Consider the following 72,089-nt stretch of genomic DNA (forward strand, 5'->3'; position numbering starts at 1 on the left):
GGCTCACGCACCTTTAGTTATATTCCCGCAAATTTAAGCGATGGCACCCTTTGCTGCCTCAGCAGAATGACACTCATTCTGCCTTTTGCCAGCCAAAAGCGCAGTAAAAGAGGTGTACCCCTTTCAGAAGACTGTGTTGCAGATGTTGATCTTTTTAGCCGCGCTGAGTATACTGCTTTAGCGGCCTCTATTGTTGGGGTCCCCGCGCTTGCCATTTATACAGCCAGAACTTTAAATAACCTGGCATGCTTTGCGGCAAAGGCAATTAATACAACATCCCAGGCAATTGCCCTACTTAACACAGAGCAACACGAATTAAGGGATGCAATTTTGGATAACAGAGCAGCCATTGATTTTTTGCTCCTGAAACACCATCTAGGCTGCTCCACGTTTCAGCACATGTGTTGCTTTAATTTAACTGATAATAGTCGCTCCATAGAAACTAGACTGGCCGAATTGGCCAATCTTACAGCACACATACGCCAAGATCTGGGGTTTGAGGGCTTTTGGAATTGGCTTACAGGATGGCTGCCCTCTCTGGGATGGCTGCGACAACTTTTTGGTTATGCTGTGTTTGTAATTGTTGGGCTTATATTTTGCTGCTGCTGTATACAATGTATTCCCTCCTTGCTAAGGCTTTGCAGAGATCTGCCCTGGTAGGCTCCCCGAGTTATGTCCTTGTCTGTCCGGGAGTTGAATCACTTACAAAAGCAAATTGATGGCTACCATGAGATGGCCGAGCATAATAATAACAAAAGGGGGGATGAAGGGTTCATGTAGCATTCATGCACCTGGAAACAGTCAGGGCACACCCTGACTGTTGTGTAGGAGCAATGCACACATTGCTCTGTTCTATTCAAGGACATGGACCATGAAAACATGGACCATCTGGGAAGTCAATATAAGGACATCAGCCGTGGGAAGCTTCCTCGGCCGAAGCTCAAGGCCTGAGCATAAAGATTGCAGTAGATAGAGGCTAGTAAATAGGAATATTAATCAAAGTCATATTATTTCCTTTGTTGATGCCTTTTGCGGTCGGTCGGGGTATGTGATGCGCAGGGGGGAGAGAAATAAAAGAGGTGGAAAAGCTGACAGGGGCGATCCCATCAGCAGACCAGCCTGCTTGCTTGCCTAAAGCCGTGTCCTGTCTTGTATTGAACCGCCACAAGGGAGGAATATAAAAATATTGCTAGAGCATGCAGGGGTGTAATCAGGAAGGCCAAGGCATAATTGGAGTTGCAACTAGGAAGGAATGTGAAGGGTAACAAGAAGGGTTTCTACAGGTATGTTAGCAACAAGAAGAAGGTCAGGGAAAGTGTGGGACTCTTACTGAATGGGGGAGGCAACATAGTGACAGATGATGTGAAAAAAGCTGAAGTACTCAATGCTTTTTTTGCCTTGGTCTTCACAGACAAGGTCAACACTGGGCAACACAGTATGGGGAGGAGGTGAGCAGCCCTCAGTGGTGAAAGAACAGGTTAAGGACTATTTAGAAAAGCTGGACATGCACAAGTCCATGGGTCCAGATCTAATGCATCCAAGGGTGCTGAGGGAGTTGCCTGATGTGATTGCAGAGCCATTGGCCATTATCTTTGAAAATGCGTAGTGATTGGGGGAGGTCCTGGATGATTGGAAAAAGGCAAATATAGTACCCATATTTTAAAAAGGGAAGAAAGAGAACCCGGCGTCTACAGATCAGTCAGCCTCACTTCAGTCCCCGGCAAAATCATGGAGCAGGTTCTCAAGGAATCTATTTTGAAGCACTTGGAGGAGAGGAAAGTGATCAGGAACAGTCAACATGGATTCACTGGCACTGTGGATATGGGGAAGGTGGTGGATGTGATATATGTTGACTTTAGCAAAGCTTTTGATACTGTCTGTTAGGATATAGATATTCAGGCCTGTCTGCAAAGGCCTGTACTTTAAGAATTTAGGGGTATTCTTATCACTTGGCTAGTTCTAGACGTATAAAAGAAAGAATCAAAATCACTGTTTGCTGGTGTAAGGGCCTTCTCTACTGTGACAGTTTGAGGCCCTGTTCTTAGGCTAAGGCCTTTGGCTAAGCAGCAGAGGCAGCCATAAGCTAGGAAGCGAACAGTCACATCCTCACATTCCAAACTAGTCACATTGAAATAAGGTGCTATTGGGCTGTCAGGCACTATCAGGACAGGATTGTATTCCTATCACCTCCAGAGAAAGGGAAGTGCCTAGAAAATGTAAAAGGAAACTTAGTTTGATAGCATCCTGTCTGGCAAGAACTCACTTACCAATAGCTGGGATGTGAAATCCTCACTTCTGTATTGTTTTGTCATTATAGTTCCCACTTTGCTATTGTTTGTCTGTATAATCTCCGTCTGGTTCTGTGATTGTTTCTGTCTGCTGTATAATTAATTTTGCTGGGTGTAAACTAATTAAGGTGGTGGGATATAATTGGTTAGCTAATCATGTTACAATATGTTAGGATTGGTTAGTTAAATTTCAGTAGAATGATTGGTTAAGGTATAGCTAAGAATAATACTATATAAATTAGGGGCAAACAGGAAGTAAGTTGGGATTCGAAAATAAGGAAAAAGGAACTTGGATTTAAGCTTGCTGGAAGTTCACCCCAATAAACATCGAATTGTTTGCACCTTCGGACTTCGGGTATTGTTGCTCTCTGTTCATGCGAGAAGGACCAGGGAAGTGGGAGAGTGAAGGAATAAGCTCTCTAACACTGTCTCCCATAGTATTCTTGCCAGCAAGTTAAAAAAAGTATGGATTGGATGAATGGACTGTAAGGTGGGTAGAAAGCCGGCTAGATTGTCAGGCTCAGCAGGTAGCGCTCAATGGCTCACTGTCTAGTTGGCAGCCGGTATCAAGCGGAGTGCCCCAGGGGTCGGTCCTGAGGCTGGTTTTGTTCAACATCTTAAATTAATGATCTGGATGATGGGATTCATTGCACCCTCAGCAAGTTGGCAGATGACACTAAACTAGGGGGAGAGGTAGATATGCTGGAGCATACGGATAGACTCTAGAGTGACCTAGACAAATTGGAGGATTGGGCCAAAAGAAATCTGATCAGGTTCAACAAGGACAAGTGCAGAGTCCTGCACTTAGGAAGGAAGAATCCGATGCACAGCTATAGGCTGGGACTGACTGGCGAAGCAGCAGTTCTGCAGAAAAGGACCTGGGGATTACAGAGGACGAAAAGCTGGATATGAGTGAGCAGTGTGCCCTTGTTGCGAAGAAGGCCAACGGCATATTGGGCTGTATTAGTAGGAGCATTGCCAGCAGATCAAGGGAAGCGATTATTCCCCTCTACTCGGCACTGGTGAGGCCACACCTGGAGTATTGTATCCAGTTTTGGTCCCCCACTACAGAAAGGATGTGGACAAATTGGAGAGAGTTCAGGGGAGGGCAACGAAAATGATTAGGGGGCTGGGGCAAATGACTTATGAGGAGAGGCTGAGCGAACTAGGGTTGTTTAGTCTACAGAAGAGAAGAGTGAGAGGAGATTTGATAGCTGCCTTCAACTACCTGAAGGGGGGTTCCAAAGAGGATGGAGCTCGGTTGTTGTCAGTGGTGGCAGATGACTGAACAAGGAGCAATGGTCTCAAGTTGCGGTGTTAGAGGTCTAGGTTGGATATTAGGAAACACTATTTCACTAGGAGGGTGGTGAAGCATTGGAATGGGTTATCTAGGAAGGTGGTGGAATCTCCATGCTTAGAGGTTTTTAAGGTCCGGCTTGACAAAGCCCTGGCTGGGATGATTTAGTGGGTGTTGGTCCTGCTTTGAGCAGGGGATTGGACTAGATGTAGGGTGACCAGATGTCCCGATTTTATAGGGACAGTCCTGCTTTTTGGGTCTTTTTCTTATATAGGCTTCTGTTACCCCCCCGCCCCGTCCCGTCCCGATTTTTCACACTTGCTGTCTGGTCTCCCTAACTGGATGACCTCCTGAGGTCTCTTCCAACCCTAATATTCTATGATTCTATGATCATGGACAGTTTTCCGAAAACATCTCTTCAATGTGCAGTGACAGTCAAAAAAGCCATCAGAGTGTTAGGAACAATTAGGAAAGGGATAAATAATAAGACAAAAATATCATAATGCTACTGTAATTTCGTAGTACACCCACACCTTGAATACTGCAAGCAGTTATGATTGCTTCATCTCAGAAAACATATATTAGAATTGGAAAAGGAACAGAGAAGGGCAACAAAAATGATTAAGGTTATGGAACAGCTTTCCTATGAGGAGAGATTGAAAAGACTGGGGCTGGTCAGTCTAGAAAAGAGATGATTTAGCGGGAATATGATGGAGGCCTATAAAGTCATGAATGGTGTGGAGAAAGTGAATAAGAAGTGTTAATTACCCTTTCACATAACACAAGAACAACGGGTCACCCCATGAAATTAATAGGCAGCTGGTTTAAAATAAACAGAAGGAAGTTCTTCACACAACTCACAATCAACCTTTGGAACTTGTTGCCAGGGGATGGTCTGAAGGCCAAAAGTATAATGGGGTTCAAAAAAGATTTAGATAGGGAGGGTAGGTCCATCAACACTATTAATAAAGATGGCCAGGGATGCAACTCCATGCTCCAGGTGTCCCTAAACCTCCAGCTGTCAGAGGCTGGCACTTGTTGACAGGGGATGGATCACTTGAAATTGCCCTGTTCTGTTCATTCTCTCTGAAGCATCTGGCACTGGCCACTGTCGTAAGACAGGATATTGGGCTAGATGGATCATTGGGCTGATCCTGTATGGCCACTCTTCTGTTCTTAATAGGAAGTAGGTCTTCTAGTAGTTTTAATTCTCCAGAATGATAAGAAATTTTATCCCTTGCACAGTTTATTGACTGGCAAGCTCTCCAGCTGTGTTCTTTTCAGAGACCTTTATTCAAAAGCATCTTTCTGGAATTTAATATATTAACTAAACTCAGATTCAGCCCTTGCTGCTATGCCTGAGTAGGGTGGTGCATTGTTGGGCCACCTGAGGCAGAGTCCTGGGAAGGAATGGGTGTGTGTATGGAGACCCTTACCCCCGCTCCAGTTTCTTTATGCTGGCTAAAGAGTGCAGTAAAATGTCCCACAAAGCCCTGAATCTGGCTGGGGAACAATGTCTCTGGAGCAGGCACTGTGGAGGTAGCCAGAAGGCTGATTTTCCAATGACCCCCTCACAAGTCCTGGCATGGAGAGGCTGCAGCACTGTGGAGATTCCAGGCAGCACTGCAGCCCAAAGGGCAGCCCAGGGAGGATGCCGTAGTTCAGACAGTTTATACTGAGAGCTCAAAGGTAAGTGAAAGCCTCCCCCAGGCTGTGAGTTGTGTGAGGCATCTGGTAGAGGGGCAGCACACAATCTGATTGAAGACTCTGCTTGCTCCAACAGGGAAGTAATCTGAACCTTCATTTTACTGGGTACAGGTTACTTCTCCCCTCATGTCGGCTCGGATCTGCTGGGCTAAAGTGTCTGGGGCAGAGGCATGGCTCTGCCCTCTTCCCACCTCTCTCTGCCCATGTGTGGGGAGAGTGTTGGTCTGGTAGCCCCTGCTCTCCTCTCTGCATCTGATGTGAGACTGGGGAGAGGGGGCTGTGCAGTGGGTTGGGGAGGGTCTTACTTCCTTGTGTGGGTGTGTTAGAGGCAGGCAAGGTCTCATCTTAAATAAACCATAACTCCACACCACCTCCCTCCCTGGCAAATGTTTGATTAACAAAGTACCTTGAATACTATCTGATCAGTAGTTTGAGGGTTTGATCTTGCACAACTGAGGTCAATAGGAGTTTTGCTATTAACACTAATGTGAGCAGAACTGGGGTTTCCATTTTGCTAGGCACATATTTTTCAGTTCCTTGGGGGTGATGATTATTGCTGCAGCAGTCAAAACCAGACATCAGATGTCTGCCATTGTCAAAGAAATGCTTAAGCCCTCTTCCTTCACCTCTGCACCCACAAATGGAAAGTGTCTCACCTGCGCATCTTGATGACTGACATCACCAATCAACCTGTTGAGTTGTGCGCACCTCTCTGTAAGGGAGGGAAGGCGCAGTGCAAACAAAGTGGTGGGAGCCTGGGCCGGGAGGCCTGCCAAGTACAGAAACCCACCAGAAGAGGACTTCCAAAGCTGTGCAGAAACATGTAACTCATTAATGGTCTTGCTTTCGAAACTGGCCTCCATTTTGTACAGGAGCAACAAGGTCATTAGATGACTAAATGCTCATATTTGTGTCCACAATGATTGTGGAAGAAAAATTCCAGCCGCAGAAAGTGGAGGTTGGGTTTAAAAGCTGAAGCTACTCTTTATGGCTAAGTCTATAGCTCAACTTAGAATTATAAGTATAACGAGAATTATTTAGCAAACCACGTAGTCAGAATAAGTGGGACGTATTTGGGGAGGCACTTCTAGGAAAGAAATTTTGGACTTAATGATATGACATCTGCTCATTTAGCTGGATGTCCTCTCTTCAAAAACCCAAAACTGGGGAGGGAGGTATGGAAGTGAGAACCGAGTAAGAAGATTCAAAGTTGATGACATTGTGAGGGCTGCTGACATGCAACCTAGCTAGCCCTAGAAGGGACAGCATGCCTAGCTTTTTGGAGCCTCCCGTGTTGTCCTTTATAGCGGAAATAAATGTTTGTTTCATACTATGGAGTAAACTTTCCTTGTAGAGAGATACTGCTAGGCTCTATGTGAATCAACTGTATCTTTAGACTACCCCTTCTTGGCTGAGGTTTAGTTCTCAGCAGGCAGGGTGTTAGGGGTAAAGACTCTGCTGCATGCAGAAGATGAGGGACTGTGTCTTAGGAGACACTGGAGGCTGGAATGGAAGGAGAATGACTGAAATATAATAGTCACTTGAGATCAGTCACTGCGAGAGAGACACTCAAACACAGCAATAATTTCTCAGGGATAAAGGTGGAGAAGATAAATGGATTTCAGTCCCTTGGACTTCTAACTCCAGCAAAATGGCTTTGGGGCACATAGCAGTGCAAAGAGAGAGCGAGATAGCAAGAGAGAGGAGGTAGCTTAGCAGGTATTATTCAAATGTTTGTATTAAATTAACAATTAAAATATAATTTGCTATTTAATACAAATATATTTTAAGAGCATCTACTGCATAGTGTGGCAAGCAAAGGGGGCATAGTCATGTTGATGAAGAAAGCACCAGAGACATACATACCAAATAATAATATTGATCATTGTAATTGATGATGATAACAGGCTTCTGTTCTGCTTCTAGAGCCACAAAGGAAACAGCAATAAGTCAGAAGAGAAGTAATTCAAGGGAAGAAGTTCTCTGGGTTTTTAAAATATTGAGGCTGAAGAATAATGGATTCAGTCAGGGAATAAACCTCTTTGCTGCACACAAAGCTATGAGAATTAGTTCTGCACCTGCCCAGTGACAGCACTCACTTTTCATTGTCTGTACCCCTTTGTCATTCCAAACGTGCTTATAGGAACCATCAAGAAAATCTATCAACACCATTATCAACACCAACAACATGGAAGTAAATGAAGGGATACCTCACAGAGAAGATACAGAGATAGTTTTAAAGATTAAAAATAGTGGCATTTATATAAAAGAGGGAGAGGGGAGTAGTCTCGTTATTCTATCCCTCTATCTCAATATTTCTGTGGCTCCATCACCAGTATGCACCTTCCAGGATGGGTTGTGGTTTTGGTTCTGCTCTTGGCTTGTTGATCTTTGGTGTTTATGAGACTCTCCCAGATGTGCATGTTCTTCTTTGATAGCTGCTTGCAGCAAGAGTTGCTCTGTTTTGGGGTTGGGCTGAGGCAGGATGGATATATGAAGTGATTTACAGTTCAGAAAAGTTCAGTGAATAGTGATTCTGATGTTTCTATGGCAGAGAAGAATTAGCATCTCTTCCTTTGCCTCTTTCACCTTGAAGTATAGGACTGAGAATCAGATAATCCTGAGTTCTAATTCTGCCTCTTTCAGTCCCTATGTCCCAAGACAAATAACCTAGTCTCTGACTCAGTATTTCCAGTACTGCCAACACAAAGACTTCAAAATCGCACACACACGGTAAAAAAACAACAGGCCTTCACGACTTTTCCGCCAAAGTCACATGATTTTAGATCTGATTTTCAACCCTTAGCTCCCATTTGAACCCTCCTGCCACCCAGTTTTGTGTGTGTGCATGTTTCTGGATGAACAGTCTACACACATGCATCCTAGCTTTCCCCTCTTCCTTCCGATGGGGACTTTACTTTCATACACCTCGTCCTTGTTGTGACATCTTTTCCCTATTAGACACCCTACTTCCCCTTCTCTCTGGTGCACTGCAGAGCCCCTTCTCCTCTAGCCGCTCACCTCAGTCCTCTTCTTTCCACCCACCCAGGAAAGCTTCATGCCCGGGCAACCAGTACTCTTCTTCCAAACCCTTCAAGCAGGTTCCTTCCCCAGTACTCCACCCCCAAATACACCCCAGCCCTTGCCCAACAGTCCTCTCCCCTTGCTCTGCCCCCGGGCCTTACTCTCAAAACAGGCTAAAGCTTGCAAGGAAAAGCTATAGATATTTCCTTTTCTTTCCCCATTACCTTGGGCTGTACTTGAGTTATACCCATCCTGTAAGTGCATCATAATAAAAGGGGTGAAGTTGCTGTTGTCTGGCTCCTCAGATGGGTGGAGAAAAGACGACTAGGGTGAACTTCCTTCTGCTACATGTGCATCAATTGCTTACTCTGCAGCTGTTCAAGGCACTGCAGAAATAGTAGGAGGTCTGTTCATGAAGCAGGACAGCTGCCTCTGGTGGCCAGGACAGGAGATGAGTCTGTGCCAGAATTCCCAAACTGTCTTCAGTATTTTCCATGATAATTATGCCTGAAAATGGTCCTGGAAACATAACATAACTAACAGGTTTCAGAGTAGCAGCCATGTTAGTCTGTGTCCGCAAAAAGAACAGGAGTACTTGTGGCACGGTAGAGACTAACAAATTTATTTGAGCATAAGCTTTCATGGGCTACAGCCCACACTAACAGCAGTCCTGTATCTCCATCTACAAACTGGGGGTATAAACATTTGTATGCAGCACAGGGATATTGAGAATAATTGGCTAAGCATTTTGAACATGGAAAGTACTGTATACATGATAAATATTATTTTCTCTTTGAGGTCTAGAATCTACAGTGATGGGCATACTAGCAATTCATAGATAGACAGAAAGCTATAGTCAGAGAGATGGGAAAACTGGTCTTTTGTTCATACCTGGCCTCACGTATTTTAAAATTGCAGTTATCAGAGATAACACTTTCTTTTAAAAAGAACAGGAGTACTTGTGGCACCTTAGAGACTAACAAATTTATTAGAGCATAAGTTTTCATGGGCTACAGCCCACTTCATCGGTGCATAGAATAGAACATATAATAAGAAGATAGATATATATACATTTGGAGAAGGTGGAAGTTGCCATACAAACTGTAAGCGGCTAATTAATTAAGATGAGCTATTATCAGCAGGAGAAAAAAACTTTTGTAGTGATAATCAAGATGGCCCATTTAGACAGTTGACAAGAAGGTGTGAGGATACTTAACCTGGGGAAATAGATTCAATATGTGTAATGACCCAGCCACTCCCAGTCTCTATTCAAACCCAAGTTAATAGTATCTAGTTTGCACATTAATTCAAGCTCAGCAGTTTCTCGCTGGAGTCTATTTTTGAAGCTTTTCTGTTGCAAAATTGCCACCCTTAAGTCTTTTACTGAGTGGCCTGAGAGGTAGAAGTGTACTCCTACAGGTTTTTGAATGTTATGATTCCTGATGTCAGATTTGTGTCCATTTATTCTTTTGCATAGAGACTGTCAGGTTTGGCCAATGTACATGGCAGAGGGGCATTGCTGGCACATGATGGCATATATCACATTGGTAGGTGTGCAGGTGAATGAGCCCCTGATGGTGTGGCTAATGTGATTAGTATACATCTGATGAAGTGAGCTGTAGCTCACGAAAGCTCATGCTCAAATAAATTGGTTAGTCTCTAAGGTGCCACAAGTACTCCTTTTCTTTTTGCGAATACAGACTAACACGGCTGTTCCTCTGAAACTGGTCCTATGATGGTGTCACTTGAATAAATATGTGACAGAGTTGGGATCGGGCTTTGTTGCAAGGATAGGTTCCGGGGTTAGTGTTTTTGTTGTGTGGTGTGTGGTTGCTGGAGAGTATTTGCTTCAGGTTGGGGGGCTGTCTGTTAGCGAGGACTGGTCTGGCTCCCAAGATCTGTGAGAATGAGGGGTCATTTTTCAGGATAGGTTGTAGATCTTTGATGTTGCGCTGGAGAGGTTTTAGTTGGGGGCTGAAGGTGACAGCTAGTGGCGTTCTGTTATTTTCTTTGTTGGGCCTGTCCTGTAGTAGGTGACTTCTGGGTACTGTTCTGGCTCTGTCAATCTGTTTTTTCACTTCAGCAGGTGGGTATTGTAGTTTTAAGAATGCTTGATGGAGATCTTGTAGGTGTGTGTCTCTGTCTGAGGGATTGGAGCAAATGCGGTTGTATCTTAGAGCTTGGCTGTAGACAATGGATCGTGTGGTATGTCCTGGATGGAAGCTGGATGCATGTAGGTAAGTATAGTGATCAGTAGGTTTCTGGTATAGGGTGGTGTTTATGTGACCATCGCTTATTAGCACAGTAGTGTCCAGGAAATGGACCGCTCATGTGGATTGTTCTAGGCTGAGGTTGATGGTGGGATGGAAATTGTTGAAATCATGGTGGAATGCTGATAATAGCTCATCTTAATTAATTAGCCTCTTACAGTTCGTATGGCAACTTGCACCTTCTCCGAATGTGTATATATATATCTTCTTACTATATGTTCTATTCTATGCATCTGATGAAGTGGGCTGTAGCCCACAAAAGCTTATGGTCTAATAAATTTGTTAGCCACAAGTACTCCTGTTCTTTTTGCAGATACAGACTAACACGGCTGCTACTCTGAAAACTTTCTTTTAAGTCCCTTGTCAGAGACTAAGTGTGTTCTGATCAGACGCTTGAATTCTGGTCTCACTGTTTAATCACCAAAGCATCTTTTAGCTGAGATATTCTTCCTATCATTAAGTAATTCACTGTAGGTAACGAAGTGAAATAAACCCTGAGGGAAAGAATGGTCTCAGAGGTGGGTCTTATTTTACAGTAAAGGGCAGTATGATTAGTTTTTATACTGTCCTATTTCCTTGTTTTTCTCTTTTGTTATAGCTTGTAGAAAGCAGAGACCGCAATGTGTGGCTGTTGATCAATATCAAACTGATAGAGTAGTCAAGGAGAAAATGATCAAGGAAAAAATGATCTGAAATAATACTAAATTCCAACACCAGTGGTGAAAATCCCAGCACCTGTAAATGATAGCAATAGAATTAATAATTGCTATTTAGTTTTCAGTAATGAAGCAAATGAAAAATATAGAGCCTGCTACATTGCCTCCTAAATGGAGCTTATTACAATGCTGCTTGAATGTTTGTAAAATCTTTAATCGAAACATTTTCTCTTCAGGTCTTAATAACAGGCAGTGGTAGTTGCAATTTACTCCCCCTTCAAAGGCAGAAAAATGAAAGGAGAAAATAAAAAGCTCAATCATGCTTTAACAACTTACATGTGAACAAAAGTGACTGTTTAAGTCAGAGGAGGCTGGTAGGGTAGAAAGTGGAAGAATTTCAGCCCATAATTTATCCTTCAACCAGGTAAGGGCAGGATTAGCATGTGGGATCTCCAAAACAACTCTCCCAGTGGGAGGGAAACGCCACTCATCACTGTTTACAAGGCCTTTGTTCTTCTGCAAACCTACGCAGAGCAGAAATGAAAGAGTAATTTGTGTTTTTCAAAAACAGATCGACACATTCTCATAGATGCTGCAAGGGGAAAAAATCTTTTTTTTTTTTAAATATAAACAATGGAGAAAAGCATTTAGAGGTGAATGTTAATATAGTCCTCTCTTGATGGCCCACAGGATTCTCAATTCTCAGTTCAGGTTTTTTTCACATGTATCTTTTGTTTCTGGAATTATGGTGCTAGTTTACTGGTTTGAGGGATTTCAGAGTCACAGTCATTAATAGGTGCAAATGTTAACCTTGAAACTTGAATGACAAAGTAAATCCTGTGCAAAATAGCTTCTGAGTGGCACATGGAATAGACAAAGAAATTAACTTCCCTCCTGCCTATACATGATAATCTCAAGTTCAATTTTCTACTTAAAACTGATCATCTGAACGCAAAAAAATTCTTGTTTTGCAATGTCCAAATACTTTTTTTAGCGCAAGAGTTATTCATATAAACATTATTCTGCTGTGCAAAGGAAGGGATATTAATCCCTTCTGCTGGGCCATGTGGCCTCATCGGTTATTAAAAAAATGATAGCTTGAAAATACACAAATCTTTTCCTAACCGATATCAGATTAAGGTATTAAGCAAAATATTATAAAAGCAGACGTTGTCAACAATCAGACAATTAGTTACCTACAGTATATTGCTTAAAGGTAGTTAGTTGCCCTTCACCCTTCTGCAGAGGGCCAGTGCAAATCTCACTTGGGCTCAAGATCCTGCTAAAACATACACACTTGTCTGCATTTAGGCACATGAGTAATGCTGTTGAGTTCAGTGGGAGTACTCATGTGTTTATTAAGCATGTGTGTATGTTTTTGCAGGATTGGGACCTTAAACTCTATTTCGGTGGCTCAGGTGGGATATGTTATGCCTGCTGAACTCTCTGAACAGAGATGAATTTCACCCTCAATACAGCTCTTAGAAAAAGGGAAATTGGAAACTCTTGGTGATAATTTCTGGAAAATATAAATTAAAAGGAAGGCCCAGAGGATTTGGATGTGACTTTTGCAAAGGAAACTCATTGAAATACATAGGGGAACTATGTTTTTGATAACTAGATAGTATGGTGATGGATGTATTAGACATGTCTAAAATATATCCATAATAAATGGTATGAAATAATACTTGTGGATTATTATTACTACTTGCATCTATATAATGCCTTTAATCCAACAGGCTCTCATTTAAAAGACTCACACTGCCTCTATGAAACCTATAAGTACCATGCCCTTTGTACAGGTTAGTGAACAAAAGTTAATTTCCTTACACAGTGAGTTGGGAACAGAACCTAAGAGTTCTGACTTCCAGGTCCTCGGATCAAGGCAACACTGAGTTCCAAGCACACATTAAATAATATTGGGCAATACCTAGATTTTTCAACAGCAAGGGGTTTTTAATATGAATTCAGCAAGAAACTAGGATTGGAATTTGTTTTCCAAATTACTTTACAGAAAAGAATGACTTATTTCCCAATCAAAGTTAAGTTAAAGGGAAAAAAAGCAATTAGGAAGATTTATTTAAGCCTGAATATAAACCAGCCATAGAGACAGTTCTGGCTGCCAGCAATAAGACCCTGGAGATCTATCAAATATCAAATTTTGAATATAGGTCCTTTAAAATGTAGGACCAATTAAAACTCCAGACAGAAAACAACTTAAAAGAGGCAAGACATTTCAATTAGCTAGAAAAATTTAAGAAAGCTTATCTGCAGTTAAAAGGACAGAATTCATTGTTACTTATACTGGTATATGGCGGATGGAAATGTGGGAGAAACAGTGCCAGGTCTGCATGGGATAAAGAGAAAAGTGAATCCTAAATCTAATTGGCTACCTAATGAGGGGACAATCAGAAGTATTATATGTGTGCAGATAGTGTCAGTATAAAATCCGAGACTCGGGTGCTTACTGTTCTAAAAGCAAATCTATTTTAGGGAAATGCACCTGGACTGTGAAACTGTCAAACACATTCAATATATAGCTTGTGCTCTTAGCTCTGGTGCTTGAGTAGTAATGAAGAGGAGGTGGAGTAAATTGATTAAATGGAACACTTTTCTAATTTCCAGCACAAAGTGTAGGAGGCTGTAATGAGCGTTTAATTTAGAAGCATAATTTATATGTATTTAATCATGCAATAATAAGTATGGATTCAAAGATATGAAGGCCAGAAGGGACCATTATGATCATCTAGTCTGACCTCCTCTGTTACAGAGGCCTCAGAATTTCACCCATTAATTCTTGCATCCTACCCAGTCACTTGTGGTAGAGCCTATCTTTTAGAAAAGACAACTGCTTTTGATTTAAGGACTCTGAGGCAGATCCTCAGCTGGTATAAATTATCATAGCTTGTCAATGAAGTCAATGGAGCTAGGACAAAATACCCTAGCTGCAGATCTGTCCGTGCCCCTTACTAATTTGGGGAAATGGTTTATAACGCTCACAGTTAAAAAATTGTATCTTATTTTCACTCAAAATTTTCCTAACTTCAACTTCCAGTCATCAGATCCTGCTGTGCCTATGAATAAATAAGTTACTAAATCCTTGTCAGTTGTGTAGATAGACATTCTGAACAAAAAGCATCAAATAGACATGAGTTATTTATTTAGGATTTCATGACAACTGTGAGAGTTGATATTAACCTCCTCCTAAGAGGGGTGAAATTAATTTATCCCATCAGAGGCTATTTAATTCAAAAACAATATTAAGAGAGATTGGCTAAGGTGATTGATAATGGAATACAGAGATTTTCAACTTCTTGGTCACTGTTGCCTGCCTGGGCCAGCTTATTAGTGAACAAAAGTCATTTTTACCATCTGAAAGACTACTGAGGAGCTTTTGTCCCAGTCCTTTCTTATGGTGAGGTAAGGGTGAATTTTGGATCTGCAGCTCTGGGCCCTGGGCTGTGGGGCAGCCCAAGATGCTCAAACAATGGATCCACAGAAGCAGGAAAGGAGTATGCACTCCTACGGGCAGTTACCCTGCATAGCTATTTGCTTTTTGGGCCTTCTGTGGTACGAGCTGCCTCCCATCTGATGCCATCCCCTGTATCGCCATCTCCTCTAGCAATTGATTGCCTGCTGGAGGAACCTGAACAGAAGGGGCAGCTGAAAAGGAAGAGACCTAGGGGAGTATCCTGCCTCTTTAAGTCAAGAATGAGATTAAGAGCAACCCACAGAAAGTAGGAGGGATGCAGCAGGCATGTTATTCCAATAGACTTGCAATGGCCCTGCTGAGGAAAATCCCTTCAGAAGGAGGTGAGGACACAGGAACCCAGCTAGGAAGGACCTGCCGCTACCTCCATACCTCATCAGGGAGCAGAGAAAGACCCTGGAGCCAGGGACCTTTAGGAAAAAAGCAATGCACTTCTAGGAGACAGAAGATAGTAAGGGAACTGTGATGGAGAAGGAAGGGGGTCTTTGCTTAGATATGGGCTAGAGGATTAGGAGTTTCTGAATCTGAATCACCAACTCACTTTTATGAGAACAGGATTCACCATAAGCAAACCATAATATAATTCCACTGATATTTGGTTTTTCATAATTGCATACATACATTCTCTCATAGTGCAAAGCACTACAGTGTAATAGAATATCAGGAGGTCATCGAGTCCAACCCCCAAAGGGGTTGTGAAGGGACTGTGTGTCCCTTCACAATGAACAGTAAACATAATATTCAAGAATCATTGGCCAGCAGTCTTCATCACCATACTGCTTGAGAAGTGCACCATACTGCAACCTGTCCAGTCAGCTTGGAATCCAGTTGCTGCTTCTCAAATGCACTGCTGTATAGGGGCCCTGGAGTGGGTGATCAGAGCCAGGGTCAGAAGCCAGGAACCAGAGCCAGAGTCAGGATCACAACAAGGGTCAGGCTGAGGAGTGGAGCCAGAATTAGTGTCAGGAGTCAAGCTGAAGGTCAGGTTTGGAGTCAGAGCCAGACAGCTGTACCAAGGTTTGACCTGGAGTCAGGGAATAGTGCCAAAGGTTAAACCAGAGTCAGGAACTAGGGAACAGTGCAGGGTCAAGTCAAAGTCAGATAGCAATATCAAGGGCCAAACTTGAGTCAGGCTGCAGAACAGCAGCAGATCAGAAGTTCACTCAGATGCTCAGCAACTTCCTGGGCTTCCTGGTTTAAGTAGCACATCCAGGCCAATCAGTGGGGCTGAACGTCTGCTCCAGTCAGGAGCTTTGTGAGCAGAGCCTCTGCTGGGCCAGAGTCCCACCAGACCCTCTCCCCTGCTGGCTCTAGAGAGCTGTTGGGTGGTGGTTGAAGTTGGAGCACCGCTTTGGGAACAGAGGGCCCAGGTCTGAGACCTGACATCCTCCACATCTCATCTCCAGCATCCACTGTTATATTCTTCATCCACTGTGAGGGGTGTGGCACCCCTGGTCAGAATTCCTTCTCCTAGGTGGTCTGCCTACCAAGGCTGAAGAGCCCCACCTATCCTCAGAAGTCTGCTTTCTTTTAAGGCACCAGACACTCGCCTTCCTCACCCACCACTTTCAGCAGTAATCCCTCAGCCACATGAAGGGAAGTAATGGAAAATTTGGCTGTCAGAGGTGATTGGTTTTGCTGGCTATTTGGGGTATTATAGAGGAGTTGGAAGATTACCCCCAATCCCACCCCGGCCATAGCAGCCCTTTTAGGAGGCATTTAATAATTATTATAAATACATATTTGTATTATAATAGCAACTGGAGGCTCCAATAGTCACAAGCTTTAGAACTTCCTTTCCCTAATCTGCAATAACAGTGTATATGTTTAAATCTGCCTGTATGTAAAATGACCATTAAAGTTGCTGGTCCTTTCATCTAATAAATTAGAGAGTTCACTGTTGCTGATAGAACTGATGTGTAGATTAATAAACCAAGCCAAAGAGTACTGATACATGGAATTGATGTAAACCAGGTTAGAGATGACAAAGAACACTATGCCTCAGTGATTTGCAGCCTAATCCAATAAAACACAATGAAAGCCATACTTGTGAATAATGACACAATGGGTCCCAATTGAAACATTAAAAGAAACGCTCCAAATTATGCCATGGTTCCTTCCCATCAGCATTTCTTAATATGCCAGTGCAAATGATTTTTGATATTTTGCTAAATGTCACTCTATGCATTTATTTTTTAAATCGGATTTAATCTAAAATCTGTTCTTTGGCAGGATTTTTTTTTAAAGAAATAAGTGGATTTCTCCATCAATTTGCAAAACTGAACTATTCACTTCAAACTGTAACCGTGACAGTGTGAAAAGCTATTTACAGGTCTGTAGCCATCTCTGGTTTCATCAATTTGTTTTTCAGTCTTTGTTGTTATTTCTTGTTTCTCATGGATCTCCTGGGACAGCTCCTTGCTTGAGGAGAGAATATCAATAGCTCATTCGTCCTCCAGGATATTTCCCTGTGACAAAGATAAAATTTCCAAAATCTGATCTTCCATTTTTTTAAACGGCTTTCTGTAAAATACAAAAAGTAGTTATTTAAAGAAACACAAAAATCATCTAAACAGTGCTAGAGCCCTATAACAATCTGTTTTTGCCTGGCTAGTATAAAATAGGCTTAAAAAAAAGAGAGGGAGAATTCATCAGCATTTCTCTAGGACTTCACAAATCTGTCACTACAATTCAGGACTGTTTTTTGTATTAAATAATTTCAGTATATTGCAAATGAGAAGAGGACAAGAATTTTTTTTTTTTTGGAAACCCAACTATATATTTAGTAAATCCCTAATTACAACATGTATACATTTTATTTTACTACAATATTTATTTCTGGGAAAACTTTGTGTTTTCCTGAGGTCATAAGACGTTTCTTATGCTGGTCAACACCATAATGATGTGATATTTATCGCATTGTTACAGAGTCAGAGAAAAGGAACTATGAACATGCACAGAGACAAGTATTTATATTCCAGATTAAAACTAGAGAGAGGCAGCTTGATTTACATAAAGTTTTTTTTTAAACACTTTAACAGATATTTACAGGGGGTATGTGGAAAAAACACCTGTTCTTTGCATTATCTAAATAAAGCTGATTCTTTTTGTTTTCTAAGTTAAGCATTTCTTTTTTTAGCAGGAATACTTAGCAGTGGATCCTCAAGTCCTGCTGAGGTAATCATTAAGTTAAGGAAAGTTACCTGAAAAATAAATATAAAATACTTGTATTTGGTATTTCAGGGTGAGATTGTTATGATTGCTAGTGTTTCCTTCACACCACCTGACTATTTGACCTATACAATACAAAAATCAGCACTATAACAATAGCGCTTTAAGAAACTCATAATAAACATGAAAAGCATGAATATTGACTAGATATACAACATAGTATACTATTACCATCAGAGAGGCAGATTCTCAACTGATGTATGGAGTTATATTGTTGTATATCAGTTGAGCTTGTGTCCCCACAGTCCACGTCTGTACATATTTGTAGGACCTGCATACTATCTGAACCTTTGTCTTCTGCTATACTGGGGTTTTTATTTTATTGTTAGCATCAATGGGAATTATGGATGCTTATTTAGAAAGGGGACTAAATTCCCTTATTAGTAACATTATTACTGCATGACATACTGTAACTAGGAAAACCATTGGAAATCAGGTGAGAAACCGTATTAGAGAAAATCAATCCATATATATATATACACAGACAGAACCTTTTGACCTTTCTTGCCAGAATACACATGATAAGGGTAATTGCCAGTGCTCTTATTTGTTCTCATTTTATGGTCTGTTTTTACAACAGGTGTAAGAGATAAGTACTGTGATGGCTATTTCTTCAGTTGCCTTGTTTAAATGTACCATAAAACACAATAGATGGCGTACCCACTAAGAGTGTACAGTGAAGAGAATAGCAGATTAATATTAAAAACTGTGTTAAAGAGGAAAATGTTTTAAAATTGCTGTAACACAGACTTAAAATAATTAAAACAGAAACAATTAACAAATAAGATTTCCTTTGAAGCATTTGTGCTGCTTATTCATTACTTTTCAGTCAGCTTAGAGACTGAGATCAAGCTAGTCAGTGTCTGGTTCTCCTGGAGTTGTACAATACTGTTATGTTTGTTTCTCCAGGACTGAAATTGAACGGTGTGTGTGTGTGAGGGAGAGAAAGAGGGAGAAGGAGAGAACTTTAATACTAGGCAGCACTGCCAGCTGCACCTCTAATGTACACAATCACCCTGGTTTCCTTAAAAATGTTCTAAAAGTATTTTACAGAATCATTCCTATTCAGAGTGCACTCATTTTTCAGCTATGGTGCAATGGGTGCTTCCAGAAAATGTGCACCCACTATGCATTTGCATTTGCTCTCTAGGTAATTTTACACTCAAATTAGATATAAAATTATCTGATTTGTGTTCAAATCAGTTTTTTTAAGCTTTCATGGATGCCTGTGCACTGTTATCACCACAACTGAAAAATCTGCCCTCTACCTTTTGAAAAAGTTTATTTTAAATGTTGGAATTAAACTGAAGAGTCCCTTAAATCTAACCCTGGGAGACAGAAAATATTTCTAAGTTCTTAAGAACCTTTTCATAATACAAGGTTTAATTTTTTTTCCAGGAAGTTACTCCATATTTGAGTGTTACACATTTTCTGAGTAATTTCCTGAAATAAACATGGCGGCAGTGGTGTCCTACAAATTCAGTGTTCTCTCTGAGCATCCAGGGTGATGTCTCTTTCTATGCCTCCTGAAGAATATTCCTTTGCTTCTGCTCCCATCCCTTTTCTCCATTCCTTTTCTCCAATTTTACCTCTCTGGTTTTCTGTCTCCCCTAACAGGTATTCACAACAACAGCAACAACAATAGTATCTGATTAGTCCCTGTGATTTCCTCTTCTAGTAACTTGTATAGAGAAAACATACTTTGATAGATCTTTCAGGCAGATAATGAGGATTCTGGAGATGGGTGGTCATGTAAAGCTTGAAATCCCTTCTGTAATGAGTAACAGCCTCTTCCAAACTGGATATGTTCCATTCCACTTTGCTGAAATGTCAGTCTCAGCTTCACAGGCTATAGAATGGGATCAAGTGCCTCTGAAAGGTTTTCAATTAGCATCATGTTCCCAAACTATCAAAGCAAAAACATATGACGAGAAAAAAGGCAAACAATTAACAATTTTTATTTCAAAAGCGTGTAACTACTTTGGCTGCAAAGCATGGCAAGAAGCACAATTTGAATGGGGCCTAATGAACTAATTTTGACAAGCCTGTGCTTGTCAAGCATGTTTTTTTTAATCAATACAACATGTTCCTTTTATTTCTAACTAGTGAGCTGAAATAAGCGAAACATTTTAATTGAAAACGCAGCTCATACAGTAGGGATTGACAAAAACCCCACCATTTCTCTCACATCAGCAGATAATAGGATCTCCCCTCTTTTATTAGACTGTGACTTGATTTTAGTTCCACGGTTTCAGTATGTTGCTATGTTAACAGAGCTACAGAAATGATTTTTGTCAGACTTGGAAATTTAGCTTCTTTTTAAAAGGCAGCTCTGGAAGACCTTGATGACTTTGATGGTACAATAAGTGCCACACAGGAGACTGGTGGCCTCCGTAATGACCTCTGGATTTCCACTCGTTTAGCAGACTGGCACTCCTAGTGTCCTGATGTAGAAGCTGTTGCTCGTTTGGAGAAAGAATATGAGTTTGTGTACTATATGAGAGCATATTCTGCTGTCAGATGGAACTGTTGCATTACTGGAAGGAGAGGCTCTAAGAGATTTAACTTCATATCAACTAAACAATGGGGGTCAGGGGTGGGAGGAGGTATTGTTTCATATTCTCTGTGTGTATATAAAGTCTGCTGCAGTTTCCACGGTATGCATCCGATGAAGTGAGCTGTAGCTCACGAAAGCTCATGCTCAAATAAATTGGTTAGTCTCTAAGGTGCCACAAGTACTCCTTTTCTTTTTGCGAATACAGACTAACACGGCTGTTACTCTGAAACCTGAAAACCCTTTGTCTTCTAGAACTGGTAGATTTTATTATTGCTGCCTGTCTCCAGTGTGGAGGGGAAGTACAGGTATGCTGCCTCAGGATTTTACTCCCTGAAAAGAAAGAGAAAAGATGCATTTAAAATGCAGCTGTTTCATTGGAAGATGTGTCTATTATATTGTTCTAGTTCAGTTGAAAGACTGTATTCATATATATACTCTGTACAGCTGAGCTCAAATCTCGCTGTCTGAGCTATGTATAGAGTGAGGCCTCATCTGGAGTACTGTGTCCAGTTTTGGGCCCTGCACTACGAGAAGGATGTGGAAAAATTGGAAAGAGTCCAGCGGAGGCAACAAAAATGATTAGGGGACTGGAACACATGACTTTTGAGGAGAGGCTGAGGGAACTGGGATTGTTTAGTCTGCGGAAGAGAAGAATGAGGGGGGATTTGATAGCTGCTTTCAACTACCTGAAAGGGGGTTCCAAAGAAGATGGATCTAGACTGTTCTCAGTGGTAGCTGATGACAGAACGAGGAGTAATGGTCTCAAGTTGCAGTGGGGGAGGTTTAGGTTGGATATTAGGAAAAACTTTTTCACTAGGAGGATGGTGAAACACTGGAATGGGTTACCTAGGGAGGTGGTGGAATCTCCTTCCTTAGAAGTTTTTAAGGTCAGGCTTGACAAAGCCCTGGCTGGGATGATTTAGTTGGGGATTGGTCCTGCTTAGAGCAGGGGGTTGGACTAGATGATTTCCTGCGGTCCCTTCCAACTCTGATATTCTATGATTCTATAGAGCAACAATCACCATAGAATCTCAGTGCTCAAAACAACATTTAGCATTAACATAAAAGTGACGGGCCTGATTCTTGAGTCTGTTGGGACCATTGTGCACCAGTCTGGTGCAGAACTGAGTCTGGGATCTGAGGGCCAAAATGATGGCTTAGAGTTGTAAGGAGGTCACCCATCACTGCTACCAAAGCTATCGCTGTGCCATGGTCTGGTCTCAATCCTGGGTCTGGAATGCTGTCAAAGGCTAGGTGCTCCTGGTATATGGTCATCACCATATTTTCATCGAGCTTTTGTGCAGCAGGGAGACTGGACATGGGGTGGTAATTTGAGATGTTTCTTGGCACTCTTCTGACAATCACACATAGGTGCTGGAACTAAAGGTACTGGGGGTGCTGCCACATCCCCTGGCTTGAAGTGGATTCCATTGTATACAGGGTTTACAGTTTGGTTCAATGGCTCTCAGCACCTCCACTACACAAATTGTTCCAGCACCCCTGCAATCACATGTTTCAGGTATGAGAATAAATTGCCTTTACTGAAGAAAGCCATGGTTTCTGCCAGTAGTGGTCTTAGTTTTCTTCACTGGATTTCACCAGTCATAATGGGCAGGGGTCTGATTCACAAGCAGGAGCATCCCGCAGACCTTCCAATGTTGTGTTATTTGTCCAAACTCTGCAGATAGGCAAGATGGTGGTCTTTGTTCCCGGGAGACTGTCTTGTATTTAGTGAATCTGTTCAGCAATGGACGCTGAGGGAAAGACCAAAGTACAGCCGTTGACACTTGGGTCTGAGATTTGGTTAAGGCAGGCAAGGTTTGTTATCTGGCTGACTTTTAAAATTGATGGAATGAAATTATTCATTGTATCACCCCAGTGTTACGCTGCTGTACTTTATTCAGCCTGCGTTGATCAGCATTCATCTCAGCGCTGCCTGTAACATGCACAGATTGGAGAGAAGAGCATCAGAGGGCCTTAGCAGCACTCCAACACAGTGCTAGCAATTTTAGTTAAAAAAACCAAATGAATTGCATAGAGACAAAGGTGGAGAGGAACAGAGAATAGGATGAAGGGAAAAGAGGGAGAAAGATCAAGGAAGCTGAAGGGAAGAGAAAAATGTGGAGGAAATGGTGGAAAAAAGACAGAGAGAGAGTGGAGAAAAATTCAAAAATACAAATAAGAGGGAAAAAAGAAGAGAAAAGAAAGAAAATGGAGGAGAGGTAGAGAAGTGAAGGTGAAGAGATTGAAATCCTCCCGCCTGTCAAAAGCATCACATTTGGTCAACAGTGACAGGAAAAATTGCCTCTAGAAGATCCAATATAAATCATGGGAAATGGCAGAGGAATGCCTTTCCTGGCTCAAATCACCTCATCTAATATAGAAGGAAAAGTTGGACAGAGAGCCTTAGGGGATATCGTTTGTCACTGAACAAAAGGGTTACTTTAAAATGTTTAAGGGAGACTTTTCAACATGTTATTTGCTCATGAACGAAAACCCAACAGTCTAGAGGCATCAGAAATTGCTCAGCACACTAGAAAAATTAGGGGGAACAAAATATTATATCTAACTGGTATTTATAGTGCACTCCATTAATAATGGATATGGACATAATATACTGTGACTCTAGGAGCCCTTTTAAGCCAACTAGCGAAGGTCACACCCAACACACTTGTCAGAATATTTAGCCAAACAGTGTCTTGTGAGGTATCTTATGTAAACTGATGACATGATGGTCATGAATATCATTATGTGATGTACGTATGGGTTGTGTATAAAAAGTTATTTATGTGTGCTGAAAATACGTTCAGACCAAGGAATCTGAGTAGAGGATAAAGAAGGCTGTCCTAGATCAAGGAATGCTGTTTTGCCTGTGTCTCCAGTGCAGATTGAGCAAAGTGAGGCCAGAGACAATAGAAGTTACATTTGCATCTAAGTCTACCCAAGACAAAGCAAATTGAGAGTAGGGTAAGGAAGACAGCATATAATCTGCATCCCAGCAGGGGAGAAGAACTCTGTCTGAGGCATACAGTTCAAAGGAATACACGTTAATAGTTTATTGCACTATAAAAAGAAGGGGAGAGAACACCGTAGTTATCCATCACTTACAGGACAAATGGATCAGCATCCTCTGATTCTGTGAATGGTGAATCCTCCTGCCAGAAGGGCTGGAGACACTGGTAAATCGATGAAAATGAGAAAAGCTGCTTAGGCAAAGATAGGAACTTGCTAAAGTTAAGTTTTGGTCATTAGAAAGTGTGTTTTGTTTTGTTTATAACCTGTGACAGGGCAGACTGGCCCCGGACTGAGAATGAGAGGGTCAACCCTTCCCTGCTGGCAGAGGAAGCCACGCCCCTGAGGCTGTGCAGGGCATGCTCCAACAGACAGTCAAGTATAAAAGCCTGCAGAGCTGCTCAGTCAGGGCTGGTGGCTAAGGAAGGAGGACACCCAGCAGAGGCTCCAGTCCAGGAGCAGTGGCAACTTGTACAGGAGGGAGCTGAGGGGCCAGGAAGTGGGACCAGAGACTGGTAGCTGTGGGAACCCCAGGGAGCTCCAGGGGCTGAGGAACCTGAAGACCCAGATGCCACAGGGACTGCTATGTTTGGAGAACTTGTAGGAAGTGACCCAAGAAAGGGAAGGGAGTGTTATCTCCCACCACTCTGAGGGCAGTGTGTTGCGGTAGGATTCGCCGCTGACTTGGGGTGGGTCACGCTGTCAATGACAGGGCCCTGGGTTGGAGCCCAGTGAAGGCGGGTGGGCCTGGGCTCCCCTACTGGGGGTCTCTCTTTTGTGATGACATAGTTCACTGACCCCTCTCTTACCTCAAAGGAGATAGATGAACTCTGGCTGTTGGGCTGCACTATCCTATGAGGGGAAGAGGACTTAGAGGGACTCTGGCCCTCAGGCCACACTGCTTTAGGAATGCACTATAGAGACTCTGGCTGCTAGGCCACACTATCCCACCAGAGGAAGAGAGTTTCGGGAGACTCTGGCCATTGGGCCACTCTGCTTTAGGAGCGCACTATAGGGACTCTGGCCGCTAGGCCGTGCTATCCCACCAGGGGAAGAAGATTTAGAGGGACAATGGCCATTGGGCCATACAGCCCTGACTACCGGGGAGGTTGTAGAACCGGCATAGAAGCTGGGAGGCAGGGTTAACCTCGCCCCCCACTGGAATCAAAGGGGTTGACGAGGTACAAAACCCGCCATATAACCATACCTGTTTCTTTTACTCTAGCTTAGTATCACTTGAATCTATGGTCTTTATTAATAAACTTATTCTTAGTTTTACTATAAAGCATCTTACTGCTGTGTATTAAGGTAAAGAGCATGTCCTCAGCTGGGCAAACAGGCTAATGCAGTGGTTCTCAAACTTTTGTACTGGTGACCCCTTTCACATAGCAAGCTTCTGACTGAGACCCCCCTAATAAATTAAAAATACTTTAAAATATATTTAACACCATTATAAATGCTAGAGGCAAAGTGGGGTTTGGGGTGGGGGCTGACAACTTGTGACCCCCCATGCAATAACCTCACAACCCCCTGAGGGGTCCCGACCCCCAGTTTGAGAACCCCTGTGCTAATGTGTCTGTACTGTCTCTTTGGATAGACTGACTTACTAATCTCTGTGAGTGTCCAGTGAGAAGGACTGGACACTACAGAGAGACGTCTGTGGGGAACTTGAGAACCGGGGTTCATTGAATTCAACCTGCAAGGAAAAGTTGAAACTGGTAGAGTCTTGAGGAGTTTGCTGGTAAGGCAGACAGGCTAGTGTGGCAGGGGCTGTCACACAGTTTAAGGTCTAGCAGTACTCTCCCCGGAGGAATTCCAGAGGAATAACACTGGCTTACAGTTCTGGGGTCCCTGAGGAGAATGCCACAAACGTTCAGTTGTAGTAAGTAAAACAGGTTTACCAAATGTATTTACATTCTATAAATGTTTCTCTGCCTATAACAGTCACTTTTGAGACTTTTCTGGTAATTTTTTATTTATTTTGTGTCTAGTACTTCTCATGATGTGCTAGCTAGTGTGCAAACACAATGAAGACCTGATCTCTGTTTGAAAATGCCTGCAATTTCTGGAAAGAAAAGGAGTGGCAGAAAGATGAGCTGACAAGTATATAAAGAAGACGCAGTTGCTCCTGCCAGTTGTTTAATTTCCCTCAGCATAACACTCCGTAGACTGGGTAAACTTCTCTTACTTAAACAAATGCTATAAAAGAAAGATTTCATATTGTCAATGGACACTCAGTAATAACTGCCTCCATTTTCTCTATCTTGAAGTCTCAGCAAACAGCCAGCAGATTTGCAGTGACTTTTAGCAGTAAGCTTCCTCCAGATAAATATCATTTTCCCTGACTACAAACTGAGTTTCAGTAAACATACAGAGACTCGCTTTTTCATACAAAAACTACAGATATTTTCTGTACGCAGTAGTGGTATATTTCAAAATAGCATACATGTGTTTTAAATATCGGTGACAATATAAATATTGGTGTAGTTTCATAGTCTTTGAAATACACAGCAACCGTATGGTGACATGCTAAGTACTATCTCTCTCTACACCTTTTTATATAAGCCATATGCTACTTTTTAAGGAAGAAATGCATTCACCCCGTCTCCTACAAAGTCTGAGTAATAATGATCTGTAGGGATGGGTGGGCAGAGGTCACCAGTTCCATGGCAATGGGTGGCAGAAGAGAATTCCCCCATTGCCCCTGTAGCCATTAACCTCCTGGTGAGAAGTAGCTGTTAGAACCCTGTATGGAGCTGTAGGTGAGTAACTGTTTGGGGCTGATACAATTTGTTAGACTCCATCATACTTATAGAGGATGGGGAGTTTGGGATTGAGAGAGTCAAGCCCCTAAGGAAGGAACCCTAGAAGCAGCCAAGCCTCGGGGAAATTTCTAGGCTGGGCTTCAAGAGCATTAATTTTCAGGGGCATGCACTGGAATAAAAATTTGGCTGCTTTTGGAAGGGCACTTTCTGTGCCCCCATTAATTGGGGGTACCTGTGCCATGGCTTGCCCCCCCCACTGCACATGCCCCTGACCATTTTTAAAATAAAAGCAGATCCTAGGAGATCTGGGTACAATATGTCAAAAATAACAGCATCCTCCATATCTAATATACTGTCACGCTTACTATAGCTTCTCATTGGTAGGAAATGCTAAGGTGAAGGTTGTAAAAGGGTTTCTATTAAATCAGTCTGTTTTCACATGCTCATAACTTCCAGAAAATAAGCTTTCCAAGTTTTAACCTAAGCTGGTAAAAATAAACTTAGGGGGTTTTTCATGCAGGTCCCCACATCTGTACCCTAGCGTTCAGAGTGGGGAAGGAACCTTGAGACCTATAAAAAACAAACAGTTATACTCCTAAATATTGGAGGGGGACAAGCATAAACTATGTTTGAGAGAAGAAGCATGATTGGACTGTTCTGCTAAATTGCGTTATTATTATTTTGGTTGGTTGTATTCATCTAGTTGCTTCTGTGCTGTGTTCCTACCAAGCTCCATGTAGTGTCTGCATGGATAAATTAAAAGGGGGAAAAGAGTTGGCACTAAAGAAGTTTTGAGGACCTATAAATTGAAACCAAGCCAGGACCCAATATGGCACTTCTGTTTCTGGTTTCAAGGATCATATGCAAAATTAAATAATCATTTATTAATTAAGCACTGAAAGTATGCTAGGCACTGTCCTGACGTATTAAAAATGGAGAGCTTCAGATTCCTGTCACAAAGATCTTGTAGTCTAAGGCCCTAATCCTGCAAGGATTTGTGTATGTGCTTAACTTTATGCCCAGGGAGAAGCCTGATTGAAGTCAGTTGGACAACTCACTATTTAAAATTAAACATTCATAAGTCTTTGCAGGATGGAGACCCACGTATTTACAAAGTTATGCCAGTGATCCTGCAAATGCTAAGTCATGGGACTACTCATAATAGTAAAATTGAGCACATGAATAAGTATTTTTAGGAGTGAGGCTTAAGTATGATGAAGCTTTGATAATTTTCACAATTTCTGTCTTTCCTGGCCTTTGATGATTATATTTTGGTACTCCACTGATTTGCTATTTTGTAATGCTGACCTATTTTAAATAACATTTTGTTAGGATTTTTAATTTGTTGCTTCACATCATGTTCTATTTGTATTTATAATATGTTAAAAATAGTGCAGGCAGACTACATTAGAATATAATGTCCTTGACACAGATATTTCTAGAAGTATTTTATATGTATTAATTTAAGATTGGAATGCTATATTTGTGTAAAGCCCCTTATCATTACATGTTGAAGCCTCTGTTATAATAACACTCTGGTAATTTATATGTTTAAGGTAATTTAGTGAGGATAAAATGAGTTTTGGACCATAAGAACATGAGAACAGCCATACTGGCTCAGACCAAAGGTCCATCTAGCCCAGTATCCTGTCTTCTGATGGTGGCCAATGCTAGGTGTTTCAGAAGGACCAGTTTATGTATTTATAAGAGAGATTATTCTGCCCTATGTTTGTCTCAGATTGGGCTGTCCAGTTCTACAGCCCTTCCAGAGATTGTTATATGTGCTAAGAGAAAGTGCAACAAAAATATATTTTATTTTAAAAATTTGAAACCGCTTGTAACCATGGTTAGATAGCTTCATAGGTCCCTTCCATTTTTAACTGTATGATTTCATGCCTGAAAATGATTGCCCAAAATTCAAAAACAGTCAGCCTTAGCAGCTTAGCAGATATGGAGTTTATTCATTTTCCCCCATGTTTTTAATGCATTTATCAACTTGACCTTGAGGGTCTAGCAAAAGAAGCCACCACTAAGCTGATGTCACTGATAGCATTGTCTCCTGAAAACCTAAAGGAAATGATAAAAACTACTATTTTGAATATGTAATCAAGGGGAGTTAGGTGCTGGAGGCTTTTGAAAATCTCACTATGCACCTATCTGCATATTTAGGTACATAAATATCTTTAAAAATATGGCTCTCAATCTGCAAAGCAATCAGTCACTCACTGGACATCAGCCATGGCAGATTCAAAGCTTTGCAGGTGCAGCAGTAAGTAATCAATAGGATCTGAAGCAATGTGGATAGCTGTGCTGTATGAAAGAACTGAAACAATAAACTGGGACATACTATAGGTAGCACCTTCAGCAAAGCAGGATGGTTTGAGAAAAGTCTCTGCTAAAGCCTCAGGAGCTGAAGTCATATTCTGCATATTCTAAGATGGCTGGGAGCCATGTGTATTTTATTTGGTTGTCATTAATGTTTTACTTTATGCACCTCACATCAATTGCTCTTATCATCTCTTCTCCCAAGCTAACCTCAGCCACTGACAATTTTATAAGCCCTGCTGAAGTGAGAAATGTAGCACATTATAAAGGAATATTGAAGTGGATTTTTTAAAGTACACCAAATCAGAGAGGTAATGAAGATCTCAGAGGGAAAGAAAAAGATGTTGCATTTGGGAAAAAAAGTTATATGAATCATTCTTTTAAGTAAAACCAAAGTAGCCTTCATTACCAGATTCTGACATACTATGGTGTACAAATGATTTAGAAGCAGAACAATGGTAAGGAAGGTGCAAATAGAGAGAGAAAAAGGGGAGGGAGAAAGAAAGGCAGCAGAATTTGTTTTAGTATTTTCCCCTGTCTACTGATCCTGCCATTTATTTCCCCCAAATTTTAGACCTTCTCAGAGCAGCACACACTTCACTCAACAGATAAATCCTACCTATTTTAAAGGTATCCTTAAACTTTTCAGAGCCAAGTTAGTTGTTCCCCATTCAAGGGTTTTGCTGGCTGTAATTATGGAAATAAATCTGTACTACATTAACAACCCACTGGCCCATTACATCTTGCTCCAGGTTCTTAGCTCACAAGAATAACGACAGTCATTTTATGAGAATGAGAGATTATAAATCACACACTTTGTCAGTTCACTGCTTTCGTCCAGTGGTCTTTTCCCAGAGAGTGTCTAAGACAGCTGGTCCTGTAGGACTGCTAGTTTAGTGTTCAGTTCTTTGAGCTTTGCTCATATTTTGTTTGCTTTTTTTAATCTGAATTTTTAAGTCAGCATGGACAGCTCTCAGTCTCTGTCATTTGGGAGCATTCTCAAAAATAAATGTATAAATAGTGTGTATTGTTGAATACAACACTAACCTTCGCATCATGGAAGTTTGATAAACTTTTTGGTCTCTGCAGTTAGCATTTCTGATTTATGGGTGCATTCAGCATCACAAAAGTAGACAGATGTATTATCAGTTGGGGCACTATGATGCAGAAGTGTGTCTGCAAGCATATTTAATTTTAGGATGTATGCATTGCAGGCCAAATCCTGGACTATGGCAAATCAGCGATTTACAGCACTTGAGGTCCTGGCCCTACATGAAAAATGCTATACTACTGCAACATTAAGGCTTCATAGTTGACATATCAGAAAGTCTGGAAATGAAGAGGTTCCACTTCCAACAGCAACATAATCTCAGCTGTGCTGAAAATCTTTTCTATTTTATGGTTTATATTGCACAGCAAACAATAATATATATACTATATAATTAACTAGAAAAAACAGAAATAGATTTGAACCAGGCAGAGTTAATTTGGAATTCAACTTCTGCATTCCCACGCTTTTGGGGGATTTTAATTATTCAACCTTATATTGCACAAACAGTTTTTTCTTTTCATTTAATTTACTTGTTTTATTTAAAACACAATGAGGGAGGAAAAAATTGTCTTTGCTTGATAATGTTAGCATTTAAATTGTCACATTAGGCACTGACGTTCATGTCTGAATGACACAGGGAAGGGGTGACACCTTTAATGACACAGGGAATGGGTGACACCTTTATGTTGCTATTTTTTGGCTAGAGACAGCTTTCCCTGTTGGGGTGTCTTCACTGCAAAATTAACCTGGGTATAGCACCCCCACTGCAAACCCCTACCAAGCCAGACGTTTTTAGCTGCATCCCCAGTGCCGCTGTACTAGCCCATGTGCTGGGCTGGATTTTGGCAGGCTATCCCATGGTTCTTAATGCTGTATTAAGCTGTGTCACTTGAAGTCATTTGCAGTGTGTTGTGGGAGAACTTGTCTGTCCTTCCTCAGCCCCCATGAAAAAATGCTCTTAGCCCATCAACTCAATAAATTAAAAGGAAACAGAAGGCCATTGCAGGGCATGAGACATGCTGGATATCATTTTGGTGATGGCTTGTTGCCCTGGGAGGGCAATGTTGTGCCTTGTTAAGAGATCTCACAGGCTGCATGCAGACATGGTGCAGTGGAAACAGTTGATGCAGGTTTGGATAGCTGTGGAACCCTCCTATGCTGACCAGTGGTTCTGGAGCAGAACACCATGCAGTGGTGGGATTACATTGTCATGTAGACCTGGGATGACCTGCAGTGGGTCCAGAACTACTTCCTGAGGAAGAACACTTTCTTCCTCAGGGAGTTGTTTGAGCAGCTTGTCCTGGCCCTCCAGTGCCAGAGCATGGAGATGAGAGAGGCCCTATCAGTCTAAAAATGGGTTGCTATTGCTTTCTGGAGGCTGGCTACCCCAGACTCAGTTTGGTGTTGGCAAGTCAACAGTTGGTGCTCTGCTGATGGAGGCTTGCATGGTAATTATTGCTGTGGTTTACCCATGGGTGGTGAAGATTGCTAATGTTCCCAAAATAATTGTTGGCTTTGAGTGAAAAAGCTTCATGAAATGTGCTGCTGCCATCAATGGCACACATCTAGCCATAGTCTGTCCTCCCTCTTCCTCCTGCCTGATGATGTACATGAGTATGTAAACTGGACAGGGTACTGTTATGCAGGCTTCAGCTGATCACAGAAGGAGGTCCATGAACACAAACATGGGATACACCAGCGTATTTCTGACATCCCATGTGTTCAGATTGGGATACACTGGGACTTTATTCCTACCCAATAATATGGATATCAACAGAATGTCTGTGGCCATTGTTAATTTAAGGGACCAACCTGTCCTTTACTGCCCTGGCTCATGAAGCCTAACTCTGATATGACAGCACCTGGCAGACGAAGGTTTAATTTCACACTGCGCAGTTTCAGGATGGTGATGGAATGTGCATTTGACAAACTGGAGGCAAGATAGTGCTGCCTACAGAACCATTTGAATGCCAATGTGTACACACCATTCATATTATTTGGCCCTGTTGGACACCACTAGCATTGCTGAAGGTAAACTTGCCTGAGGCCTGGTCTACCCTACAAACTTAGGTCAACAGAAGTCACCTTATGTTGACCAAATAACGTATGCGTGTACACTACCAGGTCCCCTCTGCTGACCTAACTCACCTGTTATGTCAACTTAATTATTCCACCTCCATGAGAGGTGAAGCGCTTAATTTGATGTTGATGGGTTGACAGAGAGGCCGTGTAGACACAGCATTGTGTAAATCGACTGAATTGGCCTCCAGGAGGTGTTCCACAATGCTCCACTGTGACCGCTCAGGAGATTGTTTTCAACTCTGCTGCACAGCAGCCAGGTACACAGGAGAGAGCCCCTTCTTTCTTAAAGCCCCAGGAACTTTTGAATTCCCATTTCCTGTTTGATCAGTGTGGAGAGCTCACCAGCCCAGCTGATCATGGTGACTCAACGCCCCAAATGCGCTCCAGCCTGGAGCACGCAGGAGGTGGTGGATCTTACTGGTCTGTGGGGAGAAGAGTCTGTGCAGGCACAGCTGCAATCCAGGCATTGACATCTACACAAAGATTGTGCAGGGCATGGTGGAGAGCAGTTGCACCAGGGCCATGCAACAGTGCCGTCTGAAAATGAAAGAACTTCGGCACTGACAGTGGTTGCCTTGTTCTTTGTGTGCCTTACAGTGGAAAGCTTGGCCTTCAGTGCAGCCATCACATTGGCGGAGAGGCTTTTGCAGATTAGAAGACAAGATAATGAACTCCTCTGGGACAGCTGACATGGAGCTAAGGATTTCATTGTCTGAAAAATTGGAGATGGACATGGAGAGCAGGAGAGCATCTCAGGAGCATGAGCATGCCATGAGGATGAGATGCTGCAGATTATGAAGGACCAGTCAGACATGTTGAGGCTTCTGGTTGAGCTTCAAGAAAAACAGTTTGAGGCTAGACTCCCTCTGCAGTCCCTGCAGAATGGCCTGAAGGCATCGCCCTATTTCCAATCCCCCTCCCCAAAACATTCCAGAAGGTAAGGGGGGAAGGTGCAGTATCCCTTCCATGCAACACCTGGGGAGGGTACTAAGAACAAAAGGCGGCCACTCAAAGACCTTTGATGGGCAAGACCTCTATGTTTACACAGACAAACTGACTTGGTTTCTCCCCTCTCAACTCTATCACACCATTTGCCCAAGGTTAAACTATTTTCCTGGTCTTTCAGTTTTTTTTATGTTTGTGCAATAAAAGTGAAAGTTTCAATAATGAAATACTCGTTATTTATTCCAAGTCTGGGGTTTGGGGGTGGGAAGAGGGGAGGTACAGGGAAACTGATGCAATGGAGGGGATGGGATGGGAAGGCACAATGCAGTTAAGCAGAGCACATTACTGCCGAATTGCCCATGGCTGCAGGACGTGGTAGAGTGGAGGAGAAGCCACTGGAGCAGGCTGGACTGGGAGCAGGGTAGGAGTTTGGATTTTCCACTGCTCGCTGGCAATCATGCCAAACAGCCACTTCATCAGCTCCCTGTGTTACTCTTGCTTTCCCTACTTCAGGAGTTAGTCCTGCTTTTCCATGCCCTCTCCCCATTCTTCAGCATCCTCTGAGCAGTAGCTTGGTGTGATGCACTGGACCTCAAAGTAGCACCCTGTAACCCCCATATTCATCATTTGTACTTGGTTGTGATATTTTATACAAAGCATGCAATGTAAGATACAATATGAAAGGTCATGATCTGCTGAAATTCATTGTTCTGTCAAAATACATATATCGTTAATGTGTACGAAGTTATGAGATTTTGCTAAACAGTTGTTGAAATATGTTGTGAGTTTGGGAGATGCTCATGCTAGCTCTCCACTGACAAAAAAGTTGGTGATCCACACCCAAATGGGTGTTAAGTAACCATCAAGAGCCATTGACCAGCAGGGGAATGGTAAACAAGAGATTTACAATTCTATAGGAAAAAGAAAAGGAGTACTAGTGGCACCTTAGAGACTAACCAATTTATTTGAGCATAAGCTTTCGTGAGCTACAGCTCACTTCATTGGATGTCTCTAAGGTGCCACAAGTACTCCTTTTCTTTTTGCGAATACAGACTAACACGGCTGCTACTCTGAATTCTATAGGAGGCACCTGAGCAAGCACCACACAATGGGAATTGCTCAACTCTGTGACTCAGCAAGGCCTACCAGGACATGCCTAGGCCAATGTCTTTCCAGGGACATGAATTGAGAGTATAAAATAAGGGACAGTGGCATCATGAAACCACCTCTCTCCTCCCCCACTATTGCTGAAGGTAACAAGAATGCTGGAAGGACAAAAACTTTGAACTGAGGAGATTGATCCCAGGCTGAGAAGGAAATTCAGCCTGTGTATTAAGAACTGTAACTGACCTGCAACATCCAGTGGAGTGAGAAACTGTTTGATTCAAATCTTGCTTAGTCTGAAAGTTTAGGATTTAGAATGCATGTTTTATTTTCTTGGGTAACTGTCGCTAACCTTTATGCCTACCACTTAAAATCTATCTTTCTGTAGTTAATAAACTTATTTTAATGTTTTATCCTAGCCAGTGAGTTTGTTTAAAGTGCTTGGGGAATCTGCTCAGATTACAAAGGCTGGTGCATGTCCACTGTCTTTTGATGAAGTGGCAAGCTAATTAATGACCTTGCATTGTTCAAGAGAAAGTCTTGAGCAGTGTAAGATAGTACATTTCTGGGGTGCAAAGCTAGGGACTGGGGGGATTTGCTCGTGTCACCTTCTGTATAGTTCATGAGTGACTTGAAGAGCATTCACACAACTTAGTGGGGTGTGTCTCTGTATGTTGGTGGCTGAGTGATAATAGCAACTTGAGGGGTTTACTGTTTGTCACTAGCAAAGCACTTTGAGAGACAGCCCAGGCTGGAGAGTTAAGAGGGCACAGCAGCCCCACTGTTCCAGGTTGTACCCAGAGGTCCCATCACACCTGGCTCTACTTGTCCTACTCCAGGAGTTGGTGTGACCTGCTGGCAAAGGCCCTATATATCTTTAGCAGCAGCTCATCTCTGGCCTTTTTTTTTTTTTTTCTTTCCCCCGATTAATTCTTGCACCTTTTGCTCACAGTCAGGGACATCCTGGGGGCATGCCTCATCTGGGCTGGGGTAGATATCTTTGAAAAGCACTGAAACATTACACTATCCTTTCTAGTGGAATAAAAACTTTAACTTTTGGTGTCACAGCATGGGAAAGGGTGCAACTGTTTCCTCATAAGTACATGGACGCCTCAATTGTCTGCATTTCTTTGCTCTGTGGGTACAGTGGCCAGGTTCTCCATCACTCCAAATGAATGACAAATCATGCTTGTCATAAATATAAAGGGAAGGGTATAGAATCATAGAATCATAGAATATAAGGGTTGGAAGGGACCCCAGAAGGTCATCTAGTCCAACCCCCTGCTCGAAGCAGGACCAATTCCCAGTTAAATCATCCCAGCCAGGGCTTTGTCAAGCCTGACCTTAAAAACCTCTAAGGAAGGAGATTCTACCACCTCCCTAGGTAACGCATTCCAGTGTTTCACCACCCTCTTAGTGAAAAAGTTTTTCCTAATATCCAATCTAAACCTCCCCCACTGCAGCTTGAGACCATTACTCCTCGTTCTGTCATCTGCTACCATTGAGAACAGTCTAGAGTCAAAGGAGCTAAACCCCTTTGAAATCCTTCCTGGCCAGGGAAAAGCTCCTCTCACCTGTAAAGGGTTAAGAAGCTAAAGGTAACCTCGCTGGCACCTGACCAAAATGACCAATGAGGAGACAAGATACTTTCAAAAGCTGGGAGGAGGGAGAGAAACAAAGGGTCTGTGTGTCTGTCTATATGCTGGTCTTTGTCGGGGATAGACCAGGAATGGAGTCTTAGAACTTTTAGTAAGTAATCTAGCTAGGTATGTGTTAGATTATGATTTCTTTAAATGGCTGAGAAAAGAATTGTGCTGAATAGAATAACTATTTCTGTCTGTGTATCTTTTTTGTAACTTAAGGTTTTGCCTAGAGGGGTTCTCTATGTTTTTGAAGCTAATTACCCTGTAAGATATCTACCATCCTGATTTTACAGGGGGGATTTCTTCATTTCTATTTACTTCTATTTTTATTAAAAGTCTTCTTGTAAGAAACTGAATGATTTTTCATTGTTCTTAGATCCAAGGGTTTGGGTCTGTGGTCACCTATGCAAATTGGTGAGGCTTTTTATCCAACATTTCCCAGGAAAGGAGGGGTGCAAGTGTTGGGAGGATTGTTCATTGTTCTTAAGATCCAAGGGTCTGGGTCTGTAGTCACCTAGGCAAACTGGTGAGGTTTTTTACCAAACCTTGTCCAGGAAGTGGGGTGCAAGGTTTTGGGAAGTATTTTGGGGGGAAGGACGCGTCCAAACAGCTCTTCCCCAGTAACCAGTATTAGTTTGGTGGTGGTAGTGGCCAGTCCAAGGACAATGGGTGGAATATTTTGTACCTTGGGGAAGTTTTGACCTAAGCTGGTAAAGATAAGCTTAGGAGGTTTTTCATGCAGGTCCCCACATCTGTACCCTAGAGTTCAGAGTGGGGGAGGAACCTTGACATGGTGGCATAGTGGTGGGATTAACCTGAAATCATTTTGAGATCCAGTTGAGATTTTCTGAACTAGAAATACAGATTTTAAAAAGGAATTTTTTTTCCTTTGGAAAGGAAGTCCAGAAAGCAGCTGAAACTGAAAGCAGCTTGTTTTTTCTCTGCTTTGTGGCCAAGCGGAGACAAAAGGGGATTATCTTTGTGAATTGCAGGTTTTCTTTGCCTGGAGGCAGGGTACTTAACTGCTGCAGGGAAATTCACAGTCTTCCAACCCAGAGATTTTTTTTCTTCCTAAAAGTAAATAGGGGGGTGTGTGTTCTACCCATTTGCTTTTTCTTTGGGCTGGGTAAGCAGGTTTCCAAGTAGTTGGAGGTTTTTTGCTTTAATTTGGGCTCAGAGCAGAGCAAGGGAATTGTCTTTTTCTGTAGGCTGACAATCACTATCAGAGAATAGGTATTCTATTCCAGCACAGCAAAATTTTACAGCCAAGTTTTGTTTGTTTATTACTAAACCTCGGGTGTAAAGTTAGTTAAAAACAGAGAGGTTAGAATGACAAAATCCGCGGCTCGACTACAGCTCGAATTAGCCAAATTTCAGGCTGAGGAAAGACAAAGAGAACATGAAAGACAGATAGAACTCATGCGGCTGAAGAAGGAACAAGAAAGGGAGGCAGCGAGAGAAGCAGAACAACACCAAGCGGCTGCTCACAGGAGAGCTATGGAAGCAAGGGACAAAGAACTGGAGGAGAAGGAAAAAGAGAGGAAGTATGTGGATGGAGAAGATAAAGGCTCAGCAGAATATCCCAACAGACCCTAGTAATCCTTCTCCAAGTACCACTTCCCATCCCAGAAAGTTCCCCATCGACAAGGCAGGCAATGATACTGAGGCCTTCCTAGAAAACTTCGAAAGGGCCTGCCTTGAGTACAACATCTCTACTGACCAATACATGGTAGAGCTGAGGCCGCAGCTCAGTGGACCCTTAGCTGAGGTGGCAGCTGAAATGCCTAAAGAACACATGAACAAGTATGAACTGTTTAAATCCAAGGCGAGAGTCAGAATGGGGATAACACCCGAGCAGTCTCGTCGGAGGTTCAGAGCCCTAAGGTGGAAACCAGACATGTCATTTACCCGACATGCCTACCACATTGTGAAACATTGGGATGCCTGGATATCAGGAGCAAGTGTTGAATCTCCAGTAAATTTGCCCTTCCTAATGCAAATGGAACAATTCTTAGAGGGTGTTCCTGAGGAAATAGAAAGATACATCCTAGATGGGAAACCCAAAACTGTAATCGAGGCAGGAGAGATTGGAGCCAGATGGGTGGAGGTGGCAGAGAAGAAGAAAACTGGTCGCAGTTGGAACGGAGACCAGAAGGGACCACCCCAGACCACACCCTATTACCGGGGGCCGCCCAAAGCCCCACCTACCTCCCAAAGAACCCTCCAGACCCCTTATCGTCCCACCACCACGTTCTCCAGCAACCCTCCTCGCCCCAGTGACCCGTCAGCTGGACGATGTTTTAAATGTAACAAGCTGGGGCATGTAAAGGCCAACTGCCCCAAGAACCCCAACAGATTACAGTTCATTGCACCGGAATCACACCAGAGGTCCACAGGCCCAGATACCTCCCAGATACCCTTGGAGCGGAGGGAAACTGTGAGTGTGGGCGGGAAGAAGGTCACCGCGTGGAGGGACACCGGAGCACAAGGTTCAGCTATCCATGCTTCCTTAGTGGACCCCAATTTAATCAACCCAGAGATCCAAGTGACGATTCAACCCTTCAAGTCCAACTCTTTCAATTTGCCTACAGCCAAGTTGCCTGTCCAGTACAAGGGCTGGTCAGGAATGTGGACTTTTGCAGTCTATGATGATTACCCCATCCCCATGCTGTTGGGGGAAGACTTGGCCAATCATGTGAAGCAGGCCAAGAGGGTGAGAACGGTCACCCGCAGCCAGGCTAAACAAGCCGTGAGCCCTAGCTCTGTTCCGGAAACTTCTATCAGGACCCAGTCAGAGGTGATGGACCCGGACCCCAGGCCAATGTCTGCAACAGCAGTAGTGGATCCAGTTCCAGAGACCCAGACGGAACCAGTCCCAGAACTGGAACCAGCCGAACAACCAACACCAGACCCCGTGTCAGCGCTGAATCCAATACTTGCAACCTCAACACCAGAGGGCCCCACCGACCCTGAACTGGCAGCAGCCGATAACCCGACCCAAGAGGCTCAGCCGGAGCCTGAATCCCAACATAGTGCACCAGCGGAGAGCGGTTCACAGTAACAGAAACAGCTCCATCCCCTATATCGCTTCCAGAGGGACCAAGCCTAGGTCCACAATCCAATGAGGAACTGATGTCTCCAGCATCAAGGGAACAGTTCCAGACCAAACAGGAAGCAGATGAAAGCCTCCAGAGAGCTTGGATGGCGGCACGGAGCAACCCACCGCCTCTCAGCTCTTCTAATCGATCCAGGTTTGTTGTAGAAAGAGGACTTTTATACAAGGAAACTCTTTCTGGGGGACACCAGGAAGACTGGCATCCTCAGAGACAGTTGGTAGTTCCAACTAAATACCGGGCCAAGCTCTTGAGCTTAGCCCATGATCACCCTAGTGGCCATGCTGGGGTGAACAGGACCAAAGACCGTTTGGGGGGGTCATTCCACTGGGAGGGAATGGGCAAGGATGTTTCTACCTATGTCCAGTCTTGTGAGGTGTGCCAAAGAGTGGGAAAACCCCAAGACCAGGTCAAAGCCCCTCTCCAGCCACTCCCCATCATTGAAGTTCCATTTCAGCGAGTAGCTGTGGATATTCTGGGTCCTTTTCCGAAAAAGACAGCCAGAGGAAAGCAGTACATACTGACTTTCATGGATTTTGCCACCCGATGGCCGGAAGCAGTAGCTCTAAGCAACACCAGGGCTAAAAGTGCATGCCAGGCACTAGCAGACATTTTTGCCACGGTAGGTTGGCCCTCCGACATCCTCACAGATGCAGGGACTAATTTCCTGGCAGGAACTATGAAAAACCTTTGGGAAGCTCATGGGGTAAATCACTTGGTTGCCACTCCTTACCACCATCAAACAAATGGCATGGTGGAGAAGTTTAATGGAACTTTGGGGGCCATGATACGTAAATTCGTAAATGAGCACTCCAATGATTGGGACCTAGTGTTGCAGCAGTTGCTCTTTGCCTACAGAGCTGTACCACATCCCAGTTTAGGGTTTTCCCCATTTGAACTTGTATATGGCCGTGAGGTTAAGGGGCCATTGCAGTTGGTAAAGCAGCAAAGGGAGGGATTTACACCGTCTCCAGGAACTAACATTCTGGACTTCGTAACCAACCTACAAAACACCCTCCGAACCTCTTTAGCCCTTGCTAGAGAAAACTTACAGGATGCTCAAAAAGAGCAAAAAGCCTGGTATGATAAACATGCCAGAGAGCGTTCCTTCAAAGTAGGAGACCAGGTCATGGTCTTAAAGGCGCTCCAGGCCCATAAAATGGAAGCATCGTGGGAAGGGCCATTCACGGTCCAGGAGCGCCTGGGAGCTGTTAATTATCTCATAGCATTCCCCACCTCCAACCGAAAGCCTAAGGTGTACCATATTAATTCTCTTAAGCCCTTTTATTCCAGAGAATTAAAGGTTCGTCAGTTTACAGCCCAGGGAGGAGACGATGCTGAGTGGCCCGAAGGTGTCTACTACGAAGGGAAATGTGGTGGTGGTGTGGAAGAGGTGAACCTCTCCATGACCCTTGGGCGTATGCAGCGACAGCAGATCCAGGAGCTGTGCACTAGCTACGCGCCAACGTTCTCAGCCACCCCAGGACTGACTGAACGGGCATACCACTCCATTGACACAGGTAATGCTCACCCAATTAGGGTCCAACCTTACCGGGTGTCTCCTCAAGCTAAAACTGCTATAGAACGGGAGATCCAAGATATGTTACAGATGGGTGTAATCCGCCCCTCTGAAAGTGCATGGGCATCTCCAGTGGTTCTAGTTCCCAAACCAGATGGGGAAATACGTTTTTGCGTGGACAACCGTAAGCTAAATGCTGTAAGTCGCCCAGACAACTATCCAATGCCATGCACAGATGAACTATTAGAGAAACTGGGACAGGCCCAGTGCATCTCTACCTTGGACTTAACCAAGGGGTACTGGCAGGTACCGCTAGATGAATCTGCCAAGGAAAGGCCAGCCTTCATCACACATCTCGGGCTGTATGAATTTAATGTACTCCCTTTCGGGCTGCGAAATGCACCCGCCACTTTCCAAAGACTTGTAGATGGTCTCCTAGCGGGATTAGGAGAATATGCAGTCGCCTACCTTGACGATGTGGCCATATTTTCGGATTCCTGGGCAGACCACCTGGAACATCTACAAAAAGTCCTTGAGCGTATAAGGGAGGCAGGACTAACTGTTAAGGCTAAGAAGTGTCAAATAGGCCTAAACAGAGTGACTTACCTTGGACACCAGGTGGGTCAAGGAACTATCAGCCCCCTACAGGCCAAAGTGGATGCTATCCAAAAGTGGCCTGTCCCAAAGTCAAAGAAACAGGTTCAATCCTTCTTAGGCTTGGCCGGTTATTACCGACGATTTGTACCGCACTACAGCCAAATCGCTGCCCCACTGACAGACCTAACCAAAAAGAAACAGCCAAATGCTGTTCAGTGGACCGAAAAGTGTCAGAAGGCCTTTAACAAGCTTAAAGCGACACTCATGTCTGACCCTGTACTAAGGGCCCCAGACTTTGACAAACCGTTCCTAGTAACCACAGATGCGTCCGAGCGTGGTGTGGGAGCAGTTTTAATGCAGAAAGGACCTGATCAAGAATTCCACCCTGTGGTGTTTCTCAGCAAAAAACTGTCTGAGAGGGAAAGCAACTGGTCAGTCACTGAAAAAGAATGTTACGCCATTGTCTACGCTCTGGAAAAGCTACGCCCATATGTTTGGGGACGGCGTTTCCACCTGCAAACCGACCATGCTGCACTGAAGTGGCTTCACACCGTCAAGGAAACTAACAAAAAACTTCTTCGGTGGAGTTTAGCTCTCCAAGATTTTGATTTCGACATCCAACACATCTCAGGAGCTTCTAACAAAGTGGCTGATGCACTCTCCCGTGAAAGTTTCCCAGAATCAACTGGTTAAAATCGTCCTTGAGATATGGAAAATATTGTTAGTCTTTATGTACTTGGTAGTATATTTAGAGATGCATGTGTCTTATTAACTCTGTTTTCCTAGAGCTCCAGGAAGAAATCCCAGCCAGTGTTTCACCCTAGCTGAGATTTGGGGGGCGTGTCATAAATATAAAGGGAAGGGTAAACCCCTTTGAAATCCCTCCTGGCCAGGGGAAAGCTCCTTTCACCTGTAAAGGGTTAAGAAGCTAAAGGTAACCTCGCTGGCACCTGACCAAAATGACCAATGAGGAGACAAGATACTTTCAAAAGCTGGGAGGAGGGAGAGAAACAAAGGGTCTGTGTGTCTGTCTATATGCTGGTCTTTGTCGGGGATAGACCAGGAATGGAGTCTTAGAACTTTTAGTAAGTAATCTAGCTAGGTATGTGTTAGATTATGATTTCTTTAAATGGCTGAGAAAAGAATTGTGCTGAATAGAATAACTATTTCTGTCTGTGTATCTTTTTTGTAACTTAAGGTTTTGCCTAGAGGGGTTCTCTATGTTTTTGAAGCTAATTACCCTGTAAGATATCTACCATCCTGATTTTACAGGGGGGATTTCTTCATTTCTATTTACTTCTATTTTTATTAAAAGTCTTCTTGTAAGAAACTGAATGATTTTTCATTGTTCTTAGATCCAAGGGTTTGGGTCTGTGGTCACCTATGCAAATTGGTGAGGCTTTTTATCCAACATTTCCCAGGAAAGGAGGGGTGCAAGTGTTGGGAGGATTGTTCATTGTTCTTAAGATCCAAGGGTCTGGGTCTGTAGTCACCTAGGCAAATTGGTGAGGTTTTTTACCAAACCTTGTCCAGGAAGTGGAGTGCAAGGTTTTGGGAAGTATTTTGGGGGGAAGGACGCGTCCAAACAGCTCTTCCCCAGTAACCAGTATTAGTTTGGTGGTGGTAGCGGCCAGTCCAAGGACAATGGGTGGAATATTTTGTACCTTGGGGAAGTTTTGACCTAAGCTGGTAAAGATAAGCTTAGGAGGTTTTTCACGCACGTCCCCACATCTGTACCCTAGAGTTCAGAGTGGGGGAGGAACCTTGACAATGCTCTTTACATAAACAAAAAAAAACAGGTTCTAGTGATGTTCTTAATATTATTTCAAGCAAATGTAGTGTTAATGTGGCGTTAAGATAATGAATAGATTCCAGGGTGTGGCAGCTGACATCTGGAGAAGGCAGTTGGTTTTAGGTTAGACTGATTTCACTTAAGTCAGTCTGCTGCTCTGTATATATGTTCACTATGTATCTAGTAAAGATTGTTATTAAGTTTTTAGCAATGAATTATTATTAAGACTAGTGGATTACTCCAATATAAACAAACAACGTATAGCACCAAGAGTGAAGGAAGTGATGAAAAAGAACTGGAAGAAGTTAAAAAAACAATCAAACAAAAAACCTTGAGGTAAAAGTTACTCAGAAGTGAAAAGCAAGTTTGAATGAAATAAGATGGATCAATTAAGAATTCCCACATTTCTAAAAATGTCAAGAAATGCTGCAGAAAATTGGAAAAGGTTTAAAAAAGAATTTGATTTATTTTTCAGGGCATCTGGATCTACTCATAAGGAAGATGAACAAAAGATTGCTGTCCTTTTTAATATTGCTGGTACTGAAGCAATTTCATTATATAATTCATTTGAGCTTAACGTCAGAATACGAGCTGACTATGACTTTGTCTTTAAAAAAACTGAGGAATACTGTTTACCAAAAAGAAATGAGACATCTGAAAGATTTCAGTTTCACTCAAGTAATCAAATGGAGGAAGAGACTTTTGAATAATTTTTAACTGATCTTAAGATAAGAAATCAGAATGTAATTTCCAGAATCTCTGAGTCAACAATAGGAGATCAAATTGCGATGGGTTTAACAGATTATCAGTGTAAGAAAAAAACCTAAGATCTAAATCTGGAAAAGCAGTGAGAATTTACCAAACTTAATCATCAACGACTGCACATTTTAGAAAGAAAACAAACTGATGTGAATATGCACTTAAGAAAAAGTAAAAAACAAGTGCATGAGAAAAACAGAATGAAGGTATTTAAGTTAAAACATAGGAGGATAGGAAAGAATGTTCTAGATGTGGAAGGAGGCACCTACCTAGACAATATCCAGCATATGTTTGACCCTGGCATATCTGCAAAAAATCAGAATAATTTCACAAACATTTGTAAACAGAAAGGTCTGGAAAAACTTAGAAATATACATTTAGTTCAAAATTCAAAAGTTTGAGAGAAAATACTGAGTAAGAAATACAGAGCTGACACTGCAGATGGAGAAAATTTGTTTCTGGGTATTTTAAAACAGAGGCTCTCTGTGAATTACAAGGAGGATTGGACAGTTACTCGTGGAACATTTATTTTGTAAGTAATAGATACAGATGCTAATGTAATTTCAGAAGAAAATATAAGATGTCTAAAAGTAAAACCTGTAGTCAGAGAACAAATACATATTAACTTACAATCTTGTAGTGGTGAAAAAATTCCTGTTATGGGTATTTATATACAATATTACAGGTCAAAGTTAAAGATAATTTAGAAATCATAAGATTTATAATAGTTAAGGGACAAGGTATTTCTATATTAGGTATTGAAATATGTTTAGCAGTACATCTAATTGGTAGAATTCAGACTATTCAGGATTCCAAAACACTGGAAATAGACCATCAAATTACAGTTATCCATTGGCATTGGTAAATTGGATATAATGTATAAAATAGAGTTAAATGAAACAAAGAAACCAGTTATACATGCAACTAGAAAAATACCCTTAGTTTTAAGAAGTTGGGTACAAAAGCAATTGGAAAGGTTAGAAAGGGAGATATTTCATTGACTTGTGACTGATATGGAAATTAATTCCTGGGGTAGGGAGTGTCTAGTAACATACAAAGGGGGTCACAACAATTTTGTTCTGCTGAAAAATCTCATTGATCATTATCAATTCCTTCTGTACAAGAGGTTCTCATCTACTATAACACAGGAGTGGTGTAGAATTTGGGCAAACGTTAACAGGATGCTGAACTAGGATGCCTCCCATCCTGCACCAGGGGCAGCCCTTCAGAAAACCTGTTATACTGAGAGACTTTGCAAGCAATATGGACTGTATAACAACACAGGGCATGCAGTGGACTTAATATCCATGCTGCCTTTGAGAATGCTTTAATGCTAGTGTCCGTGTGAGAAAAAGCATCCAGCAAAATATAGATGCTTGTGCCACCCGCATCCCTTCATTTGTGGGCATTGCTCTGCTTGTACTAATAATCCCTGTTTTGCATATATGCAGCGCTGTATGCTGTGACACCATACCTCACTGTTTGCAGGTTTAAAGTTTATTTCTCCCCCTTAGAATGCACTTTGGATGGCATGTGACAGGGTAAAGGGAATGGAGGGATGGAGAGAAAGTGGGACCAGGGCAAATGAAACGTCTTCTACCCTCAGGAGAAGAAGTTTAGCAGGCAAAGCCTGGCCCATACCACATACCATAATTTATGAGATCAGTTATAAACAGGCAAAGTCCATCCCCCTTTTGTTGTAATATTAAGCCATGACTACACTTACCGGAGATTGATGCTGCTGTGATCGATGCAGTGGTGGTCAATTTAGTGGGTCTGGTGAAGACCTGCTAAATCGATGGCAGAGCACTCGCTAGTCGACTCCGGTACTCCACCAGAATGAGAAGAGTGGGGGAAATTGACTGGAGAGTGTCTCCTGTTGACGCAGTGCGGTGTAGACACCGTGGTAAGTTGACCTAAGCTATATCGACTCCAGTTATGTTATTCACATAGCTGGAGTAGCATAACTTAGGTTGACTTACCGTGGTAGAGTAGACAAGGTCTCAGTAGCAATAACAGACATGTCTCCTGCTTCTTATAGGCAGGGATGTTGGTTCCTCCACCTGTCTTGCCTGGTGCGTTATTGTTGAAGAGGTCCTGGGAGTTCAATCTAAGAAAGTCCTGGTTGTCCCTCAGATCTGTTGACAGTGTGGAGGTCAGCATCGCCTTCATGTTCCTTACAACCTCTGTCCTCAGCCCCTACTGCAGCTGCTTCACTCTCTTTACTACCTCTTCTTCCTCCAAAAGTGCGTCCATCACGAAGGCAGGGTCCATGCTCTGGGCAGTTCAGAGCAGTCAGTCCAGCCCATCAAAGAACTAGCACATTTTAAGTGATTTGCTGGACGTGACATTGTGATCCTTAGTCTTCTGGAGTATGGTGTACAACGTTTTGATTTTGTCCCTGCACTGAGATTCTTTCATCTGCCCAGTCCCCTCGTCTGCCAGCTTCTTGGAGATTTCCTCAGAGAGTTACTGACTTTTGGATACATCATCCCAAGTCCCCAGAACTTCGGTGTCAGCCTCTGGCAAACTGGCAGCATGCTGAGAGGAGGATTTCTCAGACAGCATGTTGGTTCAGATGCTGTGGAAGTGCAGCAGAAATGTAGCAGGCAAACATGGGGTTTAAAAGCCAAGACTATACAGGTGACTTCTGGTGCAAAAGAGAGGAGTAGTTAGAGGTCAAGAAAATACAGCCCAGGTGAAATTGTAGGAAGACACTGGAGGACTGTCTGCACTTGGGCTTGATCAGCTTGCATCCCCATGACAAATCAGGCTGATTGGCAGGCTAGGTTGAGGTGAAGCTTGGTCTTAAACCTATACCCACAGTCATGTATGCTAGCCCAGGTTTAAAGCACCCTTAAGCCCAGCTCAGCGGTTTTTTTGTATGGATATTAGGGAGTTAGAGGCAACACACAGGGTATAGCCAGAGCTAACTCTGTCATGAAGACATACCCTCTCCATTTATTCTGTGATAGCGTTATCTCAGAAAAAGACAGAATGATATTTTTTGAATATGTATTTAGAATTTGCAGATTATTAAAAATATAGGGGAAATGTAGATTTTTTTTTACAGTACAAGTGATTTTCCCCTTTCCTTAATGTTAAAACAGTTTTGTGAAGGATTTTGTTTTGTGCATGTGCTTTTAATAAGATACCTACAATCTCCTTTATGCAAATTGTCCTAACAGTGACCCTTTCCTTGGCCCAATTTCCCAGTCAGGTAAAAAAGATGTGCAATGAGAATAAAATATCTACTGCCACAAGTGGATATAGTTAACATGAAAAATTCTGTAAATTATTTTTTGCAGAACAATTACATTTTAACTAGCAAGCTGCACCTGCACTGAAAAAAATTCAGGGTTTTCATCCTACTTCACTATAAATTTCACTATAGGTCAGAGTTCACTATAAGCAGTTCCACTGCATAATGATATAAGCCAGAGGGGATGGTTAGTAGTCTAAGCAGCTTTGAACTATCTATGCTCCCTAGAAACAAGGTTCAAATACCAGCAGTGTTAACTCAACCCTTCCAACTTTCTGAGGTAGATAAATGGAGTACAGTGTGCTTTACTAGTCACATTGAAATTAGGTGCTATTGAGCTGTTAGGAATACAATCCTGTCCTGATAATGCCTATCACCACCAGATAAAGATGGTTAAAGAAAACTTAGTTTGATAGCATCCTGTCTGGAAAGAAATAACTTTTCAATAGTTGTGGTTATGAAACCCTCATTTCTGTATGTTTTATCCTTACCATCTGCTCTATGAGGATGGTAAAGAGCTTATTCCCCTTTCCTTAAGAGTAGGGTTTTGCTTTCAAATCCTTGATCTGGCTGCTGACCTCTATCATGGAGATGGATGCATTTCAATGTTCTGCATGACTTAGGGCCTTTCCCAAAGGCCACTGAAGTCAGTGGGAGCCTTTCCATTGACAACAATGGCCTTTGGATCAGGCCCTTAATTGGTAAAGCACCTTGGGAGCTTTTGTAAAGAAAGTTACTACACAACGGTAAAATATTATTACAGAGCAGTGTGGCATAGCTCAAAGACAAATGCATATACATTTCCACACACGTGTATTTATTTATATGCTATATTTATGTACACAAAGTGCACAATGTGTCAACTATATCACACTATTGTGGCTCAGTAATTCAAAGACACTTTAGCCTACTTGTTCCAGTTGTACAGCATATTAACATTCATCTCACAGTGCTTTGCCTATAGAAATTTAGCAAGATGAAAGTTTGATGCACAAGAAGAATCTTAGGACATAGTGGTTACCTTAGCAACCTTGTCATAGGCTTCAGTGGCCCTGACCCAGCTACAAAGCCCTTCACAGGATGAGGAGACATTCTTAATGACAGCTGGCTGAAATCCGGGATTGCTGATAAACTGTCATCTTATCTTTCTTCCTTTGGGCAGCATTGTTTTTATTGACTTCCTTTTCTTTTTAAAAAAAAGCAAACAAATTGCCATCATAAATCAGTACATAAGTAATCCTAAAAATATTATTGATAATTTTATTATTATATTGCATTCCCTCTGCACCAGCTAAAACACTTGGGGCACTGAACAACAGAATAAAAAATAAATACAATATAATTAATAAACACCGATAATACCCTTTCCTGTCTGACCCCTATAAAACACAGCTGGTAAGAACCCTCTTTGAATCCTTTTACTGGTTTCCCTCACTTCACCAGATCCAGTTCAAACTTTTTTCCAACTTTTAAGTTCTGTTGCAACTTTGCCCCTCCTCACTTGATTGCATTCTCTCTTATCATGTATCCCACCCACACCTCTGTTCTGCCAAAAACACCAACCTCGTTTTCCCATTATTGCATCGAAAGCAAGCATGTTTGAGAGGGTCGTATCATGTTGTCGTGGTTGAGTAGTGGGATGGCAGGAGGCCAATGCTTGAAGATTGGTATTGCATTGGATGTCAATGCTGCTTTACATTATGATTTCCTTGCTTAGTATTTACATTGCTGTCAGAAAATACTCTTAAGAAACCTTAAGTTTCAAGTTAACAAAATTTTGTGGAAGGGGAAGTTATGTTTCTGTGTGTGACTAGTGCATTTCTTTCAAAATTCATGGTATGTAGGGAAATTTAAAAAGTTGTGGTTGAAAAATAAAACTGCTGATCTTATTCTATGCTTGTCAGAATACTCCATATTTTTTCATGCTGCAGTGCACATGAATCTCCCTTTTCACAGATTTGTGGTTCGGCTCAAAAAGGGGTCTGGTTATGGGAAAAATGAGGTATTTTAGGAATAATGTATAACATCTTCAAATACTAGCCATATCCATCCACAATTGTTTATCTGTATCCATTTGGAAAAAGACATAAGGAGTTAGAGATCAGATACTAATAAATAGATCAAATAATGCTTCCACATCTCATGCTATTTGAAGGGAAACTATCCATTTTCCTCAAATCACTCTTCAGTTTCTAACGATTAGAGATACCACTTATGATAAGCGTTTGCAGAAATAGTATATATGTGTATAATTGCATTTTGCATTATCTTTTGAACATAAGCTTAGCAATATGGGGATAGTTTTCTGTATTATATCACTAAATGTCAGAGAATGCAATAGAATAGGAACTGTTTATTCACACTGTGTGAGCGCCTTTAGCAATTTGTAGCGTGATGCATCCGTATCAATAAGGTGAAAGGCATGACACAAACCTGTTCGGGAGCCGTGACATGCTGCCAACCCAGTGCACAGCCCAAGAGACACACCACAACAGACAGGAAAACATGTGGTGTGCCTTTCATTTCATTGATTTGCTGTATGTGTACCAGGCCACAAAATGCAGCAAGCCTTCCCCCCACACCCTCCGTTTTTGCACCTAAGTTCTTGGTGACAAAACCCAACACACAAATTCCAAAATCTTTGTCCCATGTGTGACATTTACACTTTCTGGGATCATAAAAAGTGGAATAATAGTTTGGATTATTTGTATTACCAGGATTTTTCCTCAAGCAATATAATGTGCTTCAGAGATTATTCCCAATTTGGATAAGGTAGGACTTCAAACTGTATTGTAAAAAGGCCCACTCAGTGCGGCTTACAGGATAATGCAGTGGCCTGGGACTCAGGAGACCCGCATTCTACTCTTAGCTCTGCCACTGGCCTGCTAAGCGACCACGGGCAAGTCACTTCTCAATGCCTCAGTTTCCCTATACAATGGGCATAATAATACTGACCCTCCTTTGTAAAGAACTTTGAGATCTACTGCTGAGAAGTGCAATGTAACTCTTGCTGAAGTACATGAAAAGAATCCCTTTGTCTTTAATGGGAGTTGGGTTCAGCCTTAGGCAAAGAACCTGTTATATATTAGAGAAATATAACAGTACCTAGATACAGACAGAATGGTTTTAAAGGCGTAGCTTCATCTATGAGGCTACCTATTAGTGGCATACTGGTATTTCATCTCAGTATTCTTATTTTGATTACAGTAATGCCTAGAGGTCCCAGCTAAAATCAGGGTCTCGTGCTAGGCACTGTGTAGGCACGTACTAAGGGACAGCCCCTGCTCCAAAGAATGTACAGTCTCAGGATATGGATACACTGCAATCATGGGGTGTGATTGCAGCTTGTGTAGACATATGTGAGCTAGCTTTACTCTAGCTGGCTTGGGGCCCAGAGTAGTGGAGCCATGGCCGAGCGCGCTTCAGTGCAGGCTAACCCAGGGTTCCTGGCAGGTTTGTACAGCCCACACTGAAGTGCATGTTAAAGGGCTTATTCCTTCACCCTCACTTCCCTGGTCCTTCTCACATGAACAGAGAGCAACGATGGTGCAAACAATTCGATGTTTATTAGGGTTAACTTCCACTAAGCTTAAATCCAAGTTCCTTTTTCCTTATTTTCGAATCCCAACTTACTTCCTGTTTGCCCCTAATTTATATAGTAATATTCTTAGCTATACCTTAACCAATCATTTTACTGACATTTACCTAACCAATCCTAACATACTGTAACACAGTTCTCTAACCAATTATATCCCACTACCCTAATTAACTTACACCTAGCAAAATTAATTATACAGCAGACAGAAACAATTAGAGAACCAGACAGATTAACAATAGAAAAGCGGGGGCCATAAAGCTAAAACATACAGAAATGAGGGTTTCACAACCACAACTATTGAGAAGTGATTTTTTTCCAGACAGGATGCTATCAAACTAAGTTTTCGTTAACCACCTTTATCTGGAGGTGATAGGCATTATCAGGACAGGACTGTATTCCTAACAGCCCAATAGCACCTAATTTCAATGTGACGAGTTTGGAATTTAAGGATGTGACCGTTCGCTTCCCAGCTTATGGCTGCCTCTGCTGCTTAGCCAAAGGCCTTAGCTTAAGCACAGGGGGCCTCAGACTGTCACAGTGAGAGAAGGCCCTTACACCGGCAGTCAGTGATTTTGATTCTTTCTTTTATACCTCTATAACTAGCTAAATGATAAACATATACCTAAATTCTTAAAGTATAGGCCTTTACAGACAGGCCTGAATATCTATATCCTAACACACATTTGCACACTGCTGCAAATGCACCGCTCCGGGACGCAAGCTAGAGAGATTATAGCTAGCTTGGGTATGTCTACCCAAACTGCAATCATATCAGGTTATTGCAGTGTACACATACTGGTGTTCCCTCTAATTTTTCCCACCCATGTGCGGAATGAATTTTGTTATGTGCACCAATATGAAGGTGATGTGTGACACATCAACTCTATATTGCTGCACATAACAAAATTCATGTGGTGGGGGTGGGGTTCAGGGTTCGGGCAGAGGATTGGAGTGTGGGGGGATAAGGGCTCCATCTGGGGGTGTAGGCTCTGGGATGGTGCTGGTGATGAAGGCTCAGGGCTGGGGCAGAGGGTTGGGATGCAGGGGGGCGAGGGCTCTGACTGGGGGTGTGGGCTCTGGGTTGGGGCCAGGGATGAGGGGTTGGGGTGCAGGCTGCCCTGGGGCTACGGCAGGGTGGGAGGACTCCCCTCAGCTCTCTCTCCCCACAGCAGTACCTCTCTCTTGGCTGTGGCAGGTCCAGGCCAGGGCTGGGGGAGGGGCACCTCATCCCCCGGCTGTGGCAGGTCCGGGCCGTGGTTGGGCTGGGGCCGGGGGAGGAGCATCTCTCCCCCCAGCCATGGCAGGTCCGGGCCAGGACTGGGTTAGGGCTGGGGGAAGGGCGCCTCTCCCTGCTGTGGCAGATCCGGGGCTGGGGCAGAGGCATCTTTCCCCACGGGAGCCCTGAGCGCCTGGGCGGCACTTAATAGGCTACTGCATGGCTGCACAGTTTAGAGGGAACTTAGCACATACCCTAAACAACCAAGACAGACTATGGGTCAGAGGGGAACAGGAAGCACAGAAAAGTGTGAAATTACATGCCACACAGAGTACATCTGGAAATGCCCCCAGAGCTAAGGGAGCTAATGACAGATTTCAGAGTAGCAGCCGTGTTAGATCCGCAAAAAGAACAGGAGTACTTGTGGAACCTTAGAGACTAACCAATTTATTTGAGCATAAGCTTTCGTGGGCTACAGCCCACTTCATCGGATGCATGGAATGGAACATATAGTAAGACGATATATGTATACACATACAGAGAACATGAAAAGGTGGAGTAAGAGGCTAATTAATTAAGATGAACTATTATCAGCAGGAGAAAAAAACTTTTGTAGTGATAATCAAGATGGCCCATTTAGACAGTTGACAAAAAGGTGTGAGGATACTTAACCTGGGGAAATAGACTCAATATGTGTAATGACCCAGCCATTACACATATTGAATCCTATTGAAACAGAACAATGCTTTATGAAAGGGCACAAGAAGAATTTATATAAAGGAATAAATAATGTCTCTTAGATTGTAGAGGTGATCATATATAAAGGGCTCAATCCTGCAAGGTGCTGAGTGCCCCAAACTTCCATCCAAGTCAATAGGAGTTGAGAGCACACAGTACCTATCAAAAATGCTCCGCACCTTGCAGGATCAATCTCTTAGAGAACAAATTGCTCTCACCCAGGAAAGATCAATTTAGTAATTTAAAGCCTCTATTGTGATCCTTAGTTGCAGCAGGGGGAAAAAATCAGAGAAAGAGATTTGACATGTATAGAGATAGTCCTGTTTAATGGTGGCAAGAGCAACAATCTGTCAAATTCCTAATACTGCTTGGCCACATTTGTCTCCTCTGTTGAAAACAGGCTTTATCAGCAAATGCTGATGTATATAAAAGACAGCTGGCATTACACATCTTTATACAAAACAGGCAATCTTTTTATAAGTCAGCATTAACACATTTAAACAATAATGTGTTAACTTATAGAGCAGTGAGTCAGCGTCCAGCACAAACCAGAATTAGTCACTGTCACTATCTGCCTCACTCAGTGGGACCCTTCAGGCAAGCACTCTCTGATCTGTGTCTTAAAAGTAAATTTGACTCAGCACATTGAATGGGGAATTCAGCACATTGCAAGGACCCCATTTTTAGGGCATTTTTATAATGCCAAAGTAATAGTTATACACAGGGTTTTTATTTATTTTATGAAATGTCCCTGTTTTCTTTTGCAAACATATTCCACTTTGGACACCAGAAATATGCAGAACTCACTACCGTGCCTTCTTTCCTATGTTCTCCTATGGCACAATATACTGCTCTTCACTACACTGCCTTATGCAGCTCTTTTCTCTTCCATTTTCTTAGCTCTAGTTCCCACTGTAGAGTGCAAATCTAAAAATAAAGGATAAAATGACAATAAAGGCTCCGGGGGTGGGGGTGGGGGGGAAGGGGGGGAGGTGACAAAAGGGAGGAAACATGAAAAGGACTTGAAAAGAAAAGGGTACAAAAGCACACAGTACAAAGGAGGCCAGAGTTGAAAAGATTATAGAATTAAGAACAAAATGTGTTAATGTAATCTTAAAAAAGAGAAATAATTCAAATAAAGAGGCATCAAAAGGAGGATAAAAAGGAGGAACATTAAAAAAATATAAAGGATATATTTTTAGACAGCATGCTTAACCTAAGGGGACAGCCTTCAGGAAAGCCAGATGTAGTTTACTGAACTTATTATCGTAATAAAATGTGCAACAGAACACAGAGCACCATAACAACATTTTTAATGGAGAACACAAAACCATGTTCTCCCTCTCCCTTCATAATGCATTTATTTTTAACAGATCAAGATCACAACTTATACAATGAATGCCAAGACATGGCCAGCTCATTAATTCTTAGCACAAATGATTCCTATAGGACCTATTTTTATTCCCCCATGCTATTCACTGAAGAGATGCGCTCACTGAGAGATCTGTAAAATGGGGGTATCATTTACCAACCTGACTCACAGGAGTGCTGAGAAACTTAAGGCCCTGATCTTGCAAATTGCTCCATGGGGACCTCCATGGTGTCCCCAGGAAGTCAATCAGGCTATGCATGGGTGCAGCGATGTACCCCAGGTATAGTGATTTGCAGCACTGGAGCCCAATTACTTTGTTTGAAAAGAGCTTTCAAGATGAAGTGCAACATAAGTACTAAATATAATAGCACAATAACATATGCTTTTAGCATGCAAGTCTTTTCATCGTCAGCTTCTTAAAGACCCATTCTGCTGTGCAGGTTTAATTATTTATGTGGCTCTGCTAGCAGGGTTAAAACCAAGTGGATGCTCTAGGGGCAGGGGGAGAGATGCAGCTCACCTTGATAAAGCAAAGTAATTAATTTCATACAGTATAGTGTCCCAGTAGCAATTTACAGCTGAGAAGGCATTTTTATGCTAAGCTCTTATTTAGAGTAACTTGTAACTTTCCTAAAATAGCATCTTTTGGACTGAAATCCTTATGATTAATCTTCTTCCAGAAAGATTTTGGAAAGATGTAAAATAAAATATGTTGACCCATATTTGAATGACTTCAGTGGGACATAAGTGCATGCTTAAGTGCTTTGCTGAATCAGAATCAAAGTGCCCTTTAAGATTTGTCTCGTGTATTTTTAAGGCACCTATCACACTAGCATCTAAGAACTAGATTGTATCCCCTAGACACAGCCCTTAGCAAGGAAGCCTAGAGTCAGATTTTTGGTTCAGGCAGCCATAATTCTTCCCCTGCTCCCCACTTGCTCTGGGGAAGGGAAGTGGTAATTAGTCACTGGTCTATACCAGTAGCAAATTACAATCTTCTGCACTGTGCCAGCTCAACTAAACATAAGAACACAAGAATGGCCATATAGTCACACCAATGGTGCATATAGCCCAGTATCTTGTCTTCTGACAGGAGCCAATGCCAGATGCTTCAGAGGGAATGAACAGAACAGATACATTCCTTGTCTTCCTGTCCCAGTTTCTGATACTCAGAGGTTTGAGGCACCCAAAGCATGGTGTTTTGTCCCTGACCATCTTTGCTAATAGCCATTTATGAACCTATCCTCTATGAACGTATCTAATTCTTTTTGAACACCGTTATACTTTTGGTCTTTGCAACATCCCCTGGCAATGAGTTCCATGGGTTGACTGTGCATTATGTGAAGAAGTACTTTCTTATGTTTGTTTGAAACCTGATGCCTACTAATTACATTGGGTGACTAATTACATTGGGTTCTTGTGTTATGGGAAGGGGTAGATAGCACTTCCTTATTCACTTTCTCCACACCACTCATGATATGATAGACCTCTATCCTATCCTCCCCCTTAGTCAACTGTTGTCCTGGCTTGCACACAAAGTCTTTGCCTGTTCTCCACTAAACTGCTCTGGGGGGAATAAACAGGTAGGGAGGACCCACTTACATCTTCTTGTTCTGACCTAGGGTTTGGGTAGTTGGCACCCAGTGAAAGGCAGTGTTTGTTACTCTCCTTTATGGACATGTAGTCCATGTCACACTCTAGCTTGAACACAATATCGGAAGGGTCCTGAAGGATTGTTGTCCTTTCATTTGGGCCCTAGTGATATTCTTTTCAAATTCCGCATGTTCCCTAAGGTGCAGTGGAATGTACATTCACTGGATGACACATTCAAAGGTGTGTTTAAGTCAGTGCAGATGAATACACTTGAACCATTTTCCCCCTCTGTTTTTAAAATGGTGAAATCAAAAGATTGAGTTTTCACAGGTAAGAAATTCATGCAATTACAGAACCAGATCCTTGGCCCTCCCTAAGTCCCTCTTGCACTACTCTAAAGGCAGAAAGGGCACTTAAAACTGATTCAGACATGCAGCTGAGGATTCCACCAGCACTGGGAAATCCATGGTGGGCATAGAGCTGATGTAGCTGGGTTGAGGGTGTGTCAATGATGGGAAATGGCACAATTGGATTGCAGGGTGCCCTGGCCACTCCTTTCCCAATGGAGAAATCCCGATAGCCTAGTGCCTTCACCAGACTTTTCTCTTCTTTACCATATTTACACATAGCCTATCACAATCACATTATGATTGTGACCAAAATGACCAATCACACAGAGGAAGCAATGAATGACTAAATGGCCACAGTTCATGAACAGCACGAGTTAAAATTTATTTGAACAATTATGAGTGAAGTACCATAAGTGGATGCAATGGCAAAATACTGGCCAGTTAATCAGTTTAGGCCCCAATCTTACAATCAGATGTGCTTGGGCAGAGCCTGGAACTTTGCACAAGCATAAGAGGCCATTCACTGGATCCTATTCCAGGAATGGGGCCTTATTCAGTTACAAGTAAGGCCTGTCTATTGATATTAGTATAATGAAGCTGTGGACATGAAAATACATGAGGCATGTGAAGGTAGTATATTTGGTTATTCTTGACTTCAAAGCTGAGTGCATTATCATGACTTATGCCCCTTTACCATGGGAAGCAACTTGAGGCTCCAATACTTTTGCTTACTCCTTTGAACATGTGTAAATAATTTCTTAATTCCTCTTTAACAACACACCCTTCTTTACAAAAAACTTCCAAAAGTAAACTCCAATGTGAGCCATGGTATCAATATTTCTATCTGCATCCTCTTTTTCATTAAACAGTAAAATTGTCAACATGTGGCTCAGAATATGAATATTCGATCAAAACGTACCTTTAGTCATTCCAGGAATTTCACATCCCCGAACATCTTTTTGGCAGGGGGCCAATAACCATCTACACATTTTCCATTTGGATCTACCTTTTTTCAGATTTAATGCTCTTAGAATAGAAGCACCATTATGGAAATTAGCTAGCAGCTGCTGTACATCAATGTTTAGAAAATTAATATTACCCACATTACACAGCACAGACACAGAATTTTAATGAAGCACAGAAACGACAAGCAAATTGACCTTTAACCTCATCAGGGAAATATTCACGTGTAACTTTGTTTGAGAAAACTTATAATTGCCACCAGAATTCTTAAAAAAAAGGAGGAGGGGGAGGATGACCGAAAACGAGCTGATGCTGGTAAATACCCCACTCATCTAGACCCCTCACCAGCTCAGGCCCAGAAGATTCCATAAGAATCAAAATTAACATAACTTCAGAGAATATATGGAGAGGAACACTGTACTTATCATTTCCTTCAGCCCAAATTCTGATTACGAGACTGTAACAAAGCTGTAAAATACTATAAAATTACTTAAAGGTTATCACATGGGGTAATAAATCTATTTTTTTAATGCAGACATGAATCTGACAACACTAGAAAAGCAGGCACCTTTTTCAATTAATGTCAAAATGTTCACTTTTAGTTTATTTATTGTTTTATCCATTCAAAGCTAAAAATGTTGCTTACTATGGCAGCCTTTATGAGTCTGGTGAGATAGTCTGACATTTAGCACAATCTTCCAGTAAGTCAAACGGGCGATAGTTATGCAGCAAATACTGAACAAAACACCCTTAAATAAAAGGAAAGAGACATTACTTTGTAAATAATGATGGTGATTAAAGCTTTGTTTCTGCCCATTTTAAAATGAGAGGTTTTTATTTAGCTACTGCCTTCATAACACTTTTCATCAGTGCACAGTGCTGTCTTTGAAATAAAAGGCAGACATCTTGTGAGAAAGACCTTTTAAAAACTATAAAAATCCTTTTCAAGTCTTCATTTTGGTCTAGTTATTTTCCCAGTAGCCATTTGATGACAGGGTAGCGCAAAGGTATTACAGATTTAAACACTATTTGTAGACAGTTTCTCTTTCTTCCCTGGGCACTGCAGATGAAGAGAAAAAGATAAAATCTTGAATAGTCTCACTCAAGGAGCCTATTTCTTCCGACACTTCCTGAAATGCTGTAACCTTGGCATTACTGTTCACATGGTCACAATTAGGGCTTGCTGCCTCCAGGAGACTTCCTGCAGCAATCAGTTCTAACACTAGCCATTGTCCACTGCCTAGCCTGCTGAGTCAAGGCTCAGCTCGACATCAATTAATCTCCATGGCTCACAGGTGGAGAAGCTAATCTTGTTCACTCAGGAAAAACTGACAAGTCCCTTAAATGTTCTCTCACCACAGCAGACTCTCTCCTTGACTACCCAGTCTCCTGATGACCAACAATGGCATTGTGGGGACTGTCTTTAACCGTGCAGTCTCTGAAATTGTTTCCAAAGTCAGGCTAACGTGTAATAAATCCTCCGAGGTTTGATTCATGTGGGTTACTATAACCAAATGAACCCCTGTATTCACACCCTACACACAATTGTAATTATCTTGGTACAAAATATGCCTTGAAAAATATCGTTTGAAAGTTAACTCACTGGTCAATAATATCATGATAAAATGTGTGTAGCTACATTATGCATAAAGTTATGAACATAAGCTGAATATAACTGAAGCGTGTTTACCAGACACTCTGGGTAAATCGGTTTCTCAAAGACAAAGGACAAGCTGACCCCTCTAGCCAGGTGTCATCAAAGTTGATGGGCAATCATTTGTCAGGTGTCCATTCTTTGCTAAGGAAGTGGGGTGAGGGGGTAGGAACAAACACATCAGCATCTTAGTAAATAACAGCATGGAACCTCTTTCACCACGAGATACCTTGTCTCTGTCCTCACAGCGGGAATGAACTTCATTTAGGGGTAACCCTGAGGAAAATGCATTTCCAAGGGTGACTGAACTATAAAAGTGAGTGGTAAAAACACCCCAAGTTATTGCTCTATAGCCATCTCTCTCTCTCCTTCACCAAAGACGACAAAAGAAGCAGTCTTTGGACTTTTGGAGCTGCCCCTGGCCTGAGAATTTGGTCAGAGCTTTTACTGGATTTCACCTTGAACTAAGTCTAGTTTGTTAAATTTTAATACTAGGAATCATTTTATCTTTATTTCTCTTGTAACCATTTCTGACTTTAATGCCTTATACTTGTACTCACTTAAAACCTATCTCCCTGTAGTAAAATACATTTGTTTTATTCTTGAATCAAAACTAATCCAGTGTTGTGAACTGTTTGGGTAACTCCATTGAAAGTAGCAAACTGTTGTGTATGGATCCTTTCAGAGAGACAATGGACCTTTAGTATCTGAACTGTCCAGGGCAGGGCTGGAGAATGCAGAACACATGTTTTTTGGGGAAAATTTGAGACTGGGAGTGTGGTGGGGTCACCCTGCAAATAATAACCCAGGCTGTTGGAAGCCAGAGTGTGGCTGGTGTTTGCTGAGAGGCTGTGGGGCAGAATTGCTGGACGAGGTCTGTGGCTATACACAGACACTCGGGGTGTGACCTGCATGCTGTTTGGCTGTTTGTGAGTGGCCCAGGTGGGAGCTACAGCAGCAAAGGATTGTGAGGCATCTGAGGTTGCAGGGCAGGTGGTGACATAACCCCTCCCTGGTCTGGATTGCACGCTGGAATGTAATAGTTACATAAACCAGACTCTGCAGTGATTGGCAATGGGATAGTCCTTGTTGGTTTCACTGGTTTAACTTACTCTCATTCACTTGATGCCAGGAACATTACTGATATATCTGTGTTATTGTCTTATGGGGATGTTCCCTAATCTTCCTTATTCTGGGTTGGACGGTATCAGGTAGGACCACTGTTCCCTTGAGTTTAACAAGATCTTTTGGATTTGGGGAGGGACTTGAGAAATGATGGGACGTTCTCTCTGATAGGCAATAGGAGATGGAGAAACACTGCCAGAATAGGTGGAAGGTGCAGTAGTGACCCACTAAGCTCCCTAGCAGCCTGTGCTAAGACTAATGGGGTGTTACTGCCCCTTCCACTTCATCCCTCACTAGCTGTCAGTGGAAAGGGAGGTTACTATTTATCACCTAATATTCATTAAGAGCTGACAATGTGTCTAAGATTTTTCCTTCTTTAAGGGCAGCTCTTTCCAGCTCCCAAAGGCCATTCTTTGTTATTTATGAACAAACATTTATATAGTACTGTAAGTGAGCAAGACACTTCTCAAAACATGGAATTTTTTTTGGATGGAGGCAGCAGTGGCCAGTCAAAGAAGGAAGATGAGCAGGTTGTATGGAAAATTCAACAGTAAACCTGCTTGAATCAGCACATCCAGCAGGACTGTAAGCATCACCTAGAGCCCACAGATGTTTAGGGTGATGTTCCCGCAGCCCAGTCCCTTCATTTTATGTCACATTTCGGAATGGCAAGAGTTAACCAATGAGTGTCGTCTGCACTTGTGGCATTGATTGGAGAACCATCAAAGTGGTAAGAAAATGCCACTCCAGCAGTGAAAGGGAAGCCAATGGAGAGGGAGACATGGATTTTTCTGGTAGTGAAAAGGAGGCTACCAGAAGATGGGGGGATAGTTGGAATTGAAGGCTATAATCCCATGGGAGGGAGTGGAATCTAATGACTGTATAAGTTCTTCAAGATTCATTTTCACTGTGTAGCCAATCACCACAACCCCTGAAGGAACACAGTGTAATATACAGCTACTGGCTTTTAATTTCTACATGATATGCCAGTACCTGCAAAGTCTTCAGCAGATCTCATTAACAAGGAGTTCCTAGCATTTGCAGACTTGTGTTGAATTTAACTTTTATCTTGGAGGCATATTTTTAATGTCCACGTTATGACTACTGCAGCAGCTTTGAAAAAATGATACAGAATAGAAATTACTGTTACTTCTTAACTGCCCATGGGAATAGGCCAGCAGTCATGCCATGTGAGGTCAGTAAGCAGATCTAGGTTTTCTGTTCTTCTATGTTAATTAGAAAGCAGAATCATAAGTGCCAATTTTACAAAGAACTCTGTGTCCAATTTTCCTCTGGCCCTGATGGTGAACTGCCTGATCAATATTAAATCTAATTTACAATGATGGCCCCTGTGAAGCTTGCAAATGTTATGTCAACATACCTTAATAGCTTTGGCTTCCTGAGCAGCCTTGTTAACGGTTGCCTCTTCTGCTTCTACTACTCCCTTAACTACTTCCACCTTCTGAGTCTCATTGGCAATGATGTTCACCAGTCCTCCTGTCTCCCCCACTCTATTCTATCAGGCAGGCTGCAGTTTCTGTCAGTTCCTGTTGCATGATAGATATCTGATGAGCATAAGGAAGAAAAAAGTAAAAGAGAAAAGGGAAGAAAACATTTTTTTTCACAACCGATGAACCAAAGTAAGAAATAATTGCTACTCACTTTTAATAATGGCAAGTTTATAGAAATTTCCATAAAGATGATTCAGAAAGGAATGCATGGATTACTTCTCCATGGGAGGCCCAAAGTGGTTTGCATCGTTCCATAATGTTTTGCTATTATCTCTCCATTTAATTTATATTTGCATTTCCTTATCTCCAGAGCAAATTTTTGCAACTCACTTACAAAGTACTGAATGAAGAAGCACCAGGGTGGTAGAGAGGTGGTCCACATTTTCAAGCAAGCTTTTGTAAGGGGACTGAACCTGCATGGTGCTGAATGCCTCCTCAGAAACACCGAGTGCCCTCCTCCACCACTGGGAGTGCAGAACACTCAGGCCTTATCTATACTGCCACTTTATAGCGCTGCAACTTTCTCGTTCGGGGTGTGAAAACCGCCCCCCCCCCGAGTGATGCAAGTTTCAGCACTGTAAAGGGGCAGTGTTCACAGTGCTGGTAGCTACTCCCCTCATGGAGATGGTATTTTTACAGCGCTGGGAACTATCCCAGCGCTGCTGCCGCAACTGCACAGCCACGTTAAAGTGCTGCCGCACCAGTGCTTTAACGCTGGTAGTGAAAACATACCCTCAGCACCTTACAAGATCTAGGCCAGTAGTTCCCAACCTATTTACCCCTGTGAGCCACATATAGAGCTCTCTATGTGTTCTGCGGGCTGCATCCACACAATATACATATATATACTATCGGTATGGTCCTGAGGATGTCACGTGGGCTGCAACTGTGTGCTGATTGGGCCACAAGTGGCTTGTGGGCTGCGGGCTAAGAACCACTGATCTAGACCCTGGGGAGAGCTGGTTTATTTATTAGATAAACTGTGGAATGCAAACAGGATGCACACTGGACTGAGCCCCTGGCCTACACTCTCCAGGGATGAGAGGGGTTGCCTTTCCATCTGTCATGGGGGTGAGAGATGGCAACTAGGGTAGGGGCTGAGAAATGATGTGCTAAAATGATAACAGAATACACATTACTGAGTGTGTCTCACTACTACTGTATGGGCCACACTGCAAAAAACAATCCCAATACCCTGACAAATATTTCAGTCAAGTTACTTATTATTAATTTGTATTCTAATACCTTCAGAGGCCCCAACAGAGAACAGGGCCCCATTGTGTGAGGCACTGTACAAACACTTCATGAGAGACAGTCCTTGCCCACAACATAGGCAAAGAGTAGGAGAAAGGAAGCAACTTTATTATGAAATAGTATCACCCCCATGGGAAATAGCGGCACAGAAAAATTAAATGACTTGCCCAGAGTCACACAGGCAGTCAATGGCAGAGCTGGGAAATTAACCCAGATCTCTCAAGAATTGCTGAACAGGGAGCCACCTAGGCAAGCAAACATCCAGAAGGCAGAATAAGAACTTAGTATCAACACAGACACCCCAACTAAGGAAGAGATCATTCAAACCATCAAATCCTTAAAAAATGGGAAAGCTCCTGGCAAGGATAACTTGAATACAGAATTATTCAAGGTAAATCCTAAATTAGCAGCATCTATCCTGGCACCGCTATTTACATCAGTCTGGGAAAGGGGAAAAGTGCCAGATGAGTGGACCAATGGGGTTATAGTGAAGATTCCAAAGAAAGGAACTCTCAGTGATTGTAATAACTGGCATGGTATCACACTTTTATCTGTGCCAAGCAAAGTATTGTGTAAGATCATAGTCCAGTGTATATCAGAGGCAGTTGATAGCGTTCTCAGAAAAGAGGAAGCTGGTTTTCAGAAAGGGTGTGGATGCACAGACCAGATCTTCACTCTATGAAACATAATAGAACAGTGCTTAGAATGGCAACGGCAACTCTACATAAATTTCATAGACTTTGGAAGGCTTTTGATAGCATTCACAGGACCACCTTATGGCACATTCTGTGGGCATATAGAATTCCTTTCCATATAATCAACGTAATCAAAAGCTTCTGTCAAGGTTCCTTCCCCACTCAGAACTCTAGGGTACAGATGTGGGGACCTGCATGAAAACCTCCTAAGCATACTTGTACCAGCTTAGGTTAAAACTTCCCCAAGGTACAAACTATTTTACCTGTTGCCCTTGGACTTTCGCTGCCACCACCAAACGTCTAACCGGGTTTATTATTGGGAAAGAGCTGTTTGGAAACATCTTTCCCCCCAAAATCCTCCTCAAAACCTTGCACCCCACTTCCTGGGGAAGATTTGATAAAAATCCTCACCAATTTGCACAGGTGACCACAGACCCAAACCCTTAGATCTTAAGAACAATGAAAAAACATTCAGTTTCTTAAAAGAAGAATTTTAATAGAAGTAAAAAGAATTACCTCTGTAAAATCAGGATGGTAAATACCTTACAGGGTAATTAGATTCAAAACATAGAGAATCCTTCTAGGCAAAACCTTAAGTTACAAAAATATACAAAGACAGGAATATCCATTCCTTTCAGCACAGCTTATTTTCTCAGCCATTTAAACAAACAGAATCTAATGCATATCTAGCTAATTACTTACTAAGTTCTAAGACTCCATTCCTGTTCTGTCCCCGGCAGAAGCATCACACAGACAGAGAGAGAGCTTTTGTTTTTCCCTCCCCCCAGCTTTTGAAAGTATCTTGTCTCCTCATTGGTCATTTTGGTCAGGTGCCAGTGAGGTTATCCTAGCTTCTTAACGCTTTACAGGTGAAAGGACTTTTCCGCTGGCCAGGGGGGATTTTAAAGGTGTTTACACTTCCCTTTATATTTATGACAGCTTCTATTTCAACTTTACATGCAGTGTTGATCACAGTGAGCTCAGTTTTGAAGTCAAAACAGGAGTACGTCAGGGGTGTATCATGTCTGCAATCCTCTTCAACATTGCCATCAATTGGGTAATGTGGCATACAACAGAAGACATGCCAAGAGGTATTAAATGGACACTCTTCTCATCCCTTGAAGACCTGATGTTGCTCTCCTATCACATACCCAACATGATACACAAGAAAAAACAATTCTGTGGGGGAGGGATAGCTCAGTGGTTTGAGCATTGGCCAGCTAAACCCAGGGTTGTGAGTTCAATCCTTGAGGGGGCCATTTAGGGATCTGGGGAAAAATTGGGGATTGGTCCTTCTTTGACCAGGGGGTTGGACTAGATGACCAAGATATCCAAGCCAGATATTCTATGACTCAACACATTCAGACAGTAAATTGGACTGAAAATAACCACAATAAGACAAAAAGAAAAGGAGTACTTGTGGCACCTTAGAGACTCCTTTTCTTTTTGCGAATACAGACTAACACGGCTGTTACTCTGAAACCTGTCACAATAAGACAAACATCATGACCTTTAATATTGCCTCCCCATCACCAGTACAGATAGAGGATTATGTTCTCACCAATGTAGAAATATTCACATACTTGGGCATCACCATCAGCCAGGACGGTGGAACAAGCTAGGACATACAGAACAAAATCAATAAAGCCAGGGACACCTTCAGGAGCTTAAATACAGTCTGGAAATCATCAAAATACAACACCAAAACCAAACTCAAAATTTATCAGAGCTGTGTACTTTCAACCCTACTTTATAGTGCAGAATGCTGGGGAATGAGAAAGTATGACATGTCCAAACTGCCTTCACTCCATACAATCTGCCCCAGAAAAATCCTCCATATCGTTTGGCCCAGAATAATCTCAAACCAAGATCTATTGACACAGTGTAGCCAAGAGGATCTGAGCACCATCATTGCCAGGAGGTGTTGGAAATGGATCGGATGGATTGGGTGGAAACTGATTCCATCACCAGAGTAGCAATAAGATGGACACCTGAAGGCAAGCAAAAACTAGGCCACCCAAAAACAACATGGTGAAGAGCTGTGGAAGCCGACCTGAAAAACCTGGGACACAGCTGCGGAAACATTGAAAGACTTGCCAGAAACAGACAGGAGTGGAGGAGCTTCGTCATTGTCCTAAAAGTCAGAGGTATAATAGGAACATGATGATGATGATGACCCCAAGTCTCAGTCTAGTGTCTTAACCTCAGGACCATCTTTCCTCTCCAATCATCTTCTTAAATATGCACAATGTGCCTCAGGTGGCATGTGACCAGGATTCATCACCAAATTTGGTCCACAGGTTGGATCATTAGCTTCCCGGGCTCGGGTTTGTTACAGATGGGGAGTGTGACATGACCTCTGATCCATGCTCCCCTTCTCTCCAATACCAAGAATGTGCATAAGTAAATAGATAAAATCTGTGTCAAAATAAAACTAACAGATTTTTAAGTCTAAAGGTTAGGAAACAGTATTCCCAACATTACTTCACATATGTGAAAGATTTTATGCAGGCATTTGTGTTTATATCCTTAATAGTCTTAAAAGAACAATGGTCATAGCTCTCCATCAGAGTAAAACTGCAGTTTCATTTTACATATAAAATTATATCAACAATCTATGTGCGCCTGGGAAAGGAAAGAATATACATTGGGAGGTAAGTCTACCCTAGTAATGCAATGATGGTGCAGCTGCAGCACGACTGTAATGTAAACACTACAGTGACGGAAGGGAAGAGCCCCTTCCCTCGCTGTTGTAAATCCACCTCTCCAAGAGGCAGTAGCTAGGTTGATGGAAGAATTCTTCTGTCAGCTTAGTAGTGTCTATTCCAGGACTAAGATCAGCTTAATTGCATCATGCAAAGCATGACATTTTTCACAGTCCAGGGAGATGGTTTTTAAGCCGACCTAAACTTTAAACCAGCCCTGAGTGAGCTGTGCTGATCTAGCTAATCCCTGTTAGCACAAAAGAGCTCTTCAAGAATTTCTGTCAACAGAAAGTTTTGATGCCTTCTGTGTCTGCAACGCCAAGCTCGCTGCTTTGTTTTCTAATGAGAGAATATTATAATCCAATTAAAACAGGATAAATTTGTTCCATCTGCTTTGTAATTTCGATAACTCTAGGTTGCAGTTTATGGCAAAATCCATCCTGACAATAGGGGAGCTGCACCTGCTTATACCCCAGGTCTGAACTTGGCCCAAGTTGTTTATGGCTATCATCTATTGCAGGTGGTGTGTTTTTTTTAAAACTGTATTGTGTGTTTTACTGGGTGCTAAAATTTCTGACTCTTTTGAGAAGCAGCAAAATTGAGGTTTTCATGTCCAACCATGTATCAGTTCTTGCTGATTAACCATTCAAGTCTCTTACATTCCAACAAGTTCTTAAAACTCTTAGGTTTCAGAGTAACAGCCGTGGTAGTCTGTATTCGCAAAAAGAAAAGGAGTACTTTTGGCACCTTAGAGACTAACCAATTTATTTGAGCATAAGCTTTCGTGAGGTGCATCTGATGAAGTGAGCTGTAGCTCACAAAAGCTTATGCTCAAATAAATTGGTTAGTCTCTAAGGTGCCACAAGTACTCCTTTTTTTAAAAAAACTCTTAGGTAATTCAAGGTAAGAAGTCGGAGTGAAATAAATTCTTCTTTGCAAGGATTCAAAGAACCTGTCCACCAATCCACAACATGGGATCAGTCAAAACTTTGTGGCTGAATGACAGTTATCCACAATAGATAAACTCTGATTCCCCCTTTCAGTTGCAGCCCATCCATTCTGTTTTGGAGTAAGGAGGCACATTGTCTTTATTAATCCCATAGAATTACTTTTTCCCCCGGCTTCTCAGAAAATCCAGCAAAATGTAGACAGTTCTACCAAGTGAACAAAAAAAATCTAATTTCCACTTGAGCAACTTGGGGGGTTAGGTCAGGAGAAAAAATGCAGGTGCTTGTGTTTATGAATATTATACGAGCGCTAACATATAATAAAAGTTGTATTTTAAAAATAATCAAAATGCTGATCAAAAAACATGTCCTACTACTTAATGATTGTTAAGTGGATCTGTCAGAGTGGAAGAAAAACAATGCACACCTTAATTTTGGTTCTTTTCACTGTTTTAGTTCACTGCCGCATAGATAATTTATTATTTATTATGATTACCATAGCCCCTAGAAGCCTTAGTCATGGACCAGGACCCCAGTGTGCTAGGTGTTGAACAAACAAATTTAACTTTCTTCATTCCTCTGTCTTTTGCGATCAGTAAACAATTTTCATTTTAGTAGGAAGAATGCTGCATCAGTGGTGATAAAATATCCCTACATCCGCGCTGCCCATTGTCAATGGTATTTTTCATAAGGAAAACACAATCAATGCACTACGACCTCTAAAAATATGTTTCGATAAATTGAGTTTCTCAAGAGTAACTGTAGCGGAGGAAGACTGTGAATATCTCATGATTTTTATGGATAATCCAGGGCTCAAGTCCTGCTGGAATGTTCCAGAGTGGCATTCCAGTACATTTTGGTGTTCCTGTACTTCCAGTACCATCATTTACTGAAAGTGTGTTCCAGCACTTCTTTTATTAGAATTGGAGCACTGTGATAATCACTGTGACAAACATTCACCCCTAGTGACTAGTTTATTTTTTCATGGAATGAAAAGAGCACAGAGGCTGTAGTTGTAAACTTTGAGGGCCCCACAGCCTGGCTCTGCATCAGCACTGCTTAACTGATTCCCTGTCTGTTATGCACATTGCAATAGGGAATAAACTGCATACTCTTTCTGTGAGTAAATCCTTACACCTCCAGAGGAGGAAATATATTCCTAGATGTGCTTTAAGTCCACTAATGTATTCCTGACTTGAAGTCCTTATTCAGACAAAATTCCCAATGAAGTCAATGGCTTTGTCTAGACTAGAAGTAAAAGCTGTTTTGTTAAAATATGTTAGCTAACATGCTAAAATTTAGGCTAGGCTTTATGAGTTTGTCTACATGCAATAGGGAGATGTGATTGCAAGGCTAGCCCCACCCTCCCAGGATCCTGGGTACATATTGGAGCAACTGCCCCCCTCCCCCTTTTGCTGCCACAGCTTCAGCGCTATTGTTACTTGAGCTAGACCAAAGCTAGCTTGGGTATGTCGATAGAAGCTGCAATCACATCTCCTGATTGCAGTGCAGACATACCCTTAGATAAAAGGTGTGTTGGTAGACTATATTCACTAGCAGGTGCAAAAACCCTGCTGTAGACAAGGCGATGTAGGCCTTTATCACATGTTAAGCTGGTTGAGTTGAAGCCTAGACTCCCGGTAGGCTTTAATCAGACCTGATTAGTATTTGTTATAGGCAGTGTGCCTTGTATGCACTAGTCTTTTCAAATAAGTTAGTTAGAAGGTGTTAGCTAACACTTTGTAACAACACCCTTTGAAATCCCAGTCTAGACAAAGCCAGTAGGGGTTTTGTCCTAATAGGGTCTGCAGGATTTGACCTGTAGTCAAGCAACTCTCTTCTTCCCTATTTATAGGGATTTCCTGTATCATTGTTAAAATCAGAAAAGCTACAAAGGGCTCAAATCTGCCCTTAAAATATCCAGCTGACTGAAGAATTCCTTTTACTGACACATTCCTTTTTCTTCCTTTAGAAGGAAGGTGGAAACAACAGATGTTATGTCACACTTTAATAACTGAGTATCTTTGACACCCAGAAGGCATTTTGATTTTAATTGGTAGTGCATCTGAGGTCATTGTTCTCTGTATTTAGTGAATGGTGCATGATAAAATCATAACTAAAATGCTAGGTACAAATCAGGTCTGCCTAAGGTAAATAAGAGTGAATAGTAATATCTGAAATGTATACTTCACCTTTCATTCCAAGGCAATTTATGAACTTTAATACACATATAAAATTACTTATGGGGAAGAGTTCCTCAATCCCTAAAACACATCCACCTTTAGGTTTGAATATGGCATCTGTTTAAAAGCATACAGCCCTGCTACAGAAAGTGCCATGGGATTTTTAATGACCATAAGTGGTCAGAACCTCCGTTTTATTTCTCATGAGACATTAGAGATCATCTTCTAAAATATTGACAAGAAGGAAGGAAAAAGACAATTAAGAAATTTGACTCATTTGTCTCACTGATTAGAATCCTCATTGGGGTAAGTGGTCAAATAAATTATTTTAAGGGCTTCCCTCATGTGATTAGCAGTTTCACTTAATGGAGTTGCAAATATCCTTATTTTTGTCATAGACAGAAAAGTGCCTGTCTAAAAATGGCACCTTGGTCTTGTAAATACCTGTTCCCTATGTGACTTTTGAGCGATATGTGTTGTGTTTACTGACAAAAACATATTTTTCTTTCTGTCAGCAGAGCAGAGGCAACATAGCTCCACACAGACAAACTTCATTCTAGTCTGTCTCAAGCACTGCTAAGAGAATTTCCAGTTACGTTCTTATTCTACAATATTTGCAGTTGGTGATGATCTATAAGGTACAGAAATAACACAGTTTACTTTTCAGGCACCAGGCTGAATCTGCACTGTTGGCAGAAAAATCTTCAATTGACTTGAAAACTGAGCAAAAACTTGAGAACAAGTATGGAATTTATGGAGTAGGAATAAGCAGGGAACACATAGATGTCATTTTTTAAAAGGACACTTTTCTGTTGATAGTTGAATTTATAATAAACTGAGTTCTTGAATAACAATGACTTTGTAAGATTTATTATGGAGTTTGTAACTGCTGACATGAAGACAGAGCATTTGAGATTACAGGTGTTCAAACATCAGCACTGTTGTTTTTTTTAAACTAAACCGTGACACAAAATTCAAATAATTTTTTTCTGGAAATACTGAGTCTTATGTGGCACAGAATTTCACTGACAATATGAGTAATTACTGGTTTTGTATTCACTCAGACTGAAAAATAATATAGTTCCATATTATTTACCTGTTTTCTCCTTCATAGAATATATTGCACAGTTATAGTATATTATCTCAAATTATTATTTATTGTTATTAATATTCATTAATTATATGGGGTACTTCATAAACAGTATGTTGACAAAGTCCTTGCACTGAAAAGCTTGTCTATGTCTGCACTGTAGCTGAGAGGAGTAATTCCTAGCTCAAGCAGATGTACACAGTCTAGCTCTGATCAAGCTAGGATGCTAAAAAAATAGCAGGGTGGCTGTGGTGGCATGGGTGGCGGCTTGGACTAGCTGCCAGTGTCCAGTCCCTTCCAAAATCCTAGGTATGTACTTGGGAGGCCCAAGACGCTGCCCACCACAGCCACACTACTATTTTTAGTATGTTAGCTCAAATGTAGATGGACCCTTTATGATCTATGGCACACTCTCACAAAGCCTTAGTCTTTGAATATTCTTACTCCTAAGGACAGTTCCACTGACTTCAGTGGGACTACTCATGTGAGTTATAATTACTTCTAAGAGTAGAGTTGGCATTCTATTCTAACACAAGCCATATATGTTTAATACCTTTGAAACCAGCCAATTTTGTAATAATTCAAATAGATTAGAAGCATCCACTCATATACACCCACCCAACTGTGCAGAAAACATTTCATAAAATATGTGAGTTGGATAGTGCTTTATAGACACTTCCCTCTTCTAGAGGCAGTGTGGTGTGTCACACAGGAGCTCCATGAGGTTTATGTTTGGCTCCCACTGGTTACTGCTACTGACAGCCCTAGCCTCGCAAAGTCCTTGCACTCAGGAGAGCACAAAGACCTGCACCTATACTTGGTTCCTTCATGGGTGTGTGCAAGCAGCGAGAGCTCCTTGTTTCAGCCAATTGCATACTGACTAAGGGCAGGGCACAATTTGGTCAATGGCACATAGCTGGAAAAAGAACTTTTTAGTGTGCTTAAAACAAATCTTTCCAGTCTGCAGAGAAAATTCATTAACATGTAAATTTCATGCCTGTACCAAAGAGCCATTAAAATGAACGAGGGAATGTTTATCAAGAGAGACACACAAAATTTTTCTGAAACTTTATAAAAGTGTTTCAGTTGCAATGAAGGAAGAAAGAGGAACAAATCTTGGAAGAATGGAGAAATGAAGTCATACAAGTATATGCTAAATGCTAAATAAAGTTATATGTGTAGTATTTAGATACTATGGGGACAGGTATCTAAGAAATAAAATATAGAGATATGTTTTAACACATTTTTGTGAACACCATGCTTTGTGAAAAGAACTGTACTGAAAACTCTGGAGATTGAAATCCTCTATTTTTCCACAGAACAGGTGCAGCAAGTGTAGCAACAGGGTAAGCTTCCCAAACTACCCCACCTACATGCCTTAACCTGGACCTGGAGTGGTCTCCTACAGGCAGGAATGCAGCTCATTCTCCCTGGTCCACTAAATCCTTTGTTTTTCTGCTAACAAGGGTGCTAATTAATGCTGATTGTGTGACATTGTTTCTTGTGAGGCAAACTCCTGTCCACTGTAAAATGGTATAGAATCATAGAATATCAGGGTTGGAAAGGACCTCAGTAGGTCGTCTAGTCCAAGCCCCTGCTCGAAGCAGGACCAATCCCCAACTAAATCATCCCAGCCAGGGCTTTGTCAAGCCTGAACTTAAAAATCTCTAAGGAAGGAGATTCCACCACCTCCCTGTGTAACCCATTCCAGTGCTTCACCACTCTCCTAGTGAAAAAGTTTTTCCTAATATCCAACCTAAACCTCCCCCACTGCAACTTGAGACCATTACTCCTTGTTCTATCATCTGGTACCACTGAGAACAGTCTAAATCAGGGGCGGGCAAACTTTTTGGCCTGAGGGCCGCATCGGGTTTCTGAAATTGTATGGAGGGCCGGTTAGGGGAGGCTGTGCCTCCCCAAACAGCCAGGCATGGCCTGGCCCCTGCCCCCTATCTGACCCCCCCACTTCTCTCCCCCTGACGGCCCCCCAGGGACTCCTATGATCTATGGCCCACTCTCACAAAGCCTTAGTCTTTGAATATTCTTACTCCTATGGATAGTTCCCATCCAACCCCCCCTGTTCCCTGACGGCCCACCGGGGACCCCTGACCCATCCACGCCCCCTGCTCTTGGTCCCCTGACTGTCCCCAGACCCCCCACTCCAAACTGCTCCCCGGCACCCCATCCAATCCCCCCCTCCTTCTTGACTGCCCCTCCCGCCCATCCAACCACCCCTTCTCCCTGACTGCCCCCGGACTCCTCGGCCCTAACTGCCCCCTGTCCCTAACTGCCCCCCCACATCCCCCAACTGCCCCCCACCATCCCATTAAACCCCCCTCCTTCCTGACTGCCCCCCCAGGACCCTTGCCCCCTCCACCCCTACTCCCGTCCCCTGTCCGCCCCCCACTGCCCCATCCAACCCCTCCTCTCCTTCCTGATTGCCCCTCCCCAGGATCCCTGCTCCCATTCAACCCTCGTTCCCTACCCTCTGACTGCCCCAACCCCTATCCACACCCCTGATCATCCCCCGAACTCCCCTGTCCTCTAGTCAAGCCCCGCCCCCCCTCCCCCCCAGTTCGTGAAGACAGAGGCAAAAAAAGCATTGA

Source organism: Caretta caretta, chromosome 1, assembly GCF_965140235.1.
Source record: "Caretta caretta isolate rCarCar2 chromosome 1, rCarCar1.hap1, whole genome shotgun sequence".
Classification (NCBI taxonomy): Eukaryota; Metazoa; Chordata; order Testudines; family Cheloniidae; genus Caretta; species Caretta caretta.